This window comes from Pristiophorus japonicus, chromosome 7, assembly GCF_044704955.1.
Source record: "Pristiophorus japonicus isolate sPriJap1 chromosome 7, sPriJap1.hap1, whole genome shotgun sequence".
Classification (NCBI taxonomy): domain Eukaryota; kingdom Metazoa; phylum Chordata; class Chondrichthyes; family Pristiophoridae; genus Pristiophorus; species Pristiophorus japonicus.
The window spans coordinates 40,032,481-40,104,569 of NC_091983.1; the positions used below are offsets into that span (position 1 = coordinate 40,032,481).

The window sequence follows — 72,089 nt, forward strand, 5'->3', positions numbered from 1 at the left end:
CCCAATAAGATGTTGAGGGGGAGGTGATGTCATGTATGTAACCTTTATGTAACAACACTGCAATACTGTATATACATAAGAAATACACACCTTGACCACAGGGGGTGAACTTGTGGGAGACACTCCTCACCTGGTCACCCAGGTATATAAAGGGAGGTCCCACGCAGGGTCATCATTTCTTGGTCCTGTGAATAAAGGTTCGGGTCAAGGAGTGACCTTGTCCATAGAATGTGCCTCGTGTGGATTTGTGGTATTGTGTAAGGACTTTACACTCTCTACAATGGTCTCCAAACCTGGACACTGACTCATGGATGCTCCAAACTCACTCCACCCTGTCGACAAGCCAACTTCTTCCCACCACTTTGGACTCTTTCAGCTCTACTGTGCCCCTAAATTATAACCAGGACATGTGCCTCAATTTCAAAGTCATGTACATAACTTAGTGTGCATCGCATATAACTAACATTTCCTGTGTCCATTCGCGCGCACATTTTGGCTGCTGCTCAAGATCAAGGCAAATTACATTTTATCTGCCTTTGTTTTTTTCTCTTAGCACCTCTCAGGGCCATTCTCTCCAGTCTCCTCCCCTTTCCAGTACCTCATCATTCCACCTTTCTTTTCTCCCCTCACTGGTAGCATGCTGCCCTATCCCTACTTTAAACTATCACTCGAATCCCCCTAAAAGTTGCCCACAGATATTCTCTGTCTCCCTTAGCATTCTCCAAAAGGTCCATTGAGAAGTCTGTCGCAGCCTCCTTGCAAGCCAAGTCTTGGATGAAAAAATAGAGAGGTGCGTACCAAAATTTGTAGATGTTACTAAGCTAGGAGGCTCACTTTGTTACGTACATGAGAGCAGGAGGTTACAAAAGAACTAAGAGTGAGTTGACAACACGATAGCAGATGGTGTTCAATGTTCAAAATATTTTGTTCATGGTGACAGACTAAGAGCTGTGGATTTGAGTACACATGTTCACATTATCACTGAATATTGGGAAGACCGAAGCCATTATCTTTGGTCCCTGCCAAAAACTGCGTACCCTAACCAGACTCCATCCCTCTCCCTAGCATCAATCTGAGGGTGAACAAGACCGTTCGCAACCTAGGTGTCATATTTGACCCTGAAATGAGTTTCCAGTCACATATCCACGGCATAACTAAAATCGCCTTTTTCCACCTCCATAACATTGCCCGCCTCCGCCCCAGCCTCAGCTCTTCAGCTGTTGAAACCCTCATTCATGCCTTTGTTAACTCTAGGCTTGACTACTCCAACTCACTCCTAGCTGGCCTCCCACATTCTACACTACTCAGCAGCCCATGTACTAACTCGCACTAAGTCATGATCACCCATCACCCCTGTACTTTCTGACCTACATTGGCTCCGGTTAAACAACACCTCGATTTCAAAATTCTCATCCTTGTTTAAAAATCACTCCATGGCCTTGCCCCTCCCTATCTCTGTAACCTTTTTCAGCCTCACAACCCCACAAGATGTCTGTGCTCCTCAAATTCTGCCCTCTTGAACATCCCTCATTATAACTGCTCAACCATCGGTGGACATGCCTTCAGTTGTTTGGGCCCTAAGCTCTGGAACTCCCTCCTTAAACCTCTCCGCCTCTCTACCTCTCTTTCCTCCTTTAAGACGCTCCTTAAAACTTATCTCTTTAACCAAACTTTTGCTCATCTGCCTTCATTTCTTCTGTGGCTTGGTGTCAAATGTATCTGTTTTGTCTTGTAACACTGCTGTGAAGTGCCCTGGGATGTTTTACTACGTTAAAGGCGCTTTATATAAATAAAAGTTATTATTATTATTATTTAAAGCTAGTACACAGGTATAACAAGTAATCAAGAAGTTAACCGGAATGTTGGCCTTTGTCTCGAGGGGATGGGAATACAAAGGGGAGGAAGCGATGCTTCAGTTGCACCCATCACCCCTGTGCTTTCTGACCTACATTGGCTCCCGGTTAAACAACGCCTCGATTTCAAAATTTTCATCCTTGTTGACAAATCTCTCCATGGCCTTGTCCCTCCCTATCTCTGCAATCTTTTTCAGCCTCACAAATCTCCAAGATGTCTGTGCTCCTCAAATCCTGCCCTCTTCAGTATCGGCCTTGCAGGGGATGCCATGCAGGTTCATCAGATTGGTGCCAGGGATTAAATAGTTACATTATGAAGACCGGTTGCATTTTCTCTTGTGATTAGACATTAAGGAGTGCTCTAAGCTGTCTTTAAAATGATAATGGGATTTGATAAGAGAAAATACAGAGAAACTATTTCCTCTGGGGAATCCAGAACAAAGGGCCTTCAAGAGTGGAATCAGGAAGCATTTCTTCACTCAGAGAGTAGTGGAAATTCGGAACGCATCTGCCATGTGTCTTCCCATTTCATCAGTCTGTCTATGTCCTCCTGAAGTCTGTTACTATCCTGCTCACTGTTTATTACAGTCTCTTGTTATCTGCAAATTATGCTCTGTGTTATGTATGCATGTCAATGGTGTACTGTAACACTAAACCTGAATGTACCTTCACCCTGAATATACCATACCTGTACACCAGAGGGTGCTGCTGCTGGAGACCTAAGGGTCACCTGTACACTGCAAGAAACTAAGTATAAAAGGGAGCTCACTTCTTGGTGTCCTCACTCTAGGAGCTGCAACAAAGGACTACAGTCTGTACAGTTCAAGTGCCATACCCCTGCCTCGTGGCGTCATTAAGAGAGTGCTTGCATACACAATAACTGGCGACGAGGTTACGAATTACCATGCACAACATGCCTAATCTAAGCAACTTCTGACAATTCGCTGATGGAGAAGATTGGGATGCCTTTGTGGAAAGGTTAGAACACTTCTTCATCGCGAATGACCTGGCTGGGGACTCACCGATCTCGCTGGCGAACAAGCGCAGGGCCATCCTACTCAGCAGTTGTGGGCCCACTATCCACGGCCTCATCAGGGACCTGCTAGCCCCAGCGAAGATGACAACTAAGAGCCATGCGGAGCTCGTAACTTTAATACAAGACCAACTTAAACCCAAAGAGAGCATCCTCACAGCCAGGCCCTGGTTTTACACTCACCGGCGACCCGAAGGCCAAGAAATTGCTAAGTATGCTGCAGATCTAAGAAAGTTGGCTGCACCGTGTGATTTTGGCGACCACCTCACCGAAGCACTAAGGGACATCTTCGTTTTTGGAATCGGCCACGCGGGCCTCCTCCACAGGCTGCTCTCTGCGGACACTACGGTCATCGTGCAGAAGGCAATCAAAGTGAGCCAGGCTTTCATGATTTTGGTCTGCGACTCCAAACGGATGATGACCCACACCCAGGACTCTAACCCGACGAGTACAGTGAACAGAATGGCGACTTTCAGAGGCAAGAATGCTGCCCCACAACCCTGAGTCCGCCACATAGGGCCAACCGGCTAGCCACGTGCTGGTGCTCTGGAAGAAACCACAGGGCCCATCAGTGCCGATACAAAGACTATACCTGCAAAGGCTGCAACGCGAAATGTCACATTCAGCGAATGTGTAGAAAAAGTTTTACTCACCAAGTCACTGAAGAGTTGGCCGATCACCTGGGCTCTGACACTGATGAAGACGAAGCTGCTCAGTCCCTGGAAGAGGAGTACGGAATATATACCTGCTCCACCGAGAGTTCCCCGTGGAAAATCGAAGTGGAAATCAACAGGGTTCCAGTCTCGATGGAGATCGACACAGGGGTGAGCCAGTCGTTGATGAGTCAGACGGCCTTTGAGAAACTCTGGAACAATCCCGCCAAACGACCAAAACTGCCCCCAATCCAGACAAAGCTGCTCACCTACACAAAAGGCCCCATCCCAGTCGTTGGCAGCGTAGACATCCAGGTAACCCATGGCGGCGCGCTGTACAAGCTACCCTTGTGGATCATTGCTGGTGATTGCCCAGTGCTGCTGGGAAGAAGTTGAATGAAGTTGAACGATGGCCTCTGGGCCCCAGCGCTCGACAACCTACGAGGCCCCAAACTTGGATCCATTGCAGCACCTAGAAATTCTACTGTACGACTTAACTGCGTGGCAACGACACAGACTGCACAACACCGCAGCGAGATGACCCAACCCGAACGACCAGACCTCACCTTCTGGGCCGTGGCAGGACGCCGAGGGAAGAAAACTGACGTAGAAGGTAGATTCCCAGCTTCTGTGGCAGAACCTGAGGAGAAAAGGATCACCGCAGCCTACCTCGTGGAGAGAGAGAAGATGGCGCCTGCACCACGAGGCGAAGAACCTGGAATCAAGAAGGCCGCGACCAGACCACGAGGGGCAGCGTTGAAGGAGCAACACGTGGCACCGAGCGACGAACCGCATTGGGGTAAAGATTGCAAGGCCCTCTTAAAGGAGACCGGCAACTCAAGACAATTAAAGGGACAATTCCACTCTAGGCGCAGCGGTGCCAGTGATATTAAAGTTAAAAGTGCAGTAAATGAATGCAGGTATACAAATATAATGTTAAATGGTGATGCCGGAAAAACTAATGGGAAAAATGTAATGAATGCTTCTAAAAGTGATGTAAATAACAAGTTTGTACTGTTGAATAGTGATGCCAGAAATACTAATGTATAGAGATACCGATACACAAGAAAGTGTTGTAAGTGCAAAATGTAAAAATGTGAAGAGAGACAACCATGTTGAGTCGACTAGTTACAATCGGAGCCAATGCGTCGTGCATGCTAAAGGTAGAATGATAAATGACACCGGGTTCTACAGGTATAATGTCAATGCCAGAGGAAACCTCCCGTGGGAAATCCCCAGGTCCAGCAGGCTACCTGACCATGTAGCCTGTGCTTTTGGGACAAATGTGATGCCCCAGGAGGGACTCACACACACCCACTGGGAGCAGTCCCACTGCAGCGACAGCGGTCAATGGGCAGCACAGCCACCACCACTGGCAACCTGCCCCAGATCGGCCCTACACCCCCTGGCCACCGTTGTGCTGACTCCCTGTAGTTGACAGGTTTATCCCACTCTCCTTCTTTGAACAGGAATGAAACATTTACAATTTTCCAGTCCTCTGGCACCACTCCCATCTTTAAGGAGGATTGGAAGATTGTAGCCAGAGCCTCCACAATATCCACCTTTACTTCCCCCAGCAACCTAGGATGCATCCCATCTGGACTGAGTGACTTTTCTACTTTGAGTCCTGCCAACCATTTTAGTACCTGCTCATTATTCATTTTAATCATGTGCTGCCCAGGCCCTAGTTCAAGGCTCGAGTTGTAGCTGCAGCAGGTGACATAGCTCAGTGACAGCCTCCTTGGTGAAGTGAAGGTGCCTGAGATATTGCTTCTCAGTGAAGATCATACTGAAGTGCTGTGGTTGTGGTCTCCTGCTCACTGCTCTCCTCCTCCTCCCTCTTCTCCCAGCCCCTCCTGCTCTCTCCTGTTGGCTTTGCTGCTCCCCTTCGTCCTCCAGCCCCAAAGGCAGACCTAGCAGACTGCCCATGACTGCAGTCAAACTGTTTTGAAGGCAGACAAAAACAAGCTAGCAGCAGCAGCAAAAACTTCTTAGCAGAAGGCAGATATCAGTGGTACATGAAAGAAAATAGGCAAATAAACATCAGAAATTAACCAAGAGCCAAAAAGAACAAACCAGCAACTAACTTGTATGTAGTGGAGGAAGCCTTTACTTTGCAGTGCTGAAGGGTCCTTGCTGCCTGCTGGCACCCTAAGTTGCTGAGCGAGTTTATCATGCAACAAATCAGGCACTGGGACAGACCAATTTCAATGAGTGTTAGGACCCTTACTGAAATATGATTATGAGGCTGTTAAATGATTCCGGACTTCCCCAGGGTGCAACTTACCATAGACTGCACACATATTGCCTTGCATGCTGCCTATCACCAGCCTGCCATATTTCTAAATAGAATGGGATTCCACTCCCACAACCTTCCCTGTGTTTTGTTTGTGACACAGGCAGCGCATCATGCTGGTCTGTGCCCGGGTTTCCTGGTTGCAGTCATGATTCCTTCATCCTGCGTCAGTCCTCTTTATTCCAAATAGGCCTTCAGGTTACAGGCTGGCTACTGGGTGATAAGGGCAATCCACTTCCAACTTGGCTCATGACTCCTGTCTGAAACCAGCTGCAGAGTTGGCCTACAACAAGAGTCATGCTGCCACCAAAAATGTCACAGAGCAAACAGTCAGCATACTCAAGCAATGCTTCCACTGCCTGGATCGTTCTGGAGGAGTTTTGCTGTACACCCCTGAGCATGTATGCAGATTTGTGATCATCTGCTGCATGCTCCATAACTTTATGATGATGAGGGACAGCCCTTACCACCACCTGGGCAGCAAGGAGTGCAGGAGGAGCAGCAGCAACACCAGCCACCAGTGTCCCGAACTTCCAGAGCTCTCAGAGAGCAGTTCATCAAAGATCGTTTCACGTGAACCATCCCTCCCATCCTCAATACACCCAACAGTCCCACTATCCTTATCACCATCGTCCTTCCAACTACCATTCGATTGCCTTCCTTCCATCCAGCCTCATGGACTTTGTCCTCATATTGCTACAAATATTAGTAGCAACACCAAATTCAGAATAAAATTATCCAACAACTGTGTATAATATTGAACAGGAATAATTAAGAATCACCCTTGTGAATCGCCTACATTGCAGCCATTTCCTGGGAGCTAAGTGTAATGTATGTATATAAAGTCTGCCCACCACCAGGGGGTACTACCATCAGAGCCTGAAACGCGTAACTCACGATTCCTTGCAGACATGCCTGTCACGCATACTGCTGAGTTACAAGACAAGGCCACACACGCTCACCAGGGTCCCGCCTGCAGAACTATTGATGAAGAGAGGCCTCAAAACCAGGCTCTCTCTAGTCCATCCTGATCTTAACGATCATGTCGAAACCCAACGTCAACGCCAGCAGAGGTATCACGACCGCGCCGCAGTGTCACGCAACATATCTGTAAATAACCCAGTGTATGTACTTAAACATGGTCAAGGGCCCAAGTGGCTTCCGGACAATGTTACGGATAAGGAGGGTAACCGGATGTATATGGTTAAGCTCAAGAACGGGCAGATGTTCAGGAAACACATTGATCAAATCAAGCTAAGACACACTGACGAACCGGAACAGTTGGAAGAAGACACCGCAAGCTTAGATGACCAACCAACTCACGTCCAGCCATCAGAAGAACCCACTGTGATCAACGCCCATCCCCAAGTCATGAGAGACTTGGAAAGCACTGGGATTGTACTGAGACGGTCAACCAGGGAGCAAAGGGCCCCGGACCGTCTGAACTTGTAATATGGGCTTGTGCAAGAACTGGGGGGGGGGGGGGGGGCGGGGAATGATGTAATGTAATAAGGTCTGCCCACCACAAGGGGGCACTACCGTCGGAGGTCCTAAGGTCATAGGTACACTCGTGCTGGGCCCGGTATATAACCTGAACATCACCTTTGTATCTTCACTTCTGGAAGCCATTAATCTGACCAGGTTACACCCAGTCACTGGCTCACAGTACGGAGTTCATGGCATCATTTCATACACTACATTAAGCTCCTAGCATTGTCCTCCTCAACAACTTCTCTCACTGGCGGCGAGAGGTATGGCCTGGAGGTTTTTCTGCCCTCCGGCAGGAAAAGGATCTCACTCCTCCTGCCTGCTGCCTGGATCAAGGCCTGTAACTTTCCAACAGATGACCTGGGTACCCTCTCTGGACCTCTTGCAACCATTTCTCCACTTGTAAAGTTTCCCTGCTTTCTGTAGGCAGATTATTCTTTTATACTTAATGAATTCTCTCACTGTTTATGAGATTGGATTTTGATCAGGTCTTCAGTCAAGCCTTGAAAACCAGATTCTAAAAGACAAAGCACTTAAATCATCTGATTGATCGAGCAATTTATGAAAGTTAAAATCCTATTCATTCATTGCAAGCCTTAATGCACTTGTCTTGATCTTTACGCCAGGGAAGCATCAGTCACTGAGCTGGTGAGTAAAATGTCAAGCTCTGTTCTTGCTATAGTCAGAGCTTTTCAGTTTTACCAGCAGTTGCTTTATGTTGGTAACTCAAATTGGTCAAACTTCGCTCACGTTTAGGTAATTTTATTCATTCTTTTACTTCAAGGAAAAGATTTTTGGGATTGAATTATGTTTAAGGGTTGTGTTTTAAAACAAAACTAATTTGTGAAGTTTTAAAAGAAAGGCCACAGTCTGCAGACGTTGAACTCATGTATTGAACCCAGGCTGGTTGGTATGTAGAATTCACAACTGTTACAATGAGAGCCAATTGTGTCAGGCCAGACTCATTAGCCAGAATGCTCCTCATTCATCTTGAAAAGAGTAGATCTCCTCTTTAAACTCGCACCCCACTGGGGGAGGAGAGTGACCTTGTTTTATTGACAGATGTACTATCAAAGTGCTATAGAGAGGCAGCCTGTGTCTCAGCCCTCCGCTGGCTGGGAACACACAAAGGGACCCATAGACAGGTTACTTTTGAAGAGATTAAAAGCAAAATACTGAAAACATTTGAAATGAAAACAGAAAATGCTGGAAACACTCAACAGGTCAGGCAGCATCTGTGGAGAGAGAAACAGAGATAATGTTTCAGGTTGATGACCTTTCATCAGAACCTTTCAGCTTTTGAAGAGAGCCGAGCTCAAAACACAGCCCTTGACCGGCAGCAAGAGGCTCAAAAAAAAATGTTGGAGGCCAGTTTTTGCAGTGAGAAGTTACCTGAAAGCAATATATTGGCCCAGATATTTGTCTCAAGAATGGTGGGGTCCGAGGCCCCCCAGATACTGGGCCTCAGGGTTCATTATAAAGGAGCTGGTACAGCTTAACTGCCGGTGATGACTAGTGAAAACTTGGGCCCCTGTGACACTAGTGGTGCTCAGTTCAGGGTCGAGTTGGGACAAGATCGAGGCTCTGGAGGATTGCGGGGGTGGGGGGGAGGGGCGGGGGAGGCAAGTCATTTCAGGGCTGGGGTTCCAGGGATCGCAAGGTAAGGCACAGCCGGGGATGTTGGCCTTCATTGCGAGAGGGATGGAGTACAAAAGCAGGGCGGTCCTGCTGCAACTGTACAGGGTATTGGTGAGGCTGCATCTGGAGTACTGCATGCAGTTTTGGTCACCTTACTTAAGGAAGGATATACTAGCCTTGGAGCGGGTACAGAGACGATTCACTAGGGTGATTCCGGAGATGAGGGGGTTACCTTATGATGATAGATTGAGTAGACTGGGTCTTTACTTGTTGGAGTTCAGAAGGATGAGGGGTGATCTTATAGAAATATTTAAAATAATGAACGGGATAGACAAGATCGAGGCAGAGAGGTTGTGTCCACTGGTCGGGGAGACTAGAACTAGGGGGCACAGCCTCAAAATACGGGGGAGACAATTTAAAACCGAGTTGAGAAGGAATTTCTTCTCCCAGAGGGTTGTGAATCTGTGGAATTCTCTGCCCAAGGAAGCAGTTGAGGCTAGCTCATTGAATGTATTCAAGTCACAGATAGATAGATTTTTAACCAATAAGGGAATTAAGGGTTATGGGGAGCGAGCGGGTAAGTGGAGCTGAGTCCACGGCCAGATCAGCCATGATCTTTTTGAATGGCGGAGCAGGCTCGAGGGGCTAGATGGCGTACTCCTGTTCCTAATTCTTATGTTCTTATGTTCTTATGTTCTTATGTTCTTATGATCAGGCGTGCAGCAACGGGGGGTTGGGGTGAGGTGACATGGGCAGGGGATTTCTCAAAGCTCTTTACAGCCAATGAAGTACTGTTGGAGCGTAGTCACTGTTGTAATGTAGGAAATACGGCAGCCAATTTGCGCACAAGCAAACTCCCACAAACACCAATGTGATAATGACCAAATAAACTGTTTTTAGTAATGTTAATTGAGGGATAAATATTGTCCAGGACACCGGGGATAACTCCCCTACTCTTCTTTGAAATAACACCATGGGATCTTTTACATCCACCTGAGAGAGCAGACGGGGCCTCGATTTAATGTCTCATCTGAAAGATGGCATCTCTGACATTGCAGCACTCCCTCAGCACTGCACTGGAGTGTCAGCTTAGATTTATGTGCTCAAGTGACATGATATCCAATCCAAATCACAAAGGTTCCTGTTACGGCACTGGGTAACACTACCGTACATTTAGATATTGAGCAGTACGGACACACCCCAAACATAATACACTCAGACCACTTTGGGGAGTGACCAGCATTGTTGTACCCCAGGCATATTAATGTAAGACATTAAAGTTTATGCACGTTTCTTCTTTTCGATTAAAATATACAGTCCACAGATAAGCCTTGGTCACCTCCCAAGAAACACTCCTGAAGTAGGATGCAGCTAGTGACAACACTATTCCCAGCCAGAATGGAGATGATTGACTCGTTCCCCCGTCTATCACACCTACAGTAAGTGACTGGGATTGAGTTTACGCACATTATTTGTATTTTGTAACTGTTCTCCACTCATTGCATTTTGCTGGAGAAATCACCCTGGTTTTATCGGGAATAGTTTCTGAGTTCTGTTTGCTGCAGTTTGTAGAGACTCGTTTTAAATAGACTCTGTTAGTAGACTTTGTTTGCTTTGTGTATCTAAGGGTTAAGTCATGGCAGGACAGCTCGGTCATGTGATATGCTCCTCCTGTACCATGTGGGAACTCGGGGACAACGCCAGTGTCCCTGACGACTACATGTGCGGGAAGTGTATCCACCTCCGGCTCCTGACGGTCCGCATTGTGGAGTTGGAGCTGAGGGTGGATTCACTCTGGAGCATCCACGATGCTGAGAATGACGTGAGTAGCATGTGGAGCGAGTTGGTCTTACCGCAGGAGAAGGGTCCACAGCCAGCGAGGGAATGGAAGACCAGCAGGAAGAGTAGTGCAAGGAAGGTAGTGCAGGGGTCCCCTGTGGTCATCCCACTGCAAAACAGATACACTGCTTTGAGTACTGTTGAGGGGGATGACTCATCAGGAGAGGGCTGCAGCAGCCAAGTTCATGACACCGTGGCTGGCTCTGTTGCACAGGAGGGCAGGAAAAAGAGTGGGGGAGCGATAGTGATTGGGGATTCAATTGTAAGGGGAATAGATAGGCGTTTCTGCGGCCGCAACCGAGACTCCAGGATGGTATGTTGCCTCCCTGGTGCAAGGGTCAAGGATGTCTCGGAGCGGGTGCAGGACATTCTAAAAAGGGAGGGAGAACAACCAGTTGTCGTGGTGCACGTTGGTACCAACGACATAGGTAAAAAAAGGGATGAGGTCCTACGAAATGAATTTAAGGAGCTAGGAGCTAAATTAAAAAGTAGGACCTCAAAAGTAGTAATCTCGGGATTGCTACCAGTGCCACGTGCTAGTCAGAGTAGGAATCGCAGGATAGCTCAGATGAATACGTGGCTTGAGCAATGGTGCAGCAGGGAGGGATTCAAATTCCTGGGGCATTGGAACCGGTTCTGGGGGAGGTGGGACAATACAATCCGGACAGTCTGCACCTGGGCAGAATCGGAACCAATGTCCTCGGGGGAGTGTGCGCTAGTGCTGTTGGGGAGGAGTTAAACTAATATGTCAGGGGGATGGGAACCAATGCAGGGAGATAGAGGGAAACAAAAAGGAGGCAAAAGCAAAAGACAGAAAGGAGATGAGGAAAAGTGGAGGGCAGAGAAACCCAAGGCAAAGAACAAAAAGGACCATTGTACAGCAAAATTCTAAAAGGACAGAGGGTGTTAAAAAAACAAGCCTAAAGGCTTTGTGTCTTAATGCAAGGAGTATCCGCAATAAGGTGGATGAATTAACTGTGCAAATAGATGTTAACAAATATGATGTGATTGGGATTATGGAGACGTGGCTCCAGGATGATCAGGGCTGGGAACTCAACATCCAGGGGTATTCAACATTCAGGAAGGATAGAATAAAAGGAAAAGGAGGTGGGGTAGCATTGCTGGTTAAGGAGGAGATTAAGGCAATAGTTAGGAAGGACATTAGCTTGGATGATGTGGAATCTATATGGGTAGAGCTACAGAACACCAAAGGGCAAAAAACGTTAGTGGGAGTTGTGTACAGACCTCCAAACAGTAGTAGTGATGTTCGGGAGGGCATCAAACAGGAAATTAGGGGTGCATACAATAAAGGTGCAGCAGTTATAATGGGTGACTTTAATATGCACATAGATTGGGCTAACCAAACTGGAAGCAATACGGTGGAGGAGGATTTCCTGGAGTGCATAAGGGATGGTTTTTTAGACCAATATGTCGAGGAACCAACTAGGGGGGAGGCCATCTTAGACTGGGTGTTATGTAATGAGAGAGGATTAATTAGCAATCTCGTTGTGCGAGGCCCCTTGGGGAAGAGTGACCATAATATGGTGGAATTCTGCATTAGGATGGAGAATGAAACAGTTAATTCAGAGACCATGGTCCAGAACTTAAAGAAGGCTAACTTTGAAGGTATGAGGCGTGAATTGCTGGGATGGATTGGCGAATGATACTTAAGGGGTTGACTGTGGATGGGCAATGGCAGACATTTAGAGACCGCATGGATGAACTACAACAATTGTACATTCCTGTCTGGCATAAAAATAAAAAAGGGAAGGTGGCTCAACCGTGGCTATCAAGGGAAATCAGGGATAGTATTAAAGCCAAGGAAGTGGCATACAAATTGGCCAGAAATAGCAGCGAACCTGGGGACTGGGAGAAATTTAGAACTCAGCAGAGGAGGACAAAGGGTTTGATTAGGGCAGGGAAAATGGAGTATGAGAAGAAGCTTGCAGGGAACATTAAGACGGATTGCAAAACTTTCTATAGATATGTAAAGAGAAAAAGGTTAGTAAAGACAAACGTAGGTCCCCTGCAGTCAGAATCAGGGGAAGTCATAAAGGGGAACAAAGAAATGGCGGACCAATTGAACAAGTACTTTGGTTCGGTATTCACGAAGGAGGACACAAACAACCTTCCGGTTATAAAAGGGGTCGGGGGGTCTAGTAAGGAGGAGGAACTGAGGGAAATCCTTATTAGCCGGGAAATTGTGTTGGGGAAATTGATGGGATTGAAGGCCGATAAATCCCCAGGGCCTGATGGACTGCATCCCAGAGTACTTAAGGAGGTGGCCTTGGAAATAGTGGATGCATTGACAGTCATTTTCCAACATTCCATTGACTCTGGATCAGTTCCTATAGAGTGGAGGGTAGCCAATGTAACCCCACTTTTCAAAAAAGGAGGGAGAGAGAAAACAGGGAATTATAGACCGGTCAGCCTGACATCAGTAGTGGGTAAAATGATGGAATCAATTATTAAGGATGTCATAGCAGTGCATTTGGAAAGAGGTGACATGATAGGTCCAAGTCAGCATGGATTTGTGAAAGGGAAATCATGCTTGACAAATCTTCCGGAATTTTTTGAGGATGTTTCCAGTAGAGTGGACAAGGGAGAACCAGTTGATGTGGTATATTTGGACTTTCAGAAGGCGTTCGACAAGGTCCCACACAAGAGATTAATGTGCAAAGTTAGAGCACATGGGATTGGGGGTAGTGTGCTGACATGGATTGAGAACTGGTTGTCAGACAGGAAGCAAAGAGTAGGAGTAAATGGGTACTTTTCAGAATGGCAGGCAGTGACTAGTGGGGTACCGCAAGGTTCTGTGCTGGGGCCCCAGCTGTTTACACTGTACATTAATGATTTAGATGAGGGGATTAAATGTAGTATCTCCAAATTTGCGGATGACACTAAGTTGGGTGGCAGTGTGAGCTGCGAGGAGGATGCTGTGAGGCTGCAGAGCGACTTGGATAGGTTAGGTGAGTGGGCAAATGCATGGCAGATGAAGTATAATGTGGATAAATGTGAGGTTATCCACTTTGGTGGTAAAAACAGAGAGACAGACTATTATCTGAATGGTGACAGATTAGGAAAAGGGGAGGTGCAAAGAGACCTGGGTGTCGTGGTACATCAGTCATTGAAGGTTGGCATGCAGGTGCAGCAGGCGGTTAAGAAAGCAAATGGCATGTTGGCCTTCATAGCAAGGAGATTTGAGTACAGGGGCAGGGAGGTGTTGCTACAGTTGTACAGGGCATTGGTGAGGCCACACCTGGAGTATTGTGTACAGTTTTGGTCTCCTAACCTGAGGAAGGACATTCTTGCTATTGAGGGATTGCAGCGAAGGTTCACCAGACTGATTCCCGGGATGGCGGGACTGACCTATCAAGAAAGACTGGATCAACTGGGCTTGTATTCACTGGAGTTCAGAAGAATGAGAGGGGACCTCATAGAAACATTTAAAATTCTGATGGGGTTAGACAGGTTAGATGCAGGAAGAATGTTCCCAATGTTGGGGAAATCCAGAACCAGAGGTCACAGTCTAAGGATAAGGGGTAAGCCATTTAGGACCGAGATGCGGAGGAACTTCTTCACCCAGAAAGTGGTGAACCTGTGGAATTCTCTACCACAGAAAGTTGTTGAGGCCAATTCACTAAATATATTCAAAAAGGAGTTAGATGAGGTCCTTACTACTAGGGGGATCAAGGGGTATGGCGAGAAAGCAGGAATGGGGTACTGAAGTTGAATGTTCAGCCATGAACTCATTGAATGGCGGTGCAGGCTAGAAGGGCCGAATGGCCTACTCCTGCACCTATTTTCTATGTTTCTATGTTGATGTACGCTGATTAAATGCCGTAAGTCCTGTCGTAAATCCCGCCTGGCCTCCAACTCATTGAATGATACAGTGGTGTAAATAGGCACTCTGCCTGAAGTAGCAGAGCTGTGAACCGCTCCTTTGTGTCATAATAAAATCAAAAGAAAATGGTGAATTGGCCTTTTGGCTAAGATCAAGTGTAGTATCTGTTCTTATCAGTTTAATATCCCCTATGGGGACATGATATTGAATTGATTTTTGGACAGGGAGCTGGATCAGGGGCATGCCCCGTCCACTCCATGCACCGACCTGGTATTGCAATATTTCCAGGAACGGTGCAACTTCGCCTCTCGGCCTTTTGGCCTAAGATCAAACACATTGGCGCTAAGTGATCTTTGGCGTTAGAGTTGATCTGGAACGAAATTGGATTAAAAAAAAAAAATTTTTAAAAAATGTTGAATTGGAGGTGCCCAGTGACAAATCAATGGTATGTCACCATTTCCTCTCTTCAAATGAAAGCCTGAGGTGTAAAACCTTAAACGGGATGGAATATGATCCTGTATGTGGGTTCAGTTCCATACTTAAAATCACAATGAGATGAATATAAAATAACACATCTGGACACGAATGGCAAGAATATGACTTCAAGCAGGCGGTATAATTTAATTTAGAGAAAAAGGCTGCTGTACAAAGGAAACCTCAGCTGTCTTACATGTATTTTTAGCATCCTGGCTCCATGTGGATTCAATCGTGATTTATTTATTCATTTGAGATTTAGTTATTCACTGGGGAAGATGTTCCAGAATTTAACAAGTTGCACAATCTTCATTATGCTGTTGGAATTCCCCCCTTGCAGTATCATTGTTATTTATAACATCTTAACCATGTGTGAAATAAAATCAGAATCTTATATCTTAATCAGCTCGCAGTGCTCTTATCCAATACAAAGCATATTTATCATCATCATCACTGAAAGATACACCATGAAACAAAACAGGATTTTGTAAGCCGTCATGACAGCTCTCTTACTGTGATGCACAAAAAAATAATAAATATTTAAAAAGTGTTAAAATGTCCGTGTAACTTTAGGTGCTAGCTCTGCCAACAAAGTTCTGGTTGTTCAGCTTTTCCCTTGCACGGCTGTTCAGTGCGACAGTTGGAAAATGTGGCTCCTCCAACGTGAAATTCTGCTTTCCCTTCACCTCCTGGCACACCGTCGTGGTTTTTATTTGGGGGAATAAAATATCCCAGAGCTAGAGGAGTTTGAAGTTAAAGCAGATTGTGAAATGTGACTGATATTTGAGCAATAAAATGGCACAGCAACTCGATATTATAAGTGCTGGGACCTGAAATCTCGGGAGGGATTTATTAACACTAAGTCACTCCACTGAAGCATACTCCAGGGTGTCATTAAAAAAGGTTAGTCTCTTAACGAATATTCCACCTATTTTTGTCATCTACCAGTGCCAGGATTTCGTACTGTTTTACCTCCACAGAGTAAGAAATGAGCTTTTTGAACCAGCAGGACTGACATTACAAACAAAAGCCTCTCGGATCAAATCTCATGAGTTAACTAACAATAATATCCACATTTATTTCACTGAATGATAAATTGATTGTATAATATTAAATTCATAAATAATTTGTCAAGAACTTTCATAATGCGATTCATTGTGTTTTTAAAAATTTGTACTTCAGTCTTTTAACCACTTGCAGTTGTTGAGGCCAGTTCGTTAGATATATGCAAAAGGGAGTTAGATGTGACCTTTATGGCTAAAGGGATCAAGGGGTATGGAGAGAAAGCAAGAATGGGGTATTGAAGTTGCATGATCAGCCATGATCATATTGAATGGTGGTGCAGGCTCAAAGGGCTGAATGGCCTACTCCTGCACCTACTTTCTATGTTTCTGTGTCTCTATGCATTGTAACTGAATGAGATTTCCATATTCTGATTTGTTCACAAGGTATCAATCCACAGAATTCTTGCATTGTCTCAGAGCACTTAAACTGATACCACAATTTATCACCTAATACCTGTTGGTGCAGATTTCATGCTGCAGCACTTGAACTGATTAAAGAAACCTGTTCATTAGTTTTGATCTTATTCTAGTCCCCAATTCCTATTGAAGGTGATACAGCCACATAAAATATCTTAATTGTAAAGTCCTGTCCCCTCAGTACAGATTCACACGAGGCATGTAGTGAAGTCAAGGTCACTCTGGACCTGCACCTTTATTTCACAGCTCTGGAATGCTGCACTTGCCTGAGACCTGTCCTTATATACCTGTCTCTTGCAAGTACACCCCTGGTGGTAAAGTATGCTGGTGGTTACAGGTCATATCTTATTACAGTCATGTATAGCATGTTAGGATACAGTTATATATAATAATGTAAGATACATGACATCACCCTCCCCCAAGGTCTTATTGTCTTTATAGGTTCAGTCTCTCAGGTGGTCTACGCTCTCTTGTGGAGCGTCTGAGTTGTGGTTCAGTTGTTTGCCTTGGCGTCTGTTTTTCTTTGGGTGTGGTTACTGGTATCTCGCCTGGGCTGTCTGTTTCGATTGGTGTGATTGTTGTTGACTCGCCTGAGCTGTCTGTTGGGATTGCCCTTTCCTCAGGTTGTTCCCTCTGTCTGTCCACCAGGTGTGGTGCGAGTTCCACATTGTAGTCTGCCTCTGGTTCCGCAGTGTTGTTGGTAAATATGCTTTTGACTTGGTCCACATGCCTCCGGCAGGTTTTGCCATTGTCCATTTGTACTACCAGTAGCCTGTTTCCTTCCTTGCCCGTTACTGTCCCTACAAGCCATTTGGGACCCCTGCCATAGTTTAGTACAAACACTTTGTCCCATATCTCATTCCATCTCCCCTCGAATTTCTGTCATGGTACTCAATCAGCTTACGGCGCTTTGCCTCAACGATTTCGTGCATGTCTGGGAGGATTAATGGGAGCCTTGTTTTTAAAGTCCTTTTCATCAACAATTGCGCGGGGGGGGATCCCAGTCAGTGAGTGCGGACGAGATCTGTATGACACCAGCAGTCGCGACAGGCAATCCTGCAGCGTGGGACCTCAGATTTTAAGCATGCCTTGTTTAATGATTTGCACTGCTCTCTCCGCCTGACCGTTGGAGGCTGGCTTGAACGGTACCGTCTTGACATGATTTATGCCGTGGTCAATTATAAAGTCTTGGAATTCTGCGCTGGTGAAGCACGGACCATTGTCACTGACCAATATGTCAGGGATTCCGTGCATTGCAAACATGGTTGCGAGGTTCTCCACAGTGGTGGAGGTTGTGCTCGAGTTTAAAATGGTGCATTCGATCCACTTTGAAAATGCATCTACAACTATGAGGAACATTTTGCCCATGAATGGGCCCGCATAGTCTACGTACACCCGCGACCACGGTTTGGTAGGCCAGGGCCAGGGGCTCAGTGGAGCCTCCCTGGGGGCATTGCTGAGTTGGGCACAAATGGTGCACCTTCGGACGCAGAGCTCCAAGTCCGCGTCAATACCAGGCCACCAGACATGGGATCTGGCTATGGCCTTCATGAGAATGATCCCCGGGTGCTCGCGGTGGAGCTCCCGGACAAATGCCTCTCTGCCTCGCCGAGGCATGACTACTCGGCTGCCCCACATCAGGCAGTATGCTTGTAGTGATAGCTCATGCATGTGTCTGTGAAAGAGTTTTAATTCCTCGGGGCAGGCATCACGAGCCTCTGCCCAGTCACCGGTTAGGACACATCTTTTTACTAAAGATAACGTGGGGTCGCTGGCCGTCCAGGCTCTGATTTGGCGAGCCGTCATGGGCGAACCTGTGGACTCAAAGGCATTGATTGCCATGACTATCTCACAGTCCTGTTCGTCAGACCCTTCCGTGGTTGCCAGGGGTAACTTGCTGAGCGTGTCGGCACAGTTGTCTGTGCCTGGTCTGTGCCTTATGGTATAGTCGTAGGAAGCCAGTATGAGTGCCCACCGTTGAATTCGCGCCGAGGTGTTGGCGTTTATTGCCTTGCTCTCGGATAGGAGGGACGTGAGGGGCTTGTGGTCGGTTTCTAATGCGAACTTGGCCCCGAAAAGATATCGGTGCATCTTTTTGACACTGTACACGCACGCGAGCGCCTCCTTCTCTGCCATTCCGTACCCGCGCTCCGCCCGCGAAAGTGACCTGGAGACATAAGCTATGGGTTGTAATTTGCCCGCACTATTGACATGTTGCAAAACGCACCTGACCCCGTACGCTGACGCATCGCATGTGAGAACTAACTTTTTACCTGGGTCAAAGAAAGTCAAAACACTGTTGGAACACAGAAGGTTGCGTGCCTTATTGAAGGCGCGTTCATGGGCGTTCCCGCAAAACCAATCGCACCCCTTCCTGAGTAGCACGTGGAAAGGCTCCAGCAGCGTGCTTAAGTTCTGCATAAAGTTCCCAAAGTAATTGAGTAGCCCGAGAAAGGTGCGCAGTCCTGAGACATTCCGGGGCCTGGGTGCCAGGCGAATTGCTTCTGTTTTGGACTCTGTTGGGCGGATTCCATCAGCGGCAATCCTTCTGCTCAAAAATTCAACCTCAAGTGCGAGAAACAGGCACTTGGATTTCTTGACTCGTAGGCCTACCCGATCCAACCGCTTTAGTACTTCCTCCAAATTACGGCGATGGGAGTCGGTGTCCCTGCCCGTGATAAGTATGTCGTCTTGAAATACAACCGTCCCCGGGATGGACTTGAGCAGACTCTCCATGTTGCGCTGGAATATAGCAGCTGCCGACCTGATGCCAAATGGGCATCGATTGTACATAAAAAGGCCTCGATGTGTGTTGATGGTGGTGAGTAGCTTAGATTCCTCGGTCAATTCTTGCGTCATATACGCAGATGTGAGGTCTAATTTTGAGAAAAGTTTACCTCTAGCCAATGTGGCAAATATGTTCTCCGCTCTGGGCAGCGGGTACTGGTCCTGTAGGAAGACGCTGTTTATGTAGATTTGTAGTCCCCACAGATTCGTACGGATCTATCAGGCTTCATGACTGGGACGATGGGACTTGCCCAGTCGCTAAATTCCACAGGTGATATAATGCCTTCCCGCAGAAGCCTGTCTAGTTCGTGTTCAATCTTTTCCCTCATCACATCGGGTACAGCTCTGGCCTTGTGATGGACCGGTCTAGCATACTGTGTGATGTAGATTTTGACTTTGGCCCCTTTGAAAATGCCCACACCTGGCTGAAAGAGATGTTCAAATCGCTTTATAACTGTTGAGCAGGAGGTCCGTTCCTCTAATGACATGGCATGGACATCATCCCATTTCCAGTTTAGTTTTACCAGCCAGCTTCTCCCCAGCAGTGCTGGGGGGTCTCCGGGGACAATCCACAGGGGAAGTCGGTTCACTGTCCCTTTGTGTGTGACAGAGAGCATGGCGCTGCCGAGGACTGGTACGATTTCTTTGGTGTAGGTCCTTAGTTTGGTGTCGACCCTTGTGAGTTTTGGTCTGTCTCTTTTATGCGGCCACAGTTGTTCAAATTGTTGAGCGCCCATGAGAGATTGACTCGCTCCCATATCCAGCTACATGTTTACAGATATCCCGTTGAGTAGGACCCTCATCATTATAGGAGGCGTCCTGTTGTAGGAGCAGCGGCCATTGATCGTGTTGACCCACTGTACATCGGTGTCCCGGGTACTGTCCCCACCATCTTCTGGTCCGCTTTCTGACCCATCCGATTCGTATACCAGCCGAGCTGCCGTTTTTTTGCACATGCGGGCCAAATGCCCTGTATATTCACAATTTCTGCAAACAGCCTGCTGAAATCGACATCCCCTTGACGAATGCCCACCCCCACACCTCCAGCACAGACTGCTTGCAAAGAATGTGCTGTGTCTGGCTGATCTCGCTTGAGCTTCTCTCAGTTTGTAGTTGATTGCTTGCATTGAGGTGTGAATGGCCGTTCCTGTGGCCCTTGATTGCTTCTGCCTGCTGTCGAGAGCCTGTTCTCCCAGTTGTGTCTGTGTGTGGGGGTAGCAGCTTGTTTAGTGCTGTGAACTTCTTGTTCCGATATTTCGTTAGTTGTCGTACTTGTATTGTAAATCAACCTCGTTTCTTCTTCCCCTACCAAGAATGTCTGTGGAACCAGTGCTGCTGCCTCTAAGGTCAGGTTCTTGGTCTCTATGAGCTTTCGGAATATGCCTGCATGGCCTATTCCTTCAATGAAAAAGTCTCTCAGCATTTCTCTCCTCAGTTCATCGGAGAACTCACATAAACGAGCCAACCTCCAAAGTTCCGCCACGAAGTCGGGTATGCTCTGGCCCACACAGTGTCTGTAGTTGTAGAACCTGTGTCTGGCCATGTGTAGGCTGCTCGCTGGCTTCAGGTGGTCTCTTACCAGTGTGCTCAATTCTTCAAACGACTTGCTTGCTGGTTTCTCGGGTGCCAACAGATCCTTCATTAAAGCATATGTTTTCGAGCCACAGCTGGTCAAGAGATGGGCTCTTCTCTTGTCTGCCTTATCGTCGCCTAACCAGTCTTTGATTACAAAGCTTTTCTGGAGCCTTTCTATAAAGTCCTCCCAATTGTCTCCCGCATTGTACTTTTCATCTGATCCGTTGTTCGCCATTCTGTGGATTCTGTAATCCCGTAACTCGTCGCCACTGTAAAGTCCTGTCCCCTCAGTACAGATTCACACGAGGCATGTAGTGAAGTCAAGGTCACTCTGGACCTGCACCTTTATTTCCAGCTCTGGAATGCTGCACTTGCCTGAGACCTGTCCTTATATACCTGTCTCTTGCAAGTGCAGCCCTGGTGGTAAGGTATGCTGGTGGTTACAGGTCATATCTTATTACAGTCATGTATAGCATGTTAGGATACAGTTATATATAATAATGTAAGATACATGACATTAATTAATATAAAATATATTTTCAAAAGATATGCAAAATGATTAATGTTGCCAGGTAGATGATGCACAGTGAGATTAACATTCCAGAGTGTACATGTTCAATAACAAGGTCATTATTTCATGAGACACACAATGCATTATTATATAAGTACGGGAATGTTTACATTTTAATAGTCCTTTCCTAAGAAACCAAGAGGACCACCTTCAGGAAAGTTTTGTGCTGCTGATGTGGAGCAATGTTTAAAATAGCCCACCCCTTTAACACTACAAGGTAAGAGAGCCTAGAAATCCGATAATGCGGAAAAATGGACGGTGCCACTACAAGCGAGGCTAACTCGCGCCTGTAAAAAGAGTGCAGGCAGAACCATTATTTTGGAGGCCCAATGAAGTGTAGTTGGTGTGGCCCTGGAGTGAGGCATCTGTCCTCCCAAGGGATTTGGAGGATCTTGCGGAGACATCGTTGGTGGTATTTCTCCAGCGATTTGAGGTGTCTACTGTATATGGTCCACGTCTCTGAGCCATACAGGAGGGTGGGTATCACTATAGCCCTGACGACCATAAGCTTGGTATCTGATTTGAGGGCCTGATCTTCAAACACTTTCTTCCTCAGGCGGCCGAAGGCTGTGCTGGCGCACTGAAGATAATCGATGTCTGCCCTTGCTGATAATAAGCTTCTGAGGTATGGAAAGTGGTCCACGTTGTCCAGGGCCACGCCGTGGATCTTGATGATTGGGGGGCAGTGCTGTGTGGCGGAGTCAGGTTGGTGAAGGACCTTTGTCTTACGAATGTTTAGTGTAAGCCCCATGCTTTCGTATGCCTCAGTGAAAACCAATTCCGTCCAGCCACATTGTCCGCATGCCCGACACAAGACTCCCAAAGCAAGTGGTCTACTCAGAACTCCTACACAGCAAGCGAGCCCCAGGTGGGCAGAGGAAACGTTTCAAGGACACCCTCAAAGCCTCCTTGATAAAGTGCAACATCCCCACCGACAGCTGGGAGTACCTGGCCAAAGACCGCCCTAACTGAAGGAAGAGCATCCGGGAGGGCGCTGAGCACCTCGAGTCTCGTCGCCAAGAGCATGCAAAAAACAAGCGCAGGCAGCAGAGAGAGCGTGCGGTAAACCAGATTTCCCACCCACCCTTTCCTTCAATGACTGTCTGTCCCACCTGCGACAGAGACTGTAATTTCCGTATTGGACTGTACAGTCACCTGAGAACTCACTTTTAGAATGGAAGCAAGACTTCCTCGATTTTGAGGGACTGCCTATGATGATGGAGTGAGACAGCATTCTCTTAAAGCTAGTCTGTCATATTAGAAAGCCGTCATGAGCCCTTAAAGGGGAACTGGAAAAAAATTAAAATCATTTCAAAATAGGCACTCTTTAGCCTTTAGAGCTCAACTACCTTCCAAAAAAAACATTAAAAATGTTTCCAAAATGGCAGTCTTCAGCTCTTAAAGCTGAACTGCCTTCTGCACATTAAAAAAAACTGGTAAAAGTGCTTTAACATTAACACAAATGGCTCAACATGCCACAGAAAGGGCACCAAGGATTTTGCACATACTCCAGCTTTGTGCAGGGGGTCAACATTGCAAAAGAGGTCCTCTAGCCAAAGGGGGCCAGGAACCCCTCCAGAAAGAAGGATGTGAGACCAGATCACCGAGACCGTCACTGTCAGCAGTGCTGCCCCTGCGACCTGGCTCCAGTGCCTAAAGAAGTTACATGACCTCAGACCAATGGTCAAGGTCAGTGTTATGTTCAGAATAAATTCACAGGACTATATCGCAAGCTCAAACTGTTGTGACCTTGGTCTCTTTATTCAGACTCTAGAGTGAGGAAGCAGCATGGTGAATCACCTTTTATACCTGTTTGCCCCAGGGTGCACAGGTGACCCTTAGGTCTCCCACAGGTGTGCCCCCTAGTGGCAAGTCTTACATTTGGGTAAGGTCTACATACATACAAAACATCACTCCCCCCCCACCCCCCCAAGTCTTATTGTGCAAGTTATTTGCAAGTTGGGGCAATCTGGCGCCCCGCGCCCCCGGGTCAATTACCTGGGTTGAAGTCCTGACATGGTGGGTTTATCCTTGTAGTTGACGGCAAAGCTGATCATGTTAGTGGGTCGCTGGGGGCCAGGTCCTTTCACAGTGGTTCCTGGTTATCTGTCGTTCGCAGTTTGGTCTAGTCCAACTACTTTACTCTTTAGCCCGGTACATGATTTTGCAATCAAACGCTCTGTTTTCATCACATACACACCATTCCCCCCTTGGCCAATGCAGTGCTAGCAGCCCAACTGGGGCCCTGAACATGGTCTACATTACTTATTCTAATGTCGCGTGGAAGGGCCATGCACTTCTGGTGCATTCTCTGCTGATGGCATGCGGGAGGCTCGGTTCTGAGTGATTCTGTCTGGTGATTGCGTAACACCCAGGATAGCCGGGTCTGTAGGGAGTCTACCATGACACGCGTGGTGCTAGGTTTGGTGATTTGGGCGCTGACCCTGAGGTCTGGCAAGCCAAGGATGGCCGCAATGGCCTTGAGACTTTCGGTAGTGGCGGGAGGCCTAGTGGTCCCCGTGGGCATTGGGCCGTATTATGGGGGTCCCGGACCACTGACTGTATGTATCCCCCCTGCCTTGCTTTGCAACGTTGGGATGGGTCGATCGTCTCTGCGGTGGATAGGTTGCCACATACCGTCTAGCAGTTCAGCTTTGGCAGGCAGTAACATGGGATCCTGGCTGGTACAGGTCCTAAGCTGGGGGGCCGTTACGGTTGACCCCTCGTTTTCTAGCACTTCCATGACCACGAATGGGTCTGCAGGCTGGTGGGCAACGGTGGCTAACTGAGAGCATAGGTGCCGTTCTCAGTGCCTGGCCCGTGGCGGATCATGTTACAGTGCACAGACAGTGTTGGACATTCTCGAAACAACGCATGGTGCCTCTGCTCTCCCAAGCTTGTGGGATGAGCAGCTTGTCTGACTCGAGCACATATTTGGGCACTCTTTGGTATGTCGCTTTACTCCCGTGAACACAGGCTGCTACTTTGTGTAACTTATTTGATACATGTTCAATCGTTTGGGGCTCGCCCGCTACTTTTGTTTGCTGCACAACACACCCGACCCCATGTTATAACACATCACTTGTTACAAGTACTTTGTCAGATACATATACGACTGGTTGGTGTTCGCCCGCTACTTTGGCTTGTTATAAGGTACCCCCAACCCCATACAATGGTACATAATTGGCCGCGAAAGACTGCTCGCAAGGGTTACACGGTGCACACAATTTATTTGAGCGTGGTGGGTTCCTGGCCTTCACCGCGGCCGCCCCTTTACCTTTGCCCCAAACCCAGTCGGCAACTCATTCCTCCGTTCCAATGCGGCGACCTTCCGTGGTCTGGACGCTCTTTCGTCCCGTGGTCTGGACGCTCTCTCGTCCCGTGGCTTGGACGCTTTCTCGTCCCGTGGCCTGAGCACTCTCTCATCCGTGTCCATGATGCCGACTGCCATGATCTTCCTCCCCAGACATTTTGTCTCTGGCGTCGGGAAGATGCATTCGGATCGTCTTCCAGAGTCCCACTCCACATGGTCGACCTGGAGCATCTTCCATCGTCGCGAAAGGGTCGTTGGCTTTGGGTGGTGGGTGTGGTGTATGTAGCACACTTATCACTGACTCCACATGGTCTGGTGTAAATCTAACTGCTGTGACCTTCGTCCTTTATTGTTCAGCTCCAGAGTGCCTCTCAGGTGTGGTGGTCAGCTTTATGTAGTGCCTGTTCTAGGTACTTCCAGGTTTCCCACCACAGCGCCCTCTGTGGTGTGGCATCATGCTTACATTACATTTAAGGTACTGGGACAATACACACATCATTACATAACAGTGGGTACCCCGCCTGTACCACTGCTCAGTTGAACTTTACCTCCTCGTGGTTGTGATGAGCGGCCTGTGCCTCGGGGATCTGCAAATGGATCTGCACTTCGATGCCTCGTTCAGCTGGAAGTGGGGGTTTGCTCGGCCTTTGGGAAAGGGAAGCCTCATTCACCGGAGAAGGTACGCGAGGTCTTCCCAGTTCCATCAGATCTTCCCTATCCACCTCCTGCCAAACAACATTGGCCCATCACCTGAAACAATCCACAATGATAATTTGTGCACTGCTCCCTCATGGAATATTCTTACGTCCGCACTACTAATAACTGGTATCAGTTCCTTGGTGTAGCTGCGCAGCTTTGCCTGAATTGGGATCAGCTCGGGTCGCTGGGCTTCATCGCTCCACAGCCTCTCGAAAGCCTTGTGGCTCATGACTGATTGACTCGCCCCCGTGGAGACTGGAGTGCCATTAAGTTCAACTTTTAACATTATCGGAGGGCTTTTGGTGGTGAAGGTGTGTATCCCATATACTTCCTCTTCATCCTCAGGTTCAGTTGCCTCTTCTGCTCGTTCATCGTGATCCTCGCTGGATCGGTCGTCTTCTCCTGACTCTGCCACGTGGTGATTCAGAGATCGTTTGCACATTCACTGGAGGTGCCCCATTGTTCCATAGCCCTTGCACACATAGGACTTGAATTGACATTGATGAGCTCTATGGCTGCCCCGCAGTGCCAACATGGTGCTAATGGATACGCATTCACGCCCCACGGTGGACTCTGAGTCACTCTAGGCCTAGGTCTGGCCTCTGTAATCGGGTGGGCCATGCCCTGTGCCGTTCTGCCTGCTGCAAACATTATTTTGTGCACAGTGCTCGCCGGTGAGCTTCGATTCTGTGAAGATATCTGTTTCGTGTTATCGCTCGTGGATATGAAGGCTTGGGCTATCGTGATGGCCTTGCTCAGATCCAGGGATTCGGCAGACAGCAGTTTGCGAAGAATGACCCCGTGGCCAATTCCAAGCACAAAAAGGTCCCGAAACATTTTCCCCAAGGATCCTGCAAAGTCGCACTGCCCCACAAGGCATCTTAGATCGGCGCCAAAACTCCCCACGTTCTGGCCCTCGGAGCGACGGTGCGTGTAAAAGTGGTACCTGGCCATCAGGATGCTCTCCTTTGGCTTGAGAAGTTCCTCAGCCAGCGTAGACAGCTCTGCGTAAGATTTGTCCGTTAGTTTGACCGGTGCCAGCAAATTTTTAAGGAGGCCGTATACCGATGACCCACATACGGTGAGGAGCATCACCCTGCGCTTGGTCGCCGTCTCAGCCTTGTCCAATTCATTGGCCACAAAGTACTGGGTCGAGGCACTCAACGAAGGTTTCCCAATCATCACCCTCAACAAATCTCTCAAGAAAACCAATGGCAGCCATTACCGCATGAAAGTTTGTGATCCATTACTTGTCGCCAATTTGTTATGTTCAGAATAAATTCACAGGACTATATCGCAAGCTCAAACTGTTGTGAACTTGGTCTCTTTATTCAGACTCTAGAGTGAGGAAGCAGAATGGTGCACAAGTGAACCTTAAGTCTCCCACAGGTGTGCCCCCTAGTGGCAAGTCTTACATCTGGGTACGGTCTACATACATACATAATAGTCAGTAAATGCATCTGCAAAAGCCATCTTCTACCAACTGCACCACTAGCCTCAAACACTACTCAATGGATGAACCACCCCGCCCCAACCGCTTTGATGTTTGCAAAAAAAAAAATTCCCATGTCCGTTATGTAAAAAAAGGTGTTAACCCATTGAAAATGAATACCTTAATGCCATTGTTAAAATAGCAGACAAATACATTTCATACAAATGTGTTAATGGAGTTGCAGCCAATGCAATTCCAACACCATTTTGCGGGGGTGGGGGAGGGGGCTTCAGAGGGCCTTACTCTTTATCTGCCCATATTACATGTGGCCTTAATACTGGGTGCCTGAATTAGGAAAATGTTCTTTTCCCTGGAGTTAACATCTCTTATCTGGATGAGCCCAAGAAGTCACCTAAAAAATTTATAAACAAAGCAAGAAAAGAGTTTTGGAAGTTTTTCAACACAATTCAAAGTGTTTATGGACCCATATTTCAATCCTACTCTTCAGGATAGCTGATTTTGGAAATGGGGTGTAATGTATGTACCTGTCAGTATACTCACAGGTTTGTAGAGCTGTTAAGTTGTGAATGGCTTAGCCAGTCACATGATGTTCACATGACTAAATATTCAGAGGCATTTGACAATTCTGAAGGACAGACAGATAGGAAAGGGAGGTGGGGTAGCTCTGTTAATAAAGGATGAGATCAGTGCATTAGTGAGAAACGATATCGGCTCAGAAGCTCAAGATGTTGAATCAGTTTGGGTGGAGAAAAGGAATAATAACAGTAAAAAGTTGCTGGTGGGCGTAATCTATATGCCCCTTAACAGTAGCTATACTGTTAGACGGAGTAAAAATCAAGAAATAATGGAGGCTTGTAAAAAAGGAACAGCAATAAACATGGGCGATTTTAATCTTCATATTGATTGTGCAAAGCAAATTGGCCAGGATAGCTTTGAGGAAGAGTTCACAGAGTGTATCCGGGATAGTTTCCTTGAACAATATGTTGCGTAACCAACCAGAGAGAAGGCTTTCTTAGATCTGGTACTGTGTAATGAGACAGAATTAATAAACAATCTCCTAGTAAAGGATCCCCTAGGAATGAGTGACCATAACATGGTTGAATTTCAAATACAGTTGGAGGGTAGAAAGTTGGATCTCAAACCGGTCTCCTAAGCTTAAATAAAGGAGACTACAAAGGTATGAATACAGAGTTGGCTAAATTGGACTCAGAATAGATTAAATTATGGGACAGTTGATGAGCAGTAGCAGAATGTAAGGAGATATTTCATAACACTCAACAAACTATATCCCAATGAGAAGGAAAGACTGTAAGAGAAGGGTAACCATCCATGGCTAACTAAGGAAATAAGGGATGGTATCAAATTGAAAACAAGAGCATACAATGTGGCCAAGACTATTGGGAGGCCAGAGGATTGGGAACATTTTAAATTCGAACAAAGAATGACTGAAAAAATAATAAATGGAGGGAAGATAGATCATGAAAGTAAACTAGCATGAAATATAAAAACAGATAGAAAGAGTTTCTACAATTACATAAAAAGGAAAAGAGTGGCTAAAGTAAATGTTGGTCTGCTGGAGGATGAGACTGGGGAATTAATAACAGGGAACAGAGAAATGGCAGAGACGTTGAACAAATATTTTGTATTGGTCTTCACGGTAGAAGACACAAGAAACATCCCAATAGTGGATAATCAAGGGGCTATCGGTAGGGAGGAACTTAATATAATCACTATCACTAAATCATTAGTACTCGGTAAAATAATGGGACTAAAGGCAGACAAGTCCCCTGGACCTATTGGCTTGCATCCTAGAGTTCTAAAAGAAGTGGCTGCAGATATAGTGGATGCACTGGTTGTAATCTACCAAAATTCCCGGGATTCTGGGGAGGTCCCAGCGGATTGGAAAACCGCAAATGTAATGCCCCTATTTAAAAAAGGAGGCAGACAGAAAGCAGGAAATTATAGACTGGTTAGCTAACATCTGTCATTGGGAAACTGCTGGAGTCCATTATTAAAGAAGCACGAGCAGGACATTTGGAAAAGCAAAATTCAATCAAGCAGATTCAGCATGGTTTTATGAAAGGGAAATCGTGTTTGACAAATTTGCTGGAGTTCTTTGAGGATGTAATGCGCAGGGTGGATAAGGGGGAACCAGTGGATGTGGTGTATTTGGATTTCCAGAAGGCATTCAGTAAGGTGCCACATAAAAAGTTAAAGCACAAGATAAAAATTCACGGGGTTGGGGTTGGGGTTGATAGAGGATTGGTTAACTAACAGAAAACAGAGAGTTGGTATAAACGGCTCATTTTCCGGTTGGCAAACAATGACTAGTGGGGTGCCGCAGGGATTGGTGCTGGGGCCTCAACTATTTACAATCCATATTAATGATTTGGATAAAGGGACCGAGTGTAATGTACCAAGTTTGCTGATGATACAAAGAAAGTAAATTGTGAGGAGCACTCAAAAAATCTGCAAAGGGATATAGACAGACTAAGTGAGTGGGCAAAAATTTGGCAGTTGGAGTACAATGTGGAAAAATGTAAGATTATCCATGTAGAAACATAGAAACATAGAAACATAGTCATCCATGTCACGTATGTATGCTTGGGGTTACTAGCCACCAGGTGGCGCCACTGTCGGAGGTCATTGGGCTGTACACACGTGCGTGCGGCCCAGGTATAAAAGGCAAGCCATCATGTAATGTAATCATTTTGGGCCCTAATAAAGCAGAGCCAGGTTTGTACCTGTGTTATTTTACAGTATTCAGTCTATCGAGTTATTACATACATAACATTTGGCGATGAGGTAAATTAAGAACCTTCGCATGCAAAAATGAGCACAATTGGAATTCTGGAGAGATTTGTGGAGGGAGAGGACTGGGCAAATTTTGTAGCTCGCCTGGACCACTACTTCATGGCCAACAAAATGGAGGAACTCACTGACGCAGTTAGGCGCAGGGCGGTCTTCCTCACGGTTTGTAGTCGAAAATCTATGGACGCATAAAGAATCTTTTCTCGCCTGTAAGTCCAACGGACAAGGACTATGAGGAATTGTGTGATTGAGTACGTGACCATCTCAAACCAGAAGGCGGCATCATCATCTTACGATATCGATTCTACAAGCACGTTCGTTCTGAGGGCCAGGATGTGTCGGAATTCGTTGCCGACCTAAGACGTCTAGCTGGACCGTATAAGTTCGAAAACGCGTTGGGAGACATGCTGCGGGACTTCTTTGTAATCGGCATCAACCACGAAGGGTCCTACGTAAGCTACTGGTGGCAGAGATGCTGGATTTGAGCAAGGCCATCACGATTGCCCAGGCATGCATGACGACGGACAAAAACTTAAATCAGATATCATTGGAAAATCGGAACTCGGCAAGTACTGTAAACAAGATTGTATCGCCGTTTGGCAGAGCTGCATATGGCAGGGCCTACTTGACTGCGTATGCAAAAGTTGTGGCTGCCCAAAGTCCGCCAATGGGAATGAATTTGATTTCACCATGTTGGCGTTGTGGGGGCAATCATCGGCCTCATCAGTGTCAGTTTAAACAGTACATTTGTAATGGCTGTTCGAGACTGGGGCATCTCCAGCGCATGTGTCCGCAACTAAGCAAGCGTGCTGCGACACACCACGTGGAGGATGCTGACCAGCATAGCGCAGATCCAGAAGTGCAATCCGAGATACCAGAGGAGGAAGTGTATGGACTGTATTCGTTTCTAACAAAGAGCCAACCGATAATGATCAAGTGAAACTTAATGGTGTGCTGCTACCGATGGAATTGGACACGGGTGCGAGTCAATCAATAATGAGCCAGAGGACATTCGACAAGCTGTGGGATACGAAGACTGTGAGGCCTAAGCTGAGTCCAGTCAATGCCAAGTTGCGTACGTACACTAAAGAACTCATAACGGTGATTGGCAGTGCAGTAGTCAAGGTGCCGTATGATGGTGCGGTTCATGATTTACCGTTATGGATTGTTCCAGGCAATGGTCCAATGCTGTTCAGCAGGAATTGGCTCGAAAAAATCAAATGGAATTGGAACGATATCAAAGTGTTGTCGTCAGAGGATGATACTCCATGTGCTCAAGTGCTGAGCAAACTCCCCTCGTTGTTTGAACCAGGCATCAGCAATTTCACGGGAGCCAAGGTGCAGATCCACGTGGACTCGGATGCAAGACCCGTCCATCATAAAGCTCGGGCGGTTCCGTACATGATGAGGGAGAAGGTCGAAATCGAACTGGACAGACTCCAACGTGAAGGGGTCATATCACCGGTCGAATTTAATGAATGGGCCAGCCCCATTGTTCCTGTGTTGAAGAATGATGGCACTGTCAGGATTTGTGGAGACTACAAGGTTACGATCAACTGAGTTTCAAAACAGGATCAATACCCGTTACCGAAAGCTGATGACCTGTTTGCAACGTTAGCCGGGGGGAAGTCGTTCACTAAACTGGACTTGACGTCGGCTTACATGACACAGGAGCTGGTCATGACGTTAAAGAAACTTATGTGCATCAACACTCATCAAGGACTGTTTATCTACAACAGGTGTCCTTTCGGAATTCGCTCGGCTGCAGCCATATTTCAGACGAACATGGAGAGTCTACTGAAGTCCATCCCTGGAACCGTCATGTTCGAAGATGACATCCTGGTTGACACGTCGTGAGATGGCCAAACATCTGAACAACCTGGAAGAGATTCTCCATCATCTGGACAAAGTGGGACTCAGACTGAAATGTTCAAAGTGCATCGTCATGGCACTGGAAGTCGAATTCCTGGGGAGGAAAATTGCTGCTTACAGCATCAGGCCTATGGACTCGAAAACCAAGGCCAACAAAAATGCACCCAAGCCTCAGAATGTGACGGAGCTGTGTTCTTTCCTTGGTTTACTCAACTACTTCGGTAATTTCCTACCTAGATTGAGCACTTCATTAGAGCCACTGCACAAGTTGCTAAGAAAAGGCGACAACTGGGTTTGGGGTGCGTCTCAAGATAGGGCTTTTGAGAAAGGTACTAATCTGCTTTGCTCTAACAAGCTGCTGGTATATTATGATCCATGTAAGCGTCTAGTATTGGCCTGTGATGCTTCGCCATATGGAGTTGGTTGCATGCTCCAACAAGCTAATGAGTCGGGTAAACTATAACCTTTTGCGTATGCTTCTAAAAATTTGTTAAAGGCGGAAAGAGCCTACAGCATGGTAGAAAAAGAAGCATTAGCCTGTGTGTATGGGGTTAAAAAGATGCATCAGTATCTGTTTGGTCTTCGGTTTGAACTGGAAACAGATCACAAGCCACCTATTTCATTATTTTCGGAAAACAAAGGTATAACTACCAATGCATCATCACACATCCAAAGATGGGCACTGACCTATGATTATGTCATTCGCCATAGATCTGGCACCAAGAATTGTGCCGATGCACTGAGCTGTCTACAGTTGCCACACCGCAGGTAGAGACGCTACAACCTGCAGACCTACTGTTCGTTATGGATGCTTTTGAAAGTGAAGGAACCTCTGTCACGGCTCAACAAGTTAAGACCTGGACCAGCCAGGACCCTATATTATCGGTTGTGAAACGTTGTGTCCTTAGTGGTGATTGGTCTGCCATAGCCAAGCAAATGGGTGATGAGACCATACCTTACAACCGTCGCAAAAACAAACTATCCATTCAGTCAGATTGTTTACTGTGGCGTAATCATGTTGTTGTGCCTAAGAAAGGCAGAGAGAAATTTGTACATGACCTACATAGAACTCATCCCGGTATTGTCATGATGAAAGCCATTGCCAGGTCCCATGTATGGTGGCCTGGAATTGATTCTGATCTGGAATCATGTGTGCATCAGTGCAACACTTGCATACAGCTCAGTAAAGTACCAGCAGAATCGCCGCTGAGTCTGTGGTCGTGGCCATCTAAACCATGGTCCAGGATCCACATCGACTTTGCAGGTCCCTTCCTGGGAAAGATGTTTTTAGTTGTGGTGGATGCATATTCCAAGTGGATAGAGTGTATAATCATGTCATCCAGTATATCCACAGCTACCATTGAGAGCCTTCGTGTCATGTTTGCCACTCATGGTCTGCCCGACATCGTTGTAAACGACAACGGACCTTGCTTCACTAGTCTGGAGTTTCAAGAGTTCATGAAATTCAATGGTATCAAACATGTGAGGTCAGCACCATTCAAACCCGCAACTAATGGTCAAGCAGAGCGTGCTGTCCAAACCATCAAGCAGAGTATGGAATGCAAGGTTCACTGCAGACATGCTTGTCATGCAAATTGCTTAATTACAGGACAAGACCCCACATACTTACTGGGGTCCTCCCTGCTGAACTATTGATGAAGAGAGGTCTCAAGACCAAGCTCTCTCTTGTCCACCCTGACTTGAACGATCATGTTGAATACAGACATCAAAGTCAGCAGTGGTATCATGATCGCGCTGCTGTGTCACGCGAGATTTCTGTTAACGATCCTGTGTATGTACTAAATTATAGTCAAGATCCCAAGTGGATCGCCGATACTGTTACGGCCAAGGAGGGTAACAGAGTGTTTATCGTCAAGCTCAGGAATGGGCAAACATGCAGGAAACATGTTGATCAGATAAAGCTGCGGCACACGGATCATCTGGAACAGTCTGAGGACATAATCAGTGACCAACCAACCTACCCTTGATTGTTAAACCTTTGCTTATAAACCAACTAGTTTTTAATAGCAATGTGTTGCTATGAATTTTTAAGCAAATACATTACATGGGGGAAATCCAAATTGTTCTGAGTTGTGGTTAAGGCACATTGCTGAGGTAGAATAAAGGGAGCTTTGCTCTATATTTGGTCAAGTTGTGCCTGATGTAGTAATGCTCATAGTTAACCATGGTGGAGAGGTCTCCTAAGATTTAACCTCTCCTGCCATGACAGAGGGGGAACAAAACATAGCTCCTGCCTTTGGTCTATTGCTGAGAAAAAAAATGGTGGTTAATTGTCTGTAAAATTTCCTGTTGCTAGTTACTTCAGTCCAATGTTGCTTTCAATCTATTTCACGGAAGCAAATCAGTGGATAAGAGATATGGCAATTTATAGTATGCATGTTACCGTTCGTTAGTGTATGTGGGTGGGGTTATCCTGTGTGGTCTATGCCTCAATGCAATCTGACCAGAACTTCTATTTTTGCAATGAGATTAATTTAATTATTTATGAATCACCCACTCACAACTAATGTGTAGTATGTTGCCTTTTGGTTTGAAAATGTATTTTTTGAGACTAAATTGTTTCCTTTTTTTGGCCAATTTCCAGGTGCTTCACACGTACACTTAAGCATTTCCCTCCACAGCCTCTCATTATATCTGCCAAAGTGTGTGAAACACTAGATACAAATGACTTTAATTTAGTTTTCTTCATTGAAATGTACAATATTGCATAAACAGAACAAGTCAAGTGTGTGGGAGTTTACACAAAATAAACTTGTGCTACTATGATGTCTGTGGTCAGCACCACTTGTTGGTGCTGTATGTAAATCATTCCTCGCTGATAGCTGCACACCACATCATTACAGTACTATATGCTTCTAAAACAATGTTTAACATTTTCCGGATATCGTGATACATGGGCCAATGCAGAAAGACAAGGACACATTGTTGCTGGTGTGATTCTCCACTCCGCTGGGTTCTTGATCTCTGCTATGCTGAGCAGGGCAGTGCTGAGTGTAAGGCGGCAGCCTCTATACCAGGTTGGGAGGTTGTGGGGGAGGGGTGGAGGAAATTGGTGACATGTTTTCAACTCATTGTATCAGCCATTGGCATTAGTGGTGGCTGTTGGCAGGATAAATCCTTTATCCTTTTTAAAAACAGATTTGAAAAGCTAAAGACAGCAATATGTCTGACAATGAACTACATCTATTATTGTTTCAAAACATTCAACTTGAGACTACATACAGAGTCCTATGTTGAGAAATGTATGTGTAAAGAACTTCCTTTGAATTGCCTATCCAAAGCCGTTCACAATGGCTCTTCTTGAAGGTAGCTAAAGTTCCTTTTGAGTGAAGCTTTGTGTCTCTTTTATACCATTTTAAAAACAAGCTTCTGTCCAGTTCTTGCTGGATGTTTTATTACCCATTACCCTTAAATCATCGGACATACAATGAAGGAGGCGTCATCCTGGTTAATATCCTATTATCTCAGTAACCCTTGCTTCCTATCTTTGCTCTTCCTGAACTATAGCTTTTTGTTTGCGGGTGGGGAGAGGGGGGTTATTGTTATCAAAAGATAAGATCTGCCAGCACACAGCTCAAACCAATTTTGATTTACACATATGGTTTAGCCTTAATTGCTACAACAACAACTTGTATTTATATCGTGCCTTTAACGTAGTAAAACATCCCAAGGTGCTTCACAGGAGCGTTATCAAACAAAATGTGACACCAAGTCACATGAGGAGATATTAAGGCAGATGGCCAAAAGTTTAGTCAAAGAGATAGGTTTTAATGAGCATCTTAAAGAAGGAGAGAGAGTTAAAGAGGCAGAGAGGGAATTCCAGAGCCTAGGGCCCTGGCAGCTGAAGGCACAGATGCCAATGGTGGGGCGATTAAAATCGGGAATGCCAAATAGGCCAGAATTGGAAGAGATCTCGGAGGGTTGTAGGGCTGGAGGAGATTACAGAGATGAGGAGGGGCGGGGCCTTGGAGCGATTTGAAAACAAGGATGAGAATTTTAAAATTGAGATGTTGCTTAACTGGGAGCCAATGTAGGTCAGCGAGCACAGGAGTAATGGGTGAGCGGGACTTGGTAAGACAGGCAGTTGAGTTTTGGATGACATCAAGTTTATGGAGGATAGAACATGAAAGGCTACTGTTCTGTCTTCGTTCTATATTGAAATAATGTAAAAACATATCTACATTCATATAATGGCCAGGGGTATGCCATCTACCCACCCCCACCAAGACATGAAGTCAATACATGGAAAGAACTTTCAAGAGAAAAAAAATAAGGTGTACATCCTCATAAGAACACAAAATATTTCCAAAACTAAATATGGAATGAAACTTTTTATTATTATTTTTGCAGGTAATTGTCTATCTGTGGTATTAAAAACATTAGGGTACACTTTCCTCTTCACTGCGCTTCGCAAATTGAGGCTCCCCAAGTGCAGTGAAGAAGGAAAAGATGCAGCGACCCCTTTCGGGCCTCTGCCACTCCTCACTGCCACAGGATTTCCTGGGATTTCTCAGGCTATATTAATAGGCCTGTGTCTGCAGTATGTGCAGATCCAGCATTCCCTTTTAAATGAAGCAAGAGAGAGCCTTATTGGCCTCCCACTTTAATTTCCACACTGTCAGTTAATGAGGCACCTTATCAAAGGGTCTTCTAAAGTTACCTGGTGTAAGGCATTGCTCTGGGGTCCCTGTGGACCAGTGGATCTGCAGGGGTCCCAGTGCAGGGTGAATTTGAACAAGGTAGGTAAAAACATTTTCCGTGGACCTCTCCCCCTCAAGAATGATGTGAAGGCCCTGAAGATGGCAGCTAGCAGCACAACTTCTTCACTCTGTGTTGCTTTCAAGTGATATGATTGGGCTGCAGGAATCATGTGACCCAGACCCAAATTACTCCTCTGGTGATCTGATTTGTTTTATTCATTCATGGGATGTAGGTGTCACTGGCAAGGCCAGCATTTATTGGCCATCCCTAATTACCCTTGAGAAGGTAATGGGGAGCCGCCTTTTTGAACTGCTGCAGTCGGTAAAGTGAAGGTTTTCCGAGCAGTTTGATACAATTGAGTGGGCCATTTCAGAGGGAAGTTAAGAGTCAGCCACATTGATCCAGCAGAAATAAAAATCAGATCGTTTCTGTAACTAGCTGCCAATACCCATCAGCTTTATGCCTGACAAGTTGAAAATCTATCCCATGGAAAACTGGCGAACCAGAGACATTGATCAAAATATAAAATCAGGACACAAGAGTACCAACTCAAACTTGGTTGCAGCTGTGTCATGATTGGCAATTAAATGTTCTTTAATTAAATAAAACTTTCAGCAGAGATAGGGAAGAAAAAGAGGAGTATATTAGAGAATATTACAACACTAAAACATAAGGATTTAAATAGAGAAGTGATGAAAACAGAATCCCTTTGAATAGAACAGTGGAAAAGAAATTGAGGATGAAATTTATAGGTAAATTAGATAAACACATATTGGCATAATTATCCAACGTAAACTGAGATAGGGAATATTGTGTTCCTAACACAGATGAGGCTGCACACAGGGAGGTTAAAGTAACAGTGACCTCAGTCTTTAATAAGACACTGCAGAGTGAGGAATAAGCCTCAGGGGCCGGCTTATATACAGTGCTCCCAAAGGATGCTGGGATCCCTTGGGACTTCAGGGGATGCACTCCCTGGTGGCGGAACATGGGAGTGCATGCTTTACAGATAGACAACAGGGAATATGTTTGTGGTGAAAAGGGGGAATAATTTTTGCAATGCATTCAGGACTATTTTTTTCAATCAATGTGTTGCTTCTCCAACAAAGAAGGAAGTAAGCACAACTTGACCTGAATCTGTGTAATAAAGAAAAGCAAGTAAGCAACCTAAAAGTAAGCAAATATTTGGGAAATATTATAATTGGGTTAATGTAAGAATAGGAAAGAGAAAAGAAAAGTTAAGGATAAAGGTACTTTACGTCAAAAATAAAATGTATTTTTATAAATAGAAGCATGGAAATAATATTGAACTTGTACAAGACCTTAGTTAGGCTGTAGTTGCACTATTGTGTACCCCATTATAGAAGGGCGTGAAACCAATAGAAAAGGTGCAGTCACGAGAATGTTACCAGAAAAAAGGGATTACAATTATGAAGAGAGACTTGACAAATTCTTTCAGTGGAACTGAGGAGGTTGAGAGGTGATCTGGAATTATTGTTGAAACAGAGACCAGAAATTATTTTCAAAATGGAATTAGATAATTGCTTGAAAAAGGGAAATATTAAAGAGAGCAAGCAAGAGAACGGATGAGGCGGCTCATGCGGAGAAAGACACTAGTGTAGTCTAAATGGGTTGAATGGCTTGTTTGAGTTTTGTAATATTTTGTCATTGTAATACTTAAGATAGCAGAAAAACCTGCTGCAATGGAAGATACTGAAACAGATATCTTTTCCTACTCTCATTTTGTCTTTAGGGTGTTTCCTTTACTTCATAATTGTAAGTTTCTTGTGTGCTTTTTAGTAAATCATCCAATGTTTCTTGCATTGTAACTTACTTTTGGCTTTTTCACTTTTGTTCTCGGCTCCCTATTTTATTTGGTTGGCAATTTTATATTTACCTCCAGGTCTATGTGGAATTCTTTGGTTCACTCCTTAAATTAATCCTTTTTATGAAGGAAAACTTGACCAATTTTTGTGCATCACTATGGCCTGTGAATCAGTTTTATTTACACCTAGTCCTGGTAAAGAGGAATGTTTCTGATTGCAGTGGCGAATGTGTTTTTTTGGCAGGCTTTGGCTACTAATGTGATAATGATTGATCTAATTTTGGAATATATGCAGCAGGCTTGGGGATTGAACGAGAATTATTCTTGGATAAATTGAGTTGCTATATATGAAGGTTTTAAATACACAATAAACGATCACACCCTTCTGACATTAATTCATTAAGAAATCCCAACCAATATATTTAGCTCCTTCATAAACCTTCAAAACAAGTAGCCCAAAGACAACAGCACATTACATTACAGTGAAGTATTCTCCCCAGGAGAGGACCCAATTGGCCCTGTTTGTGAAGGCGACGAGCAAACGTACATAACAAGTTAGACAAGCCAGTTAATTGACAAGCCAGCATTCCCTATGGACAATTTTGTTCCTCATAAACAGTACTGTTATTATACTATGAGCATCGAATTTGACATATGCACTAGTGAATAGTTCAAGATTGCGAAACAGGAGCTCAGTTGTAGCGTGGCTTGTATACCTTGTACGCAAGTATGTTATCAAGCTAACAACTCAATGTTTGCAGATCCTGAATGCATGCAGGCTTATTTCCATATCTTTTTTTTACATCACATTTAATGTCAATGGCAATATTTATATGCAACTTGAACTTATTTGGAATCTGGTTGGTGCAAGCAGCTTGTCACTTCCATGTATCTAAGCTGTATTGGAACAGTAACTCAAAGCACATTCTAGATGAGTCCATATGAACCTCATATTTGGGACTTTTATCAAATGCCTTCTAAAAATCTGAGAAAATTTTGCCTGCCTAACTGCCCTTGTCAATGAATTTAGATACCAAGTTAGAGAGAGAGAGAGAGAGACTGGGAGAGGAAGCAGAAGCTTGGCAAGGAAGAGAGAAATCAGAACCTGAGAACCTGAAGGGAATAGAGAAACCAGAACAGTCTGAGAGAAGCCAGCTAGGAGTTTTGGAGCACGGTGACATCCACACAGTGATGAGATGCTGTTTCATCATTACATTCTGCTGAGTTCTTGTTCTCAAATATCTGCTGTTGAATGGTGCCAGACGGAGGACAAGCACTCAGACATATGGAAGCCCCGCTCAATTGTAAATTCAAGGTTAAGTTGTTTGTAGAAATGAGTTTATAAGACAAGTCAGGGTGGGGTAAACACCTGGCTGCTTTTACATACCTCCTAGTGACTGGCTCAGGTATGGCATTGGGAGAGATAAAACATTGGCCAGAACTTTCCAGGGGGGGTCAGCGGACGAGATCGGTGGTGGATCGGGTTGGAAATGTGATTTTTTTTTGGATCCTGCTGTCAAGCCGCTGCAATGCGCTTTCCCAATGGCACATGTGTGATCTCCGATCAGACCCGACTCACAAAGACAGGCAACCCAGTTAAGCCAATTATTGCATTGTTGACAAACCCTTAATAATGCTTTTAACCTTACGTTTTAACTTTAACTGCTCGCCCACGGGGGTCCATGCTACTCGGGGACCACATCTGTGAACTTGAGACGGGAGTTGAATGGCCATTGCTCCAGCTGATTACTTGACAGCTTCAAATGTATAGTTAAAGCTCCCACCTGACAGATCATAACTTTTCTCAGCCACAAGCTATTTCTCAGTCTATTTCTAGCACAGATTCTGCAGACTTTCTACTTTTGATTCTCCATCCACTCTCACCTCATTGGAAGAACTCTCTCACCACTGACAGAATGCTTCTGTTATCTCTCCTTCACCTGCCATGTATTCCATTAGCATGGGTGCCTTTTATAGTGTCTCACCTTGGTCCTCAGAATCCCACCATGATCATCCCCAACACCAGCATCACCAGGCACACCAGCAGCACCAACAACACCACCAACCTTCTTCGCAATCACCTGATGCCACACAGGACAGAAGGCATCAGCACCCAAGCGCTGCCCGCGAGGCCAAGGATGGCCTCACCATGGCCAGATTTACTTCACTTGATGCTGAAATCCCTGGCTGCCACGTGATGCACCAGTTTGGCACCATCCCACACCAATACCATAAAGTGTCCTTACAATGTCCAAGCCATTCTTTTCACACTCATCATCATTGCAGAGGGTGCCGTTATGTTTGACCATTCACTATAACTCACTAAGCCACTTCCAAAGGTGCGCACACATTTGTTCAAGAACGCAAAGTGTTAAAAATAAAGGTTTCAATATTTGACAGCACATTAACAGAAACTTTACATGAACATTGGCAAAAATACCCAAGTGCCTACCCTTGTGTGTTGTTAGTTGGTATGATTGCACTAGGGTGAGGGTGAGTGTCAGGGGTGGCGAGTGAGATTGGGAAGTGGTAATGTAGATAGGGAGGGATGGGTGGAGGTGCAAGGTACGTTGGTGTGAGTCAGGATATGCAGGAGTAGGGTAGGGAAGACAGAGTGAAGGGGATGTGATGAGAGGCACAGGAGGATGAAGGTGAGTGTGGATTTGTACTAATGTTTTCTGCTCTAATGAGATCATTGAAATGTTTGAGTCACTGCACCAAGGTCCTCCTGACGACATCCCTGCTTGTGTCCTCCTGTGAAATGTGCAACCAGGTTGTGTTGGTGTCCTGGGGGAGGTCTCTTCTGCCCATGGGAAGGGAAGATGACCTCCTTGCATGCTCTGACTTCCTCCATAAGCGTATGGAGAGAGTCATGGGAGAACCTGGGTGCAGCCCTGCATCTCTGTGCAATTATTGTCAGTGTTTGCAGCACTTCAATGATGTAGAACACTGACAACACCAATGTCAAAAGAAAGTCCTTTTAAGGAAACCAGCTGATGTCACATCATGAATGACGTTACCAGACCCACTTCTTCTAATTGGACCGGGAAATGCGTTGGGCGGGCTTAACACACCCTATCAACATAAGTTCATTTTAGGCAGCAGGATGGAGCCAGCTTTATGGCCACTACCTGCCATTGACATCGTTCGCACCAGACCCGTCGAGCTGAGCAAAATCCTACCATTGTCTGCCTAAAGCTGTGGGCATTTCGCCTATTTAGAAGCAAATAATTAGAGAACAAATGATTAAAGATAGACTACTCCATGTGCTCGCTGACCTCCTGGTCTGGCAAGGCCTCAATTTTAAAATTCCCATCCTTGTTTTCGAATCCCTCCTTATCTCTGTAATCTCCTCCAGCCCTACAACCTCTGAGATATCTGTGCTTTCCTAATTCTGGCCTCGTGCACATCCCTGATTTTAATCGTTCCATCATTGCCAGACGTGCTTTCAGCTGCCTTGGCCCTAAGCTCTGGAATTCCCTTCTTAAACCGCTCCACCTCTCTACAGCTCTCTCCTCCTTTAAAACACTCTATGACTAAGCTTTTGGCCATCTGCCCTACTATCTCCTTATGTGACTCGGTGTCAAATTTTGTTTAGTAACGCTCCTGTGAAGCGCCTTGGGATGTTTTACTGCATTAAAGGCGTTATATAAATGCAAGTTGTTGTACTCAAACTCGCAATTGTGCCTGTCTGGATCCTAAAACCGAGACCCAAAAGGGTACTTGTCCTTCTCCCTTCTTTTCAATGCTGATAAGAATGCATGACTAAAATTGTGAATTGCTGGTTTTGTTGGGAAGTAAAAAGGGAACTTTACTCTTAATCAGTGCTATGCTTGATTTAGACTCTTACTTTAACTCATTCACATGGGGCTAAAATCCCGGCCTCGCCGGGTCAGTACAAAGTGCGCACAGACCCGGCGAGGTCTCGCAAAAGCCAGTTTTCGGGGCGCAATGCACATGTGCTAAGAACTGGCTTTTCCGATCTGTCAAGATTTCTCTTGACAGATCTTCCGCGTCCCTGGGAGAAGGACATCCACGCGGGAGAGATTGGGCTATTTGCCCAACTCTTGCCCAGCGAATGTCCTTCAAACTTTTATGCCTGGTGAAAGCAGGCGCATAGCCTACTTTTACCAGCGTTAAGAGTTTTAAAACATATAAAAATTAAATGTAAATACATATTTTTATAGTAAAAACTCTGTCCATTAAGGTAAGTTTATTTTTAATACTATTAAAATATTTTTTAAATTCCAAAATATATATATTTTTCTAAAACATGTAATTACATTTAATTTAAATTCATTTTAAATATGTGAGATGTTTTATGTATTTAATATGCTGTGTTTGGGTGTTCGGAGTTTTTCTCATTGATAGTAATGGGAACTCGTACAAACGGACTTCCCATTATTATCAATGAGAATACTACACCGTGGTTGCTTGTCCACGCCCACGTGACTCTAGCTAGGACTTACGTACCTCGAAGACAGGTCCCCATGCGATGCGCAGCGAATCTAGGCCTCCGACCAGGATCTTACGTTTCTCTGGGACCAACAGGTAGATTCGTAGATTTTTTTCAGGTTGGAGGCAATCATACGAAAGAAGCCTCCGACCTCAATTTCAAGCACTGAATAGAAATGTAGGAAGTTTTAGGAACAAGACAAGACCATTTGGCTTAACAAATCCACCTCTTTTTGTTTGATCTCATCTCCTTGCTTGTTCTTTATCCCTCAATCCCCTCTATCTCAATAAGCTATCTAATTGTCATTTGAACTAATTTATTCTATTTGCTTCAAATGGCATTCCCTGGTAATTTATTCCATATACCTACGACTGCCCTGTTACTCCCGAGTTACTCTTAATTTCCTAATTTGAAAATCACGTCCAACTTTTTGTAACATTTTATCAATGTGAAACATTCTGCTTCATTATCCAAATTCTTTTCATTATCACTTAGATATTTAACGCATAGTAAAATAACAATAAGCATAGGAATTCCAGGTGTGGCCTTGGTATTTATTCAGTGGGCAGAAACCTTTCATTGCTTTGTACTATCGAGAATTCCTTAATTTATCGCTTACAGGAGAAGTTAGTACAAAGTGCTATTCTCCATTATTTTCTGGTTGCAAACATCTGTGCACCACAGGCTTCAGGTTGTTTAACCTCAGCAGTTGTTATTTCAGGTAAACCCAGAAGTGCAGAATCTTGGCGTACTCCTTGTCCCTGAGCTCATTTACCCTCCACCAAGGGATTTGTCACCAAGACCGCTTTCTTTATCTTTGTAACATTGCCTGCCTCCTCCCCTACATGTCACTGTAATGTATTTGCTTCATGGGTTCTTTGCTTAAGAATTCATAGCAACACATTGCTATTAAGAACTAGTTGGTTTATTAGCAAAGGTTCAACAATCACGCTACACATTACCAATTCATCCACCAGGCTCACAACCACATGCCCCTGAACCCAACTGGCTGGGGTTTTAGTGAGTCTTGTGAACATCACATGACTAGCTAAGCCACTCACAACTCAACAGCTCTCAACTATTTTAAAGTAGAATTTTAAATCAAATGCCCCCTTATTAAAGAGGTACTAGAACCGATAAATTAACAAATAAAACTTTTGAAAAACTACGGTCAAATTAAAATTTGGTTGCCGAGGATGATGAAACACTTCAGTCCCTCCGGTGTCCACCTCTTGTGGAAGGCCGTGAGTGTACCGGTGAACACCGCGTACTCCATCTCCAAGGACACCCTGGCGCGAATGTAGCCATAGAAGAGAGGCAGGCAGTTGGGCTGAATGATCCCCTCGACCGCCCTCTGCCTGGACCAGTTAATGGCCACCTTGGCCAGGGCCAGGCCCAGGAGCAGTCCGATGAGGAGGCCCTCCGACCTGCCTGCTCCCCTCCGTACCAGGTGCCCAAAGATCAGAAGGGTGGGACTGAATTGCAGCCAAAAATCGATGCGCAGCCCCTTCAAATAATGTAAGAGGGGTTGCAACCTCACATATTGAACATAAACGTGAAACACGGACTCTTCCAGACCACAGAAATTGCAGGTGGGCTGGGAGTCCGTGAACCGACTTAAAAACTTATTGCACAAGACTGCCCCATGCAACACCCTCCATGCCAACTCCCCAATAAATAAAGGGAGCACTCCCGTGTAGAGAGACCTCCATTGGGGACCCCCGCCTCCTCTGGACGGCATGATGATGCGCCAAGGCGTGTCCGGCAGACAAGGATGGCAAAATGGAGAGTGTGTAAGAGCAGGCTGTACAGGAATCCCCTCCACACAGAACTGAAAGGCACAGAGGGATTTCCCAGAGACGGCTCAAGTTGTGAAGTGCAGGCTCCCGAGGGAGGTTTTGGGGCTTGGTGCGATGAGGAATTCCGTCTGGATGGGGATCAGTTCGGACAGGATCGCCCCATGTGCTTAAGCCTCCTTGACACACCCTACTTTAACCCTTTCCCTTTCCTGATCAGTGTCTATTTTTTTGTCCACATTGATAAAATATTCAAAAAATCATGAAATATCATTTTTAAATCAAGCAATTAAGAGTAAATAGGGACTTTTTAAAAAATTTGTTCCGGAATGTGGGAGTCGCTGGCAAGATGAGCATATATTGCCCATCCCTAATTGCCCTTGAGAAGGTGGTGATGAATCGCCTTCTTGAACTGCCACAGTCCTTGTAGTGAAGGTACTCCCACAGTGCTGTTAGGGAGGGAGTTCCAGGATTTTGACCCAGCGATGATGAAGGAACAGCGATATATTTCCAAGTCACGATGGTGTGTAACTTGGAGGGAAACTTGCAGGTGATGGTGTTCCCATGTGCCTGCTACCCTTGTCCATCTAGGTGGTAGAGGTCGTGGGTTTGGGAGGTGCTGTTGAAGAAGCCGTGGCGAGTTGCTGGAGTGTATCTTGTAGATGGTACACACTGCAGCCACGGTGTGCCGGTGAAGGGAGTGAATGTTGAAGGTAGTGGATGGGGTGCCAATCAAGCAAGCTGCTTTTCCCTGGATGGTGTCGAGTTTCTTGAGTGTTGTTGGAGCTGCATTCATCCAGGCAAGTGGAGAATATTCCATCACACGCCTGACTTGTGCCTTGTAGATGGTGGAAAGTCTTTGGAGAGTCAGGAGGTGAGACATTCATCGCAAAATACCCAGCCTCTGACCTGCTCTTGTTGCCACAGTATTTATGTGGCTGGTCCAGTTAATTTTCTGGTCAATGGTGACCCCAAGATGTTAATGGTGGGAGATTTGGCGATGGTAATGCCGTTAAATATCAAGGGGAGGTGGTTAGACTCTTGCTTGTTGGAGATGGTCATTGCCTGGCACTTGTGTGGTGTGAATGTTACTTGCCACTTATCAGCCCAAGCCTGAATGTCATCCGGGTCTTGCTGCATGTAGGCATGGACTGCTTCATTATCTGAGGAATTGTGAATGGAACTGAACACTGTGCAAACATCAGCGAACATTCCCACTTCTGACCTTATGACGGAGGGAAGGTCATTGATGAAGCAGCTGAAGATGGTTGGACCTAGGGCGCTGCCCTGAGGAACTCCTGTAGCGATGTCCTGGGGCTGAGGTGATTGACCTCCAACAACCACAATCAACTTCCTTTGTGCTACGTATGACTCCAACCACTGGAGAGTTTTCCCCCTGATTCCCATTGACTTCACTTTTACTACTTCAAGCAAAACAATTTCACATAAAAGATAATAAACACATGGAACAAATTACCAGGGAAAACCATTGAAAACAAATTTAAGAGACAAATTTCAGGAGAAAAGAAGTAATATGGAATATGGGGGCATGGGGGAAGATGGTGTAATGTCTGTAGCTCCACACTGTGAACTCCTGTGTTACTGCAGCCAGTGCTGTTTATAATAAAGAACCAGGTCACCTGACAAGAAGTTGACTTCTGGAATGTTCTGCCATCTTAAAAGCTGTGTGTGCTATGTGCTCTCTGGAAATATCACAGGTGGAATTAAGATTAATGCATTGATTGATTTTAATATGAGCTAACCAGAGAGGTAGGTGAAGAACAAAATATTTTATACCCTCAAAAGTACAAAGGTGAAGTCTGAAAATGCTGAACCCAGAGTTACTACAAGTGTCATTGTGAGCAGGATAGTCACCAAATCTGTTTTAAGATCAAACTCACAAAAGGTAAAGAACAGACATTCAGACTTATCTATTTCACACACAGGATGATGATGGTGTGGAATGGACCACACAGGGAGACAGTGAAGATGGATAGCCTCAACAAATTCAAGCAGGAACTGGACAGTCTTTTGCTGAAAAAAGTGACTCAGGATGATAAGAGATAAAGTGTAGTCTGTTATTTTTTGAACATTTGGGACTGGCCAGATGGGCCACAATGGCCTTTTACAGCACTGTATATTGCTATTTTCAGATCTGGTCTCACCAGAGCCCTTTTTTTTGCAGTAAGATGTCTTTACTTTTATACCCAAATCCTCCTGTAATAAGGGCTAACATACCATTTACTTTCTTAATTGCTTAACACATCCCACTCATTGGCCGGAATTTTCTCAAGGGAGGTGGGTTGGAGGCGGGGAGCCTCTGAGGCGGGCGGGAAAGCAGGGAGTCAGGGTTTCCTGCAGACTTTAATGTGAGGCCTTGGATACCCGCCTGTTCATAGCCAGCTTATGAGGCTGGCTGGCTGTGGGTGGGTAGGTCTCAGAAGCAAGGGGCCAATCTGGGGGAGGGATCGCAGAAGGAGGATCGGTAATCAGCAGGGGTCGGGAATCGGGAGGGGGAGAGAGCATCGGCAGGGATAAGGGATTGTGAGAGGGAAGAGAGAATCAGCAGGGATCGGGAGCGGGGCGGGGTGGGGGGGGAGTGAGAGCATCGGCAGGGATCAGGGATTGTAAGGGGGAGAGAGAATCGGCAGGGATTGGGAGAGGGTGGAGTGAGAGCATCAGCAGGGATCAGGGATTGTAAGGGGGAGAGAGAATCGGCAGGGATCAGGAGCGGGGTGAGTGAGAGCATCGGCGGGGCTCAGGGATCGTAAGGGGGAGAGAGAATCGGCAGGGATTGGGAGAGGGTGGAGTGAGAGCATCGGCAGGGGTCGGGGGGCGGGGTAAGTGAGAGTATTGGCAGGGGTCGGGGGGTAAGTGAGAGTATTGGTAGGGGTCGGGGGGGGGAGGCGGGGGGAAGTGAGAGCATCGGCAGGGGTTGGGAGGGGGGAAGTGAGAGTATTGGCAGGGGGCGGGAGGGGGGAAATGAGAGTATTGGCAGGGGTCGGGAGGGGGGGGGGAGTGAGAGCATTGGCAGGGGTCGGGAGGGGGGGAGTGAGAGCATTGGCAGGGGGCGGGAGGGGGGGAAGTGAGAGTATTGGCAGGGGTCGGGAGGGGCGGGGGGAGTGAAAACATCGGCAGGGGTCGGGAGGGGCGGGGGGAGTGAGAACATCAGCAGGGATCGGGAGGGGGGGAGTGAGAACACCGGCAGGGGGCGGGAGGGGGGAAGTGAGAGTATTGGCAGGGGGCGGGAGGGGGGGAGTGAGAGTATTGGCAGGGGTCGGGAGGGGGGGGAAGTGAGAACACCGGCAGGGGGCGGGAGGGGGGAAGTGAGAGTATTGGCAGGGGGCGGGAGGGGGGAAGTGAGAGTATTGGCAGGGGGCGGGAGGGGGGGAGTGAGAGTATTGGCAGGGGTCGGGAGGGGGGGGGGAGTGAGAACATCAGCAGGGGTCGGGAGGGGCGGGGGGAGTGAGAACATCAGCAGGGATCGGGAGGGGGGAAGTGAGAGTATTGGCAGGGGGCGGGAGGGGGGGAGTGAGAGCATTGGCAGGGGTCGGGAGGGGGGGGAGTGAGAGTATTGGCAGGGGTCGGGAGGGGGGGGGAGTGAAAGCATCGGCAGGGGTCGGGAGGGGCGGGGGGAGTGAGAACATCAGCAGGGATCGGGAGGGGGGAAGTGAGAACACCGGCAGGGGTCGGGAGGGGGGGGAGTGAGAGTATTGGCAGGGGTCGGGAGGCGGGGGGAGTGAGAGCATCGGCAGGGGTCGGGAGGGGCGGGGGGAGTGAGAACATCAGCAGGGATCGGGAGGGGGGAAGTGAGAACATTGGCAGGAGTCGGGAGGGGCGGGGAGAGTGAGAACATCGGCAGGAGTTGAGGGGGGGGAGTGAGAGCATCGGCAGGGGTCGGGGATCAGGAGGGGGGAGAGATCGACAGGGGTCAGACTTGACTATTCCAATGCTCTCCTGGCCAGCTAATAAACCCAACTCCAATAAACTTAAGCTCATCCAAACTTTGCTGCCCCTATCCTAACTTGCACCAATTTCTGTTCACCCATCACCCCTGTGCTCGCTGACCTTCAATGGTTTATTCAGTGCCTCAATTTTGAAATTCTCATTCTTGTTTTCAAATTCCCCCATGGCCTTGCCCCTCCCTATCTCTGTAATCTCTTCCAGCCCTACAACCCTCTGAGATCTTTAGGGTCCTTCAGTACTGGCGTCTTGCACACCCCATATTTTAATCGTTCTACCATTGGTAGCCATGCTTTCAGCTGCCTAGACCCTAAGCTCTGGGATTCTCTTCTAAACCTCTCCACCTCCCTACCTCTCCCTTCTCCTTTAAGGCGCTCCTTAAAACCTAGCTCTTTAAGCAAGCTTTTGGTCATCTGTCCTAATATCTCCTTAAGTGGTTCAGTGTCAAATTTTGTTTGATAAGGCTCCTGTGAAGTGCCTTGGGATGTTTCACGACTTTGAAGGTGCTATATAAATGCACGGTTTTGGTATTGTTGAATCTTAGAAGTGGTACATATTGCCAATTCATTTAAAGGTTTGGAACAATGTTCATTTCCTTTTAAAAGATTCTCCTTTTCAGCCAATTTTCCTCATGATGTTAGAGTGTAGTTCAATGCACACGGGTCAGCCACCAATATCACCCCAAGTGGACATTATTTGCATGTAAGCCTCAACAGCAAGGGTCAACAGGCTAGTTGAACATGGAGGGCCTCGCAAATGAGCCGTATCCTACTTCATCTGATGTCCGCATGCATACTTCCAACAGGAGTCACTGAATAGCAATTAGAGTCATGGAGCTAGAACCTCCACTTTTTTTGCATGTTTAATGCCCACTTAACGCCCATTTTACCGCTGAAATGACGTCTAACACCCATATATCGCCCATTTTGGTACAAAATGGAAACTGATGGGCTTTTTTTAGGAGAATTATCGCCGAGCTGTATTTTCCCAATGGGCTTAACGCCGAGAAAAAATATTACTGCCCGCCCACATTTTTAGGGCGGAATCAGTAGAATGAGCGAATTCAATGGCCATAATATCGCCCAGCGTTACTTTCCACGCGGAATGAACGCTGAGATTCAATATTAACGCCCAGTGACTGTTTTTTGTCGTAAAGAGCATATTTACCCAAACGAGCGGCCATGGAGATTGCCCAACTTCAATTTCACCATCTCACACACACATCGCCCACAATATCGCTCGCTCAAAAAAACGCCCACACAAAGTGGATCTAACTGGAACGAACACCAGCGGTGTGGCTGGCATTTGTTAAATCCCACTCTTACCTGAGGAGCTGATAACGGAAAGATTTGCCTGAAAGAGCGCTGATGTGAGTGATAACGCTGACACACTGCTGTGTGTGTGTGCAGCTCAGACATCAATGGTGCACATCACCTTGGTGCCAGTTAAAGTTTACGTTGATTGATGTTAAGTTGTATTTAACTCTTTCATGGTAAGGAATCACCAGTATGTAGCGGTCCAGCTATCTGAGACAATGCGCAACAAGGTTATGTTCAATAACAAAAGTTTAATACCAACATTGGTCTGAAATCATAAGTATCACAGCCAATAACACCCAACCCCCGCCCACACCCTACTTTTCCCACCATTGACATAAATCACATGTTCAACATGTCCAGAAACACAGAATACAAAGGCAAAGCAGGAGCGTGGTCCCCAGCCCCCATACATTGCAACAAATTGGAGATGGAGCTATAACACAGCCATCACCTGCGCACATGCATCTCACTTTCCTTCCCCCCTCTCCTTCTTCTCCCCACCTCTAACTCTTTCCCTCCTCACTCCACGGCGCCTGGCCAGGGAGCTCCTTGGGCAGTGCCTCATTGGGGGGGATGAAGGCAGGTGCGGTGGTTGCACGGGTACGGGAGTGGGGGGTGCCGAGGGGGGCAACATTCTCTGATGCAGAAGCAGGATCTTGGTCCTTGCTCTCATCTGTCATTCGCAGTGGTGGTGCGGAACCTAGGGGTGGGATGCCGCGCTCAGGGACCACTGGGAGGCCTGTGGCAGCAGTGTTCCTGGCTATCGCATCCAGGGACTCCGCTATGCGTGGAATGTACTCGGTCATGGTGGCCAGCTGTCGGGATATGCCCCCCAATGCTTCGATGAGCTGGTCACCAATGTCTACAGTCCCCCTGGACAACTGTACCATCTCTCCGCTGTCATGTCGCACTCGTGGAACAGACCTGCCGCATCCACGAGGCCTCCGCGGGTTGGCGCCGTCCTGGGGACAAATGGGGTGCCCTGTGGAGAAGTGCAAGGGGCCGGCACCTCCAGAGTGGAGGCAGGAAAGACCAGAGGAGCACTAGATGGCCTTGGGGTGGAATGGGTTCTGGAGCGTGGAGATGCAGGTTCTTCGAAGTACGTGATCTCACCCGTCGAGAACAGACCCAACGGATTGACAGGCGACAATTGGAGCTCCTCAGCACCAGATGTAGTAGGATCGTCCGCCGACTCCTGCCCCACGCCCCCACCTTCTGGCCTCTGTGGCCTTGCCTGGGGCCGCGCTGCTGGCTGAGCTGCAAGACACAAATGAGGAGAAGGGGGTGCTTGGGTGACAAGGTGAGTCCAGCGCTACACACAGCATATGCACGATAATCATTGCACACATCACATTTCATGACCATCAACACATTGTGAATTGTAATGATTTTCATTCGGCCAGCATTATTTCTATGACACTTTTAGAAATCATCTATCATATATGATTGTTCGGATATGAGTTGGTGTGGCATTTTTGACTTTACATCATGCAATGGTGTAAGCTTTACTCACGTGACATCACTTCAGGGTCTGCAGTGCTTCCCCATGAGTGTGAGCACCCGCTCCTCCATCTCTGTGATGTCGCTGGGGAATGGTGGCCCCCTACCCGTTCGCCTCCTCACGGACCTCATTGTCGATAGCTTCTTCTGTAAAAGGACGACATGATATGAGATCAATGCGTGATATCATTGCTAGTCACAGAGACTGATACAACACATAACCGACAGATGTAATCATGATTATTATCATTCTTTACCTAAAGACGTACACCGTGACTGCAGGCTTTGAGTAAATCATTCCCAGTAAACGTGCAAGACCTCGCAGCTGCCGATAGTCACTCATGACTGATTTGGTGGTAAAAACAGAGAGACAGACTATTATCTGAATGGTGACAGATTAGGAAAAGGGGAGGTGCAACGAGACCTGGGTGTCATGGTACATCAGTCATTGAAGGTTGGCATGCAGGTACAGCAGGCGGTTAAGAAAGCAAATGGCATGTTGGCCTTCATAGCGAGGGGATTTGAGTACAGGGGCAGGGAGGTGTTACTACAGTTGTACAGGGCCTTGGTGAGGCCACACCTGGAGTATTGTGTACAGTTTTGTTATCCTAACCTGAGGAAGGACATTCTTGCTATTGAGGGAGTGCAGCGAAGGTTCACCAGACTGATTCCCGGGATGGCGGGACTGACCTATCAAGAAAGACTGGATCAACTGGGCTTGTATTCACTGAAGTTCAGAAGAATGAGAGGGGACCTCATAGAAACGTTTAAAATTCTGATGGGTTTAGACAGGTTAGATGCAGGAAGAATGTTCCCAATGTTGGGGAAGTCCAGAACCAGGGGACACAGTCTAAGGATAAGGGGTAAGCCATTTAGGACCGAGATGAGGAGAAACTTCTTCACCCAGAGAGTGGTGAACCTGTGGAATTCTCTACCACAGAAAGTAGTTGAGGCCAATTCACTAAATATATTCAAAAAGGAGTTAGATGGAGTCCTTACTACTAGGGGGATCAAGGGGTATGGCGAGAAAGCAGGAATGGGGTACTGAAGTTGCATGTTCAGCCATGAACTCGTTGAATGGCGGTGCAGGCTAGAAGGGCCGAATGGCCTACTCCTGCACCTATTTTCTATGTTTCTATGACTGTTACAAATCAAATTATATAAATACATAAGTTCATGTAAATCAATGTAATACTTACTCTTGTGGATGCCACAAGATCTTTCCATCGTTTGCGGCATTGGTTGCCCTCACGCACCTCATTGGCCGCCGACGAGACCACCTCTGCTATCTAGGTCCATATCGTCTGGTCGGCCTTTAGCGTGGGCTTCCCACGCTCTCCCTCTGTCAAATCACCCCAGCGTGACTCAACCTCCTGCAGGAGGGAGGCATTTTCCTCTTCCGAGAGCCTCCAATGTGCTCCTCTCCCACCTCACTGCTCTCTCCAGCTTCAGTCTCCACAGTGTGCTGTGATGCCACCTCCTCCCCCTCCATTATAGGGCAAATTCGGTCAAATATGTGGCTGGTAACAGCCACTTTTTGTTTGCCTACTTGCTGTGAAGCTCCAAAGTCTCCCTCCTTCCTCCCAAAGCAGCCACACCACACCCAGCCACGTCTTCAGTCCCTCTGAGCTCGCTCTCTCTCTGTCTCTTCTGTGCATGTCATGGTGACCCTTGACCTCCTGAATCGCGGGAATTGAGAGTTGCCATGCCATGGCTAAGCACAGCCACACTTTACGCCAGAAAGTCAAAAAAATTTAACGCTACTGCCCATTTGATATCGCTCGTGGTAACGCCCATTTTCAAAAATGTAAATTAGATGTTTGGAGAATAGGCGAGAAGCCGGCGATCTGAAAACCCTTTTTTACCGCCCACGCCGGAAATAATGCCCATTTTTGGGTGATAAGCACAAAAGTGCAGGTTCTAGCCCATGAACTATGCATTATTTCCCCCCTCTTACCCCAAAGTATCGAGGCCAATCGTTACTATCCTACTGCCACCTCAGTTAAGATCAGCTAACTCAACATTGATCAGGAATTGTACATGAAATCTTCCTGATCCTTATGGCTCAGCCTTTTGCTGGACAAACTAACTGAACTAATGGGCAAAGCTGCAACATTTATTTTTCAAGAGTTAAGTAGATAACATTGTTAATAATGGTCACACACCATCCTGACTTGGAAATAAGTCGTCCTTTCTTCATTGCCGCTGGGTCAAAATCCTTGAACTCCCTTCCTAACAGCACTGTGTGAGTACCTTCACCACACGGACTGCAGCGGTTCAAGAAGGCCAGCTCGCCATCCCCACCTTCTCAAGGGCAATTAGGGATGGGTAATAGCGCCGACATACCATGAATGAATTGAAAAAAACAAAAATGTGTAACGCAGTGAGTTCAGATTTGAGCTATCAAGTGCTGGGAGGACTGACAGCAACAAATGGTATAGATAGAGACTGCCCGCCCAAGTGTTGCCAATGACCGCCGAGGTACCGGATGGTACTTTGGGCAGGATAGTCATGAAGAAGGTCCTTCGAAGGTCGGCGGGTGGCAAATGGAAGACGCACATCGCCAATCTGGGCAGCAGCAGGCGAGAGGTCACATTTTCGGTGGCAGAGGCACTTGCCGCCCATGTGCCGCCGAGGATGGAGTCAGGCCCACAGAGGGTCGAAGACCTGAAAATAAAAATCACAAATAAAAAATACAAAAACTATCCGAGGACCTTCAGGGGACCCCATGCAGGTACGTCGCTGTTGAAAATTTTTAAAAACATGTTCACTTACCTTTTTTTTCAGGTTCTTCAGACTTACCGTCAGGGAAGACCAGCCTGCACCCAGCGGTCCACCCCCGTCTGTCACAGACTCCTGCCGACTCCCGCCGACTCCTGCCCACAGGAATCTGGGAGCTCGGTGGGCGGGAGGTCAGTTGCGCCAATCGGCTGTCCGCTGACGTCAGCGGGCAGTTCCCGGCGGCTCTCCCATCCCGCCCGCTCCAGGCCACCTCTAAAGTGGCACTGGGCAGATCTGCAGAAGGAATGTTGGTGGGAGTGGGTGGCAGTCGGCGGCAGCGGGCGGTGGGTTGCTAAAAATCGGCTCCATAAAACATTAGAACAGTCTATTTCAGTGACAATGGTAAACCGCAAACAATAAGTAATTGTCAGTGCCTCCTGCAGTGAGTGGGGCAGCTGACCAGATGTTGGCCTGATTATGGCTCCTGGGGGTAGCTGGCCAGATGTTGCACTGACTGGCTCCTGGGGACAGATGTGGCTTTTACTCTGGCTGAGGGGGACAGATGGGGCCCTGAATCTGGCTGAGGGGGACAGATGGGGCCCCGACGCTGGCTGAGGGGGACAGATGTGGCCCTGACTGGCTGCTGGGGATAGATGTGGCCCTGACTCTGGCTGCTGGAGACAGTTCTGGCTATGACTCTGGTTGCTGGGGACAGATGCGGCCATTACTCTGGCTGCTGCGAACAGATGCTCTGAACCTGGCTCTAGGGGACAGATGTGGCCCTGACTCTGGATCCTGGGGGCAGATAAGAATATAAGAATATCAGAAATAGGAGCAGGAGTAGGCCATATGTCCCTCGAGCCTGCTCCACCATTTAGACGATCATGGCTGATTCAATCACGGACTCAGGTCCACTTCCCTGCCTGCTCCCCATAACCCCTTATTCCCTTATCGGTTAAGAAACTGTCTATCTCTGTCTTAAATTTATTCAATGACCCAACTTCCACAGTTCTCTGAGGCAGCAAATTCCACAGATTTACTTTCATTCGGAGCACATTCCCACCTTGGGACCGACCTCTCCCGTATCCATCCAAGCAGTGTTTCGGCCATCATCCCCCCGCCCATGAAGCATCTCCTGAAGAGCTCCTCGGCCAGGCGGCTTGGAGTCAGGAGGGGCAGGGGAAGGCGTAGAGTTGGGGAGGAGAAGCGGGGTGGTGAGGGGGGGCGCGGATGGGTTGGTTTTTACAGAAATACTGATGATTTCAGACAAATGTTGCTGGGGACAGATGCGGCCATTACTCTGGCTACTGCGAACAGATGCTCTGAACCTGGCTCTAGGGGACAGATGTGGCCCTGACTCTGGATGTCAGCCTTCTAAATAACACCAACGTTCTTTCAGGCAAAGTGATCATTGATGAGCTCCTGACGTAAGACTCTTGCAGCTATCATGACACCACGGGCCCTTTCATGTGGTCTACAGGGAGGCAGGGTCATGCCATCAGCGCCAGTCTGATTGTGTGGGCCGATGTTAGCCTCTGCCTCCTCGTCCTCCTCTTCCTCTCTCTGGTGAGGTGGACTGTCAGACTCATCAGGCAATTCTTGTCCCCTCCTGATAGCCAAGTTGTGCAGCATGAAGCACACTACCACGAATTGAGCTACCTGCTCAGGGTGGTATTGGAGGTCACCTCCTGAGTGGTCCAGGCATCTAAAGCACTGCTTAAGCACTCCAATGGTTTTCTCCACGATATTGCGAGTGGCTCTGTGGCTCGCGTTGTATCGTCTCTTGGCTTCGCTGTGGGTGTCATGCAGGGGGGTCATCAGCCCAGTGGCGAGGCCATATCATTTGTCACCAAGAATCCAGCATTGACCTTGTGGCTGATTGTTAAACAAGTCAGATACAGTGCTCTCACGCAGGATGTGCGTATCATGGATGTTGCCCGGAAATTGAGCATTCACTACCAGTATAAATTGCTGGTGGTCGACAACCAATTGGACATTCAAGGAATGGAATCCCTTGCGGTTCCTGAAAACGTCTGCATCCTGAAAAGGTGCCCGCATCGCGATGTGCGTGCAGTCTATTGCTCCCTGCACCTTGGGGAAGTTGCAATTCTGGAGAATCCTAGAGCCCTCTCACTCTGTGTCTCCCTGGTCATAGGGAAGCTGATCAAGTCCCTTCTGTGTGCATACAAGGCTTCAGTGACCTGTCTAATGCAGCGAGGTGTGGCACGCTGAGAAAGTCCACGAATGTCACCAGCTGTGGCCTGAAAAGAACCCGAGGCGCAGAACGACAGTGCCGTGGTGACTTTGATCTCGACGGACAGTACAGTTCTGATGGTGCTGGCAGGCTACAGGTCTCCCCTTATCAGCTGGCATACCTCAGTGATAACCTCTTTGTGGAAGCGCAGTCTCTGAAGGCAGGTGGTGTCAGGCAAGTCGAGGTAAGACTGCTTACATAGAAAATAGGTGCAGGAGTAGGCCATTCAGCCCTTCGAGCCTGCACCACCATTCAACAAGATCATGGCTGATCATTCCCTCCGTATCCCTTTCCTGCTTTCTCTCCATACCTCTTGATCCCCTTAGCCGTAAAGACCATACCTAACTCCCTCTTGAATATATCCAATAAACTGGCATCAACAACTCTCTGCGGCAGGGAATTCCACAGGTTAACAACTCTCTGAGTGAAGAAGTTTCTCCTCATCTCAGTCCTAAATGGCCTACCCCGTAACCTAAGACTGTGTCCCCTGGCTCTGGACTTCCCCAACATCGGGAACATTCTACCCGCATCTAATCTGTCCCGTCCCGTCAGAATCTTATATGTTTCTAGGAGATCCCCTCTCATCCTTCTAAACTCCAATGTATAAAGGCCCAGTTGATCCAGTCTCTCCTCATATGCCATCCTGAGAATCAGTCTGGTGAACCTTCGCTGCACTCCCTCAATAGCAAGAACGTCCTTCCTCAGATTAGGAGACCAAAACTGAACACAATATTCCAGGTGAGGCCTCACCAAGGCCCTGTACAACTGCAGTAAGAGCTCCCTGCTCCTATACTCAAATCCCCTAGCTATGAAGGCCAACTTTCTTCTTCGCCGCCTGCTGTACCTGTATGCCAAATTTCAATCACTGATGAACCATGACACCCAGGTCTCATTGCACCTCCCCTTTTCCTAATCTGCCACCATTCAGATAATATTCTGTCTTCGTGGTTTTGCCCCCAAAGTGGATAACCTCACATTTCTCCCTGTACTTGTGGGGATTGTAACGTCTGGTCCTCCTCATCAGTCTGGCACATCTTACATTGGGCACATAATGCTGTGGAGCATAGCTCCGGCGATCTTGAATCTGCTGCATGTAATTGGTCATCAAGAAAGGATGAGAAAGGACAGGCCCCATTGCAGTAGCTCTCTCTTTTCCACCGATTGGTCATAAACAATGAATGTCCCGACGAAGACATCTATTCAATTCCAATTGGTTACAGTATGATGTTTGTATAGATGTTCACATCAACTCCAACGACCTCCAGAGTACATCCAAACTCCCCCGAAGTTGAAGCACAGCAGCCTTTTTAACGATGCGACATGTAATGTAGAACATGGCGTCCATAACGCTGTGATTAGTTCTGATTAGTTCCTCTTTTTCTGGGCGTTTTTTTGGGCGAGCGCTATTGTGGGCGATATATGTGCGAGGTGGTGAAAGTGACGCTGGCCGATCTCATGGCCGCTAGTTTTCAGTAAATATGCTCTTTACGACAAAAAAAAGTGGCCGAGTGGTATTATTGAATCTGGGCGTTAAATCAGTGCGGAAATTAACGCTGGGCGATATTGTGGGTGTTCATTTTGCCCATTGTGATGGTTCTGCCCCAAAAAAGTGGGCAGGCGGTATTATTTTTTCCCAGCATTAAGCACATGGGGAAAGTAACGCTTGCCGATAAGTTTCTGAAAAATGCCTGTCAGTTTCCATTTTGTGGCTAAATGGGCGACATCTGGGCGTTATACGTCATTTCAGCAGTAAAATGGGTATTAAGTGGGCGTTAAGCATGCAAAAAAAGTGGAGGTTCTAGCCCCAATTTAGACATGCAGGGATGAGGAGGAGGGCCAGACCATATACACCCCACACGTACAGGGAAAAGAGGTCTTACCTCGATGTCTCCGACCATATCTGCCTGGGAGACTGCGCTTCCACAAGGTGGTGATCAATGAAATATGTGAACTCATCAGGCCACATATGCAACCTGCCATCAGGACATCAGTGTCGGTTGAGATCAAGGTCACCGCAGCACTGTCTTTCTACGTGTCCGGTTCCTTTCGGGCCTCCGCGGTCGTGATTTTCCCTCTGTCTCACCATTCCACCCATCGCTGCATTAGACAGGTCATAGAGGCCCTGTACACGAGAAGAATGGACTTTATCAGTTTCCCCATGGTCACGGAGGCTCAGACTGGCAGGGCTGGAGCATTATACCGCATTGCTAAGTTCCCCAGGCCGCAGGGAGCTATACAGTGCACTCAGATCGACATGCGGCCACCTTCTCAGGACCCGGAGCGTTTTCGTAACAGAAAAGGATTTCACTCCCTGAAGGTCCAACTAGTTGTCGACCACAACCAGATCATAGGCAGTGAATGCCAAATGTCCGGGCAGCTTCGATGATGCTCACATCCTGCGTGAGAGCGCTGTCTCTGACATCTTTAAGAGTCAGCCACAAGGACAATGCTGAATGCTTGGTGATAACCAATATGGCCTAGCCACTGGCTGATGACCCCCCTGCGTGGCACCCATACCGAAGCCGAGAAGCAATACAACCGGAGCCACAGAGACACACGCAATGTGGTCCAGAAAACAATTAACTGTGCTTGAGCAGCACTTCAAATGCCTGGACCACTCAGGAGGGGAGCTACAATACAACCCTGAACAAGTAGCTAAATTTGTGGTCGTGTGCTCCATGCTGCACAATCTGGCTATCAGGAGGGGCCAAGAATTGCCAGAAGAGACTGATGCTCCACCTCAGGAGAGGGAGGAAGAGAACGTCGAGGGGCTGAATGCTGACCTAGGGCCAGACAATCAGGCTGGCTATGCAACCATGCCCACGACCCCCTCCAGACCGCAGAAAAGGGCCCGTGGTGGCTACATAGCTGCAAGACTTTTACGTGAGGAGCTGATATCTGAACGATTTGCCTGAAAGAACACTGATGTGAGTGACAACGCTGACACACTGCTGTGTGTGTGCAGCTCAGACATCAATGGTGCCCATCACCTTCGTGCCAGTTAATGTTTACGTTGATTGAAGTTAAGTTTTATTTAACCCTCTCATGTTAAGGAATCACCAGCGTGTAACAGTGCAGCTATCTGAGACAATGCACAAGGTTATGTTTAATAAAACATTTTTTATACCAACATTGGTCTGAAATCATAAGTATCACAGGCAATAACACCCAACCCCCACCCACACACCACTTTTTCCACCATTGACATCAATCAAATGTTCAACATGTCCAGCAACACAGAAATGCAAAGTAGGAGGGTGGTCCCCTCCCCCCATACATTACAACAAATTGCATACACCCAGATGGAGATATAACACAGTCATCACCTGCGCACATGCTCCTCACTTTCCTTCTACCCTCCCCTTCTTCTCCCCACCTCTACCCCTTCCCCACCTCGCTACATGATGCCTGGCCGAGGTGCTCCTCGGGCAGTGCCTCATTGGGGGGGATGAAGGCAGATGCGGTGGTTGCACGGGTACGGGAGCAGGGTGTGCCGAGGAGGCAACATTTTCTGATTCAGAAGCAGGATCTTGGTCCTTGCTCTCATCTGTCGTTCGCAGTGGTGGTGCAGAACCTAGGGGTGGAGTTCCGCGCTCTGGGACCACTGGGAGGTCTGTGGCTGCAGTGTTCCTGGCTATCGCCTCCAGGGCCTCCGCCATCCGTGGAATGTACTCAGTCATAGTGACTGTCATGTATGTAACCTCTATGTAACACCACTGCAATACTGTATATACTTAAGCAATGCACACCTTGACCACAGGGGGTGAACTTGTGGGAGACACTCCTTACTTGGTCATCCAGGTATATAAAGGGAGGTCCCACGCAGGGTCATCACTTCTTGGTCCTGTGAATAAAGGTTCAGGTCATAGAGTGACCTTGTCCATAGAATGTGCCTCGTGTGGGTTTTGTGCCATTGAATAAGGACATTACAGTGGCCAGCTGTCGGAATATGCCCCCCAATGCTTCAACGAGCTGGTCACCAACTTCTACAATCCTCCTGGACAATTGTACCATCTCTCCGCTCTCTTGTGGCGCTCTTGGACCAGACCTGCTGCGTCCACGAGACCTCCGCGAGGTCAGCACCGTCCTGGGGACAAATGGGGTGCCCTGTGGCGTGGTGTTTCCAGAGTGGAGGCAGGAATGACCAGAGGACCACTCGATGGCCTTGGGGTGGAATGGCTTCTGGAGCGTGGCGATGCAGGTTCCTCGAAGTCAGCGCTATCATCCGCGGAGAACAGACCCAGCGGATTGATGGGCGAGAATCCGAGCTCCTCAGCACCAGATGTTGGATCGTCCGGAGAGTCAGGCCTCGCGCCCCCACCTTCTGGCCTCTGTGGTCTTGCCTGGGGCCGTGCTGCTGGCTGAGCTGCAAAACACAAATTAGGTTATTAGAGGAGTAGGTCACATGGTGAGTCCAGCACTACACACAGCATATGCACGACAAAAGCACCACCGCTAACAAAATCATCACAGACATCACATTTCATGACCATCAACATATTCTGCATTGCAATGATTCTCATGAGGCCAGCATTATTCTATGACATTTTTGGAAATTATCTATCATATATGATTTTTCGGATATGAGTGGGTGTGGCATCTATTGACTTTACATCACACAATGGTGTAAGCTTTACTCACGTCGTTTCACTTCAGGTTCTGCAGATGCTTCCGTGGTTATCTGGAGGTGCTTCCCCATGAGTGCGAGCACCCACTACTCCATGTCAGTGATGTCGCTGGGGACTGGTAGCCCCCCACCCGTTCATCTCTGCACGGACCTCATCGTCGATAGCTCACATAAGAACAGGGCAGATGTTACTCTGACTGGCTGCTGGGAACAGATCTGGCCCTGACTCTGGCTCAAGGGGACAGATGTGGCCCTGACTCCGGGGACAGATGTGGCCGTGATTTTGTCTCCTGGGGACAGATGTGGCCCTGACTGTCTCCTGGGAACAGATGTGGCCCTGACTCTGGGTCGTGAAAATATGTGGCCCTGACACTGTCTCCTGGGGACAGATGTGGCCCTAATTCTGGGGACAGATGTGGACCTGACTCTGGGTCCTGAGGACATGTGGCCCTGGCCCTGGGGACAGATGTGGACCTGACTCTGGGGACAGATGTGGCCCTGACTCTGGGTCCTGGGGACAGATGTGGCCCTGACTGTCTCCTGGGGACAGATGTGGCCCTGACTGGGTCCTGGGGACAGATGTGGCCCTGATTGGGTCCTGGGGACACATGTGGCCCTGACTCTGGGGACACGTGACCCTGATTCTGTCTCCTGGAGGACAGGTGTGGCCCTGACTGTCTCCTGGGGACAGATGTGGCCCTGACTCTGGGTCCTGGGGACAGATGTGGTCCTGATTGGGTCCTGGGGATACATGTGGCCCTGACTGGGGACAGATGTGGACCTGACTCGGGGTCCTGAGGACAGATGTGGCCCTGACCCCAGGGACAGATGTGGCCCTGACTGTCTCCTGGGGACAGATGTGGCCCTGACTGGGTCCTGGGGACAGATGTGGCCCTGACTGTCTCCTGGGGACAGATGTGGCCCTGACTCTGGGTCCTGGGGACAGATGTGGCCCTGATTGGGTCCTGGGGACACATGTGGCCCTGACTCTGGGGACAGATGTGGCCCTGACCCTGGGGACAGATGTGGCCCTGACTCTGGGTCCTGGGACAGATGTGGCCCTGATTGGGTCCTGGGGACACATGTGGCCCTGACTGGGGAGACATGTAGCCCTGATTCTGTCTCCTGGGGGACAGATGTGGCCCTGACTCTGGGGACAGATGTGGCCCTGACTGTCTCCTGGGGGACAGATGTGGCCCTGACTCTCTCCAGGGGAGAAGCCCCGCCCCCTCGCGCGCGCACACACACACACACACGCGCTGGAGAAACTTTGGCCCCGCCCCCCGGTTGCTACGGGAGAGGCGGCGGCGCGGCCAATGAGCGGGCGCGGTGCTGGGAAGTGGCGGCAGGGGGGAGGCGCTGCCGCTCAGTCCGACACCGACACACCGAGAGCGGCCGTGCCTCCAGCCCCCGCGGAGTGCAGCCCGCCGCCCCGCTCTCCCCTCCCCGTCCGTCCCTCGCTCCCCCCCCCCCGGCGCCATGCTGCTGTCACTGGTCGTGCACACCCACTCTCTGCGCTACTGGCTGCCCGCCGCCGTGATGATGGGCACGGCCCCGGTTTACCTCCTCACCTGGGCGGCCTGGCGTCTCCTCTCCCTGCTGCTGCCCTCCCGCCTCTACCATATCGTGGACGATCGGCTCTACACCATCTACCAGAGTGTCGTCCTCTTCTTCTTCGAGAGCTACACCGGGGTGGAGGTGAGATTTTAAAATCAAAGACCCACAGAGAGGAGGGATGGTAACCCCCACCACAGCCGCTCACACTCGCTGCTCGCAAGCTTCCCGTCTTGTTTCAATAATCAAAATGTTTGGCTTTGTTCTGACACAGCCAAGTCGTGAAGAAGATGCGATTGTTAAAGTCTGCAGTCTGCCTGACATTGGTTACATGTGATCCAGCAGTCCTTTCTTCTTCTCACCTCCTCATAGTCTTTCCTGAAGGTGCCAGATCATAGTTCCACAACAACCCTTTGAAATCTCCTGAGTGTTGGAGGGTGCTGGGGTGGTTCATAGCCAAGCTGAATGCTGGCATCCACCTTTACCCACTGCATAGCTGTCAGTCATGGGAAGTCCTGCCTGAGTTCAACCCCCAGCCCAGGATACTCAGGCCCCATCTGAAATCAGCTGACTTGGCATGGGACAAACCTGCCACCTTTTTTGCGTCTGAGTCAGTGTCACACCATGTAGTGTGTTTACCCATTGAGTAACTGACTTTGACCATGTCTTTTTTTCTATGCTACCAAAAATATGCATGTATGTGCTCCTTGAATAATAGCTATGTTGTACCATAGCAGATACTCTGTTACCCACTCTAGGAGCTTGAGCACATAAATCTAGGCTGACACTCCAGTGCAGTAATGTTGGTGGTGCCGTCTTTCAGATGAGACATTAAACCGAGGCCCCCTCTGCCTTCCTAGGTGGATGTAAAAGATCGCATGGCACTATTTCGAAGAAGAGCAGGGAATTTATCCCTGGTGTCCTGGCCAATACTTATCCCTTCATCAACATAACAAAAACAGGATTATCTGGTCATTATTACAGTGCTGTTTTTAGGAGTTTGCTGTGTGCAAGTTGGCTGCCACATTTCCCACATTACAGCAGTGACTCCAAAAAGTACTTCCTTGGCTGTAAAGTGCTATGAGATGTCCGGTGGTTGTGAAAGGTGTTATATAAATGCAAGTCATTCTTTCATCACTTAACTGCATAACATTCAACACTGCTCCACTGCCATGAAGTAAATGACCCATCAGAAAAGTAACTTTTTTGAGGGGTAGTGTTGATATTTTCATTGCAGTCATCATATTCATTGAGCCTGGGTGGCAAAGCATTAAATGCTTCTCTGATTGTGACTTCATGTGAGTTATGCAGTTGGATCATTTGTGTATTTATTGTATTAAATATATCATTGTCACAAATCCTGTACTTGCATTACACTGATGTGTGATAAGAATAAGATAGTTTGTGTACCAAGGAAATATGGTCCCACATGGGTTGTGTTTTGCAGAGTCACTAAGTGTATTTTTATATACCTCCCCACTGAATTTGATAAATTCTCTGTCCATTTGTAGCAGGAATTTATAATCTTATGAATGGTCTTCTGGGTGTTTTAAAGAGTGGACTTTTGAACAGTTCAAGGCACACTTTTTCTGTTCAGGAAGTTTTTCACATTTCTAATAAAACAATCTATATATTTGCACAGGAGTCTAATAGTCACCTTTAAATGTTCACGCTCTACCTCAACACAACCTCTCTTGACCCCTCCGCTGTCTCTGATTTGTCATGTGCTTGTCCAACATCCAGTATTGGATGAGCAGAAATTTCCTCCCATTTAAGTATTGGGGAGACCGAAGCCATTGTCTTTGGTCCCTGCCACAAACTCTGTTCCCTGGGCACTGACTCTTTTTTTCTTTACTGGTCACTGTCTGAGGCTGAATCAGACTGTTAACAACCTCAGCTTCTTAGTTGACCCCGTGCTTAACTTCCAACTCCATATCCTCTCCATCACCAAGACTGCCTACTTTCAACATCCGTAATATCGCCCGTCTCTGCCACTGCCTCAGCCCATCTACTGCTGAAACCCTCATCCATGATTTTTTTAACTTCCAGACTCGGCAATTCCAATGCTTTCCTGGTTGGTCTCCCACCTTCCTTAAATTTCAGCTCATCCGAAGCTCTGCTGCCCGTACCCTAACTCACACCAAATTTCGTTCAACTGTGCGTCCTCGATCTCCATCACCCCACAATTGGCAGCCGTGTCTTCAGCTGCCAAGGACCTGAGATCTGGAATTCCCTCCCTAATTTCTCTGCCTCTCTACCACTCACCTTTTAAGGCGCTCCTTAAAACCTACCTTGTTGATCAAGCTTTTGGTCACCTGTCCCAATATCTCTGGCTCAGTGACAAATTTTGTCTGATAACGATCCTTTGAATTGCTATGGGACGTTGCACTATGTTAGAAGTGATTATATAAATGCAAGTTGTTGCTGCTTACTCAAACTGCAGAAAATACACATGGTCTGTTACATGAAATATCTCAAGACATTTGTCCTAAGTTTTTTCTGACTCTTATCTGCTTAGGTGTCTTTTTCCACTCAATTTGGTCAAGTTGACACCTTATTTGGTCAGGAATAAGGGGTAAATCAGAATCGGGTAGTGAGCAGCCATGTTCCGAGGGACTGCCTATGATGATGATGAGGACATAATGTACTGTGTTTCGGGAGAGTTGGTTTTGTGCTGGCTATTCGTGCAGAAGAAAAGAAGCACCTTGTCTTTGATTTTTATTTCCCCCAAGAGAATAGTGAAGTTGGTAATTACTGTAAATGTACCTTTTGTATTTAACATTGTGCACTTTTCTGTTTCATGTCTAGTAAGTCTGACTGGTATTTAGTTGTCTAATATAATTTTATAGTGTCTATTCTTCCACTTTCGGAAGTTGAGCAGGTCATGTGGCACAGAGTATAGTGACAAGGCTTTGCCCTTGAACCACTGGGCTCATTATACTTACCTAGATATTGAGCACATAATAGCACACTCCAGGTCATTGAAACATAAAAGGATAGTATGCAGGGACAGCAAGTGATCAGGAAGGCCAATGGTATCTTGGCCTTTCTTGCAAAGGGGATGGAGTATAAAAGCAGAGAAGTCTTGCTAAAGCTATATAAGGTATTAGAGAGGCCACACTTGGAATACAGTGCACAGTTTTGGTTTCCAAATTTATGAAAGGATGTGCTTGCTTTGGAGGCAGTTCAGAGAAGGTTCACTAGGTTGATTCCGGGGATGAGGGGGTTAACTTATGAGGAAAGATTGAGTAGGTTGGGCCTCTACTCATTGGAATTCAGAAGAATGAGAGGTGATCTTATCGAAACGTATAAGATTATGAGGGGGCTTGACAAGGTGGATGCAGAGAGGATGTTTTCACTGATTGGAGAGACTAGAACTAGAGGGCATGATCTTAGAATAAGGGGCTGCCCATTTAAAACAGAGATGAGGAGAAATTTCTTCTGAGGGTTGTAAATCTGTGAAATTCGCTGCCTCCGAAAGTTGTGGAAGCTGGGACATTGTCTATTTCTGTCTTAAATTTATTCAGTTTCTTAAACGCGAAGGGGTTATGGGGAGCGGATGGGGAAGTGGAGCTGAGTACATGATCAGATCAGCCATGATCTTATTCAATGGCGGAGCAGGCTCGAGGGGCCGTATGGCCGAGTCCTGTTCCTATTTCTTATGTTCTTATGAAAGCACAGGCTTATGGGAACATGTGGTGTTGAGTATGAGAAAAATAGTTTTTAAAAACCCCAAATGTAGAACTTTCAATTGCTTAAGACATTGTGAACAGAAATAATTTATGGCATGCACAGTATTGCATTGTTGTCCCTCTGAGACATTTGTCTTTTATTTGTACTCTTTTTGCCATTGATTTCTTTCCTCCTTGTCTGTATTGATTCCTTGCTGGAGTATGTTTCCAGGTAACCATCATCCTGTGGGACTTCACCCACGTGTCCATTCTTCATGGCTAGTGATGGCTGAACCTAGTCTCTACCTCATCCTTGTATCCAGCAGGAAGTGCGAGGAGCTCATTGACTTAATCTTTGTGACAAAGAAGTTAATCAGTTCAGCCACCTTTGATGTATCCCCTCCTTGCCCAACAAGAATCTGTCCTTGGCCTCTTTCTCATCGACATGCTGCTCCTTGGCGGCATTATCCAAAGACATAAGGTTAGCTTCCACATGTACGATTATGACACCTAGTTCTACCTCTTCACCACCTCTTTCATAGAAACATAGAAAATAGGTGCAGGAGTAGGCCATTCGGCCCTTTGAGCCTGAACCACCATTCAATAAAATCATGGCTGATCACTCACCTCAGAACCCCTTTCCTGCTTTCTCTCCATACTCCTTGATCCCTTTAGCCGTCAGGGCCATATCTAACTCCCTCTTGAATATATCTAACGAACTGGCATCAACAACTCTCTGCGGAAGAGAATTCCACAGGTTAACAACTCTCTGAGTGAAGAGGTTTCTCCTCATCTCGGTCCTAAATGGCTTACCCCTTATCCTTAGACTGTGACCGCTGTTTCTGGACTTCCCCAACATCGGGAACATTCTTCCTGCATCTAACCTGTCCAGTCCCGTCAGAATTTTTTATGTTTCTATGAGATCCCCTCTCATTCTTCTAAATTCCAGTGAATACAAGTCCAGTCGATCCAGTCTCTCCTCATATGTCAGTCCTGCCGTCCCGGGAATCAGTCTGAACCTTCGCTGCACTCCCTCAATAGCAAGAATGTCCTTCCTCAGATTTGGAGACCAAAACTGAACACAATATTCAAGGTGAGGCCCTGTACAACAGCAATAAGACCTCCCTGCTCCTATACTCAAATCCTCTTGCTATGAAGGCCAACATGCCATTTGCCACCTTCACTGCCTGCTGTACCTGCATGCCAACTTTCAATGACTGATGTACCATGACACCAAGGTCTCATTGCACCTCTCCTTTTCCTAATCTGCTTTCAGATAATATTCTGCCTTCATGTTTTTGCCACCAAAGTGGATAACCTCACATTTATCCACATTATACTGCATCTGCCATGCATTTGTCCACTCATGTAACCTGTCCAAGTCACCCTGCAGCCTCAGCCTCCTCCTCACAGCTCTCACCACCACCCAGCTTAGTGTCATCTGAAAACTTGGAGATATTACACTCAATTCTTTCATCTAAATCATTGATGTATATTGTAAATAGCCAGGGTCCCAGCACGGATCCCTGTGGCACCCCACTAGTCACTGCCTGCCATTCTGAGAAGGACCCGTTTATCCCTACTTTGCTTCCTGTATGCCAACCAGTTCTCTATTCACATCAATACATTACCCCCAATACCATGTGCTTTAATTTTGCACACCAATCTCTTGTGTAGGACCTTGCCAAAAGCCTTTTGAAGTCCAAATACATCACATCCACTGGTTCTCCTTTGTCCACTCTACTAGTTACATCCTCAAAAAATTCTAGAAGATTTGTCAAGCATGATTTCCCTTTTTATAAATACATGCTTACTTGGACCGATCCTGTCACTTCTTTCCAAATGCGCTGCTATTTCATCTTTAATAATTGATTCCAACATTTTCCCCACTAATGATGTCAGGCTAACCAGCCTATAATTCCAAGTTTTCTCTCCCTCCTTTTTTTAAAAAGTGGTGTTACATTAGCTACCATCCAGTCCATAGGAACTGATCCAGAGTCGATAGACTGTTGGAAAATGATCACCAATGCATCCACTGTTTCTATGGCCACTTCCTTAAGTACTCTGAGATGCAGAATATCAGGCCCTGGGATTTATTGGCCTTCAATCCCATCAATTTTCCTAACACAATTTCCTGACTAATAAGGATTTCCTTCAGTTCCTCCTTCTCGCTAGACCTTCGGTCCCCTAGTATTTCCGGAAGGTTATATGTGTTTCATTCGTGAAGACAGAACCAAAGTATTTGTTCAGTTGGTCTGCCATTTCTTCCTCATTATAAATTCACCTGATTCTGACTGCAAGGGACCTACGTTTACCTTTACTAATCTTTTTCTCTTCACATACCTATAGAAGCTTTTGCAGTCAGTTTTTATGTTCCCAGCAAGCTTCCTCTCATACTCTATTTCCCCCCTCCTAATTAACCCCTTTGTCCTCCTCTGCTGAATCCCCCCCCCCACACACAGCGATTTCCCCCCCCCCCCACACAGCGATCTCTCTTTCCCCCCCCCCCCCGCCACACAGCGATCTCTTCCCCCCCCCACCCCACCACACAGCGATCTCTTCCCCCCACCCCACCCCACCACACAGCGATCTCTCCACCCCACCACACAGCGATCTCTCCTTCCCCCCCCCCCCCCCCGCCCCAGCCACACAGCGATCTCTCCTCCCCCCCCCCCCAGCCACACAGCGATCTCCCCCCGCCCCCCCCCCCCAGCCACACAGCGATCTCTCTTCCCCCCCCCCCCCAGCCACACAGCGATCTCTCTTCCCTCCCCCAGCCACATAGCGATCCTCCCTCCCCCCCCCGCAAACCATGCACTCTGCCCCCCCCCAGCCACATTGCGACCCCCACCCCCATCGCAAACGGTGCTCTCTCCTTCCCCCCCCCCCTCCACACAGTGTGAATCTCCACACAGCGCTCTCTCTTTCCCTCCCCCCGCATGGCAGTCTGTCTCCTCCCCCCCCCCCCCCCCCACGGCAATTTGTCTCGCCCTCCCCCAACCCCCCCCCCCCCCACAGCGATCTTTAACCCCCCCCCCCCACAACAGCGCCCTCAGGTCGTAAGTCTGTGGTCTCTCGTTGGTGCCTCTCGGGTGGCAGAGCTCGAGAGCCCCGCGCGCGCGCACAACTCGGGAATCAAAGATTCACGAGTCAAAAAGCCTCTTCTGCTGCAACCGCCTGCTCTGCTCGGCTTTTCGGTGAGAAAACTGGAATGAAATTCCACTCGGCTCCAGTGGTACCGGGCGGTACAAAAATTACACACCGCCAGGGGACTGCCGAAAAACGGGCGGACCATGTGTTTAACCAATTTCAGCCTTTCGAAATTCCCATAGTTATTGCATCGATATATGCAGAGAACATGAGGCGTCAGTGTGATCCAGAAACAATGACCGAATGCTGTCCTGAATCAGTGTGTTCATGGCAGAGATCAGCCTGGGAACGTCATATTGTGATGCAATATTGTGTCCTGCACACAGCAAGGCTGGGAATTTAATGCTGATGCATAGAATTATCTCTGCACATTTAGCAGGTCACATGAGAAAGAAGTTGATCTGATGGCATAATGTAGCTACAAAGATTTACCTACCATGTCCATTGGGGCTCAGCAGACATGAATAACGTGGCAAGTAGATGTGGACCGAAATCCACATCTGATCACTTATTCGTTCTACACATTGTAACTCCATAGAGTGAAATAACTATGCATCCTCCCACATGATTTCTGTCAGTAACGTTTGCAACAATCTTGTGACTTTTTTCTCTCTCAAAAATACAGCAGTTTAAAAGTTCAGATCTGCTACCATCAGGAATGGTATTTACAGTGGGAGAATGTCAGTCACATATGGTAGAAGTGCCTTTGGAAAGCAAGTAGTAATAAATAACTTTCCAGATAAACAAGATTTAAAGTAATTGTACTTCTATTATCTTTTGTCTTCCACCTATTTTCCATATACTTTTTTTTCTCCCTTCTCCGAAAGGGCCCATTTGATTTGAAAATTCACCTTGGAGGGAAGTGGGGAGGTGTAATCCTCCCAATATCTAGTACAGGGTACTGCCATATCTGTAAAATGGTGTATTAGTTGCTATTTCCGTTAAACTGTGCTTAAGTGGTTAGCATGTTTTCTTCAAGTGCGGTATTTCAGTGTGCTGCAATGAAATAGTGTAGAGTTAAAATATATCTGGCATTTAGAGGCTGGATATATTTTGTACAGTTGTTATTGTGGACTTTAGATGTTGGAGAACTGGATTCTCCTGGAGCTGAATGCATCAATGAGTAAGGGAAATTTAAGTGTGATTAGCCTTAATGCAGATTACCAGCAACACTCGGGTTTATTTTTATAAAACCTTGATTAATATAAAAAGCAGGCACCAGCTAATTCGGGTAGCTGGGATCACCATCCTGTTGGGTGATTTTTGTTTCCTCCTTCCAAAGATAAAAGTAAATACAGGTGTAACTGCTTCCAAACACCATTTATCATTTTGTTCTCCTGATTTTTGATATTGCTGATCTGTAAGATCTCCCCAAACATCATGGAAGGGCTGTAGCCAGATGGTGAAGACTTGAATGCGACTTTGTAGCTAATGCAAGTTTATTCAGGGGCATGAATAACATTGGGAGTTGGACATATGAATACCACGGGGAAAGACCTTTTCAGTCGTGGTGGTCTTAATATTTGTGGCAGGTGATTTCACAGCCAGTCTCGGGTGCTGAAAGCTGAGCAGGCTAAGTGAAGAAATGTGCACATGCAAGTGTTTCAAAAATGGTGAGCTCATTTGTGAGGTGACGGAGTGGCATTTTTAGTACATGCTGGAGGTTTTTTTTCCCTCATAAATTAGTTTTTTGTCACCATAATAACCCCTTTCAGTTGGGTGAATTGCCGATTATCATTTTAAATCTTGTTTTGTCACCTTCACATTGTGAGGTGCAGTTATCCTAAACCAATTCACCTGTGGCATTATTGGCACTGTTCAAAGGATAAAATTAGGAATGATTTAAAATCTAATGGAATAGTAAAAGAAAGTGTATAAAAATGTCCTAGTTGGTCGAAGATGCTTTCACGTTTATTGACAATTTCAGCCCCTATAGAGAACTACCATTTTGGGGCACCTCTTGTGCAATTAGGTAGCTCCACAGAGAATTCTCCAGATTAGCACCTGGAATGCATTGGATGCAAAGGAACAATAGTTCAGCTATAAAGAAATCATTGCTATTTGTGCAGCAGTGTTCAGCCAATGTGACTTTTCATTGCTTGGAACCCCTCCCTATTTGTAACCAGGCGCTCCCGGCTGCTGATAACCCGAGAGTAATTTATTGCAAGTTGCTGCCTGACACTCGTGCGAATTGCCAGAAGCGGGAAGGAGCGCAGCACCTGTTTAGTAATGTTGAGAATCAGTTAAATTCAACTGCGTGTAACTCCCTGCCCTATCTATACAATAAAGTACTTCAAATTGATAACGCACTATTCACTTCCTAGAAACAAATCTTGGATAAAATGGGGCCCGATCTGCATATTTAAAGAAGGACCCCCACTGCCACTGACTGTTTTGCTTGTCTGCTGAAAAGGGCAAGTTAACATCGGGACATGGTGGGAAGGCAACAGGATCACAATGAGTAAGTCCCTGCCCTTATTTTAACTGACCTTCCCCCCCCCCCCCACCCCCGCCGCCCGCCCCCCAGCCATTCCCAATGACCGCCTGGCATAAATCATGCCGATGTCGCTATGCTGAAGCTGAATGAGGGGGAATTGTTGATTGGCTGTCGCAAGGCCTCGATCCAGTCTTGTGGAGAAATTGACCAATTCTAGTGACTTGTGCCAAGTTTTGAATCAAGTGCAGCAGACTTTATGCTTTGGTGATGCTCTAGCGTAACAAAGTGCTCAGAGAACATTCATCCTATTATCTATTGTTTTCATTTGTGCATGTATATGGGAACTGCTTAAATTAGTTTTGTGTCTCTAGCACCAGGCCCCCCTCTTCCCCCCCCCCCCCCACTCCCCCTACT

At 47.1% G+C, this 72,089-nt stretch overlaps 1 protein-coding gene, 1 long non-coding RNA gene and 1 pseudogene across 3 annotated transcripts in view; 2 read left to right on the plus strand and 1 right to left on the minus strand.

Moving 5' to 3' along the window:
- Positions 1-14,772: 14,772 nt before the first annotated feature.
- Positions 14,773-14,948, plus strand: LOC139267690 (U2 spliceosomal RNA; annotated as a pseudogene).
- A 35,744-nt stretch (positions 14,949-50,692) lies between these two features.
- Positions 50,693-60,571, minus strand: LOC139266750 (uncharacterized). Its single transcript, XR_011593760.1, has 4 exons — positions 60,026-60,571; positions 58,117-58,358; positions 51,275-51,408; positions 50,693-51,018 (listed from the first exon to the last, which is right to left on the minus strand). It is a non-coding gene; the product is annotated as an uncharacterized lncRNA (long non-coding RNA).
- A 1,598-nt stretch (positions 60,572-62,169) lies between these two features.
- The window catches only part of agpat5 (1-acylglycerol-3-phosphate O-acyltransferase 5 (lysophosphatidic acid acyltransferase, epsilon)), a 147,462-nt gene continuing 137,542 nt past the window's right edge, over positions 62,170-72,089 (plus strand). For both annotated transcript variants that reach the window (XM_070884912.1, XM_070884913.1), the window contains exon 1: positions 62,170-62,561. In XM_070884912.1, the coding sequence (XP_070741013.1) occupies positions 62,343-62,561 (219 nt within the window). In that variant the 5' untranslated portion in view covers positions 62,170-62,342. The remainder of the gene's footprint in view (positions 62,562-72,089) is intronic.